This window comes from Myotis myotis, unplaced genomic scaffold, assembly GCF_014108235.1.
Source record: "Myotis myotis isolate mMyoMyo1 unplaced genomic scaffold, mMyoMyo1.p scaffold_m19_p_18, whole genome shotgun sequence".
NCBI lineage: Eukaryota > Metazoa > Chordata > Mammalia > Chiroptera > Vespertilionidae > Myotis > Myotis myotis.
The window spans coordinates 31,019,105-31,089,496 of NW_023416322.1; the positions used below are offsets into that span (position 1 = coordinate 31,019,105).

The window sequence follows — 70,392 nt, forward strand, 5'->3', positions numbered from 1 at the left end:
TCAACAGCATTTTGGCAACCAAACCAGTGGTGAATTTTACCTGTCTCTTTTGTGTAATGAAAACTGAAGATGTGAATGGGGAATTATTATTTCAAAAATTGGGTTAGGTGACTTTAAAACATATCTCAGTGAAGGCGATTCTGGAGCAGAGAAAAATGTAGTCCCCCTATGTGGCTTTCTTGTGATTTTGTGCAGGCCAGGCATAGAATTTAGGCTCCTGGAGGAGTGGAGGTCTATGCCTCCTGCACAGTCTCTGAACAGCGCTCCCCAGCGGCGGTGTGAGGTTGTCCTCTGTGATGAGCACAGCCTGCTGGTGCTCCCAGCTCTGCCAAGGAGGGTGGGTCTTCAGACTCTACAAACCAGAGGAGCGGGTGTCAGGCAGAGGGACATTATGAAAACGGAGGCACTGACGCCATCTTCTCGCCTGGAGAGAGGACCGCACATCTCTGCATGGAGACGGGCCACGATGGCGATCTTTCTCTTAATTAGAGTCCCTGCCTAACCTCACTCTGTGATGTGTCAGGAATGACGGACGTCGGCGTGCACTCTCCTGGGGATCACGGGCATGAGAGGTAAGTTTGAGGTGGCTCCGATTGACTTTGGGAAACTGGCCTCTACCTGCCCGATTTGGAGGCTTTGATCCGGGGCCACTATTCAGTGCATTGGCATCTTCAGTGGATGTGTCACAATCCCTGCAGCACCCAGCGGCCATCACTGACTCAGCACAGTGTCTCCCGGGGGTGGGGAAGCTGGGCTGGAAGGAAAAGGAGGCCTTCGTGCAGCTGGGTTCTTTAGGCTGCTTCATCTTCTCGTGTGTATCCTGTTTACATTTATGGACCCAGAACCTGAATGTTCTCTCAGGGATCTAATAAGAAGTAAGGGGATGTATCCTTTGCCCAGAGGGCCAACATCAGAGATCTGGATGGTGCTAAGATTGTGAACTCCTGAGGCCAGTGACCTAGCCCCGGCTCTGGCAGCTGACACAGGCCATTGGCCTACATGTACCGGTACCCGTCTTGTGCCACAAAATGGAGGACCCTGTCCCTGTCCCGCCTGGGACAGAATAGCAGTGGGCCATGTGCCCCATGATGTATATGCTTAAGCAGAACAATGGAGTCCACAGTGAGTCTGAAATAGAGACAAATATTTTCACACAAGGTGAGATTGCTACAGGCTGCGTGAGCTCTTCCACTCTTAGTGAGAGAAAGTTTCTAGGCCCAAGGTCCATTCTGTGCGGCCAAGTATATGTCAAAGACTCTATGCAGGAGCTTGCCTTTCCCAACAAGGGCTAAGTGACGTTGGGCAAGCTGCTTCCCTTTTCTGGGTCTTACTCATCCTTCCTGCAGACTATGAGTTGACCCCCCCTCTTCTGAAGTGGTTCCTAAACTATGTCCAGGACTAGTTGGCGAACTTCCTGAGATTTTGATGCAACATTTTTAGCAGATACACAAACTAAGGCACAGAGAGGTTAAGTAACTTGCCCAAGGATGCACTGTAAATGAGTGGCAGACCTAGGATTGATTATAACCTGGGCACAGTCTGACTCCTGGATCCATGTTTTTAGTATTACACTACTCTGCCTTTATTCCTCATTTCCTCACTTAAATACTTCGCTCCTGGCATGTTTGAGGACCAAGCATGAATTTTTGTTCACCATTGTCATAATAACTAGTACAAGTAATGCTCCTGGAATGATAGAGATACACGTTCAAGTGCTTTGTGGGGCATTGATTTCCAAGGGTTGAGAGGGTAGACTCAACCCTCCCAACCCAGCTGTCCTATTTAAAATCAGTCGTGAAGATAACACCACTTTCTCAGGCCCCTCAATTTAAATTAGATCTCCCTGTTGGTTTTTTCTCATAGCACTTACCATAGTTTGCAATTATGTATTAGAATTTTTTAAAATGACTATCTTCCTTCATCGGACTGTATTCTCTCTGAGGTGAAGAATTATATCTGTTTTGTTCATCATTATACACCCTGTATGCATAGTTCAGTAGCTGGTCAAATGTTGAATTAATAGATAAACAAAGTGCCTCCCCTGGATTTGATATGACTCGAGGCCCAATGGTAAATAGTAAACACACGTGTATTGAGTACTTACTAATGCTAGGCAGGTTGCTGGGCACTTTCATGTATATTACTCCATTTATTCCTTTTAAACAAACTTTTTTTTATTATTGAGGTATAACCTCCAGATCTTAAGTGTACATTGGATGAATGATCACAAAATAGACACTCCCCAAAACCACCACCTCATAAAAAAGTCCGTTTCTTGCCCATACTCTCTCTCCTCTTTAGTGGTACCATTATCCTGACTGCTAGTAACATAGACTATTTTCTTTTTTCTGTTTGAATTTTATATAAGTGCAATCACTCTGTACAAATTCTGTTGCGTGTGGCTTTATTTTGCTCAACATCATGCTTATCTAGTTCTTCGATGTTGCTGTGTGTGGCTGTAGTCCTCATTGCTATGTAATAGGCCATTATGTGACTATACTACAAATTATCGGTCCATTCCCAGTTGATGGGCCTGTGGGCTATTTATCTTTGTATGCTCCTATGAATATTTTTGACCATGCCTTTTGGTGCCTTTCTGTTGGGTTATATATCTGAGGTGGAATTACTTGGTCATAGGGTTTGCTTTAGTAGATATTGCCCTATAGGTCTCCAAAATAATTAATATATCCATTTATGCTCCTGCAGCCAGTGTGACAGTTCTACTTGATCTTCTTCTTTGCACACTTGATATGATCACTTTTTAATTTCAGACACTTGGTATGTCCTCACTGTGATTTGTTATGCATTTCTTAATATCTAATGAGATTGAGTGCCTTTTCATCAGCTTTTTTGATGTCCTCTTTTCTGAAGTGGCTATTCATGTCTTTTACTTAAAAATTTTTTTTTAGAGATTAGTTCCCCCCCCCCCAACCCCCCATAGACTTATAGGCATTCTTTGTATATTCTGGGTACTAGTTTTATTTTTAATTTTTTAATTCTACATAATAACCCTGTGGTTTGTTATAATGACATTTTACACAGGCAGATGTTGAGGTCAGAGAGCGTAAGTTGGGGAAATAACACTCAAAGAACAATTAGTGAGTAGTAGCAGCCAGTAAGCATTAATATAGTTATCTGGGTGGTGCAGGCTGTGAATGTGATGTAGTCGTTAAAAGATCAGTGAGCTTGTGGGAAGAGGTAGGACTTAGTCTAGGACTTTAAGGACAGGTATGATTGAGGAAGCAGAGAGGATTTTGAAACACTTTTCAGGGAATGTGAATCACAAGTGCAGAAGCATGGAGTTGGAAGCAATAATATGATGAACACCTTGGCTTTGAATAGTTCTTTGCAGTACTTTAGAGTTGTATTCTTCACAAGGGCAAGGACATGCCTTTTCCATTCACCAGGGCATGTCAGTGCCCACCAGTGCCTGGCACATAGCAAGTGCTTAATAAATATGTTTAAGTGAAATGGTTGAATGAAATTGGTCCCAACCATGTTCCTGCCAACATTGTAAGATAGGATTTAAATGATCGAGGTCAGGGTTAAAAGACAATTAGATGACCAACCTGATGCTCTTAGTAAGAATTCTACATTTCTAAATTGGAATTGAAGGGATATTATAGAGAGTTTGATCAATTTAGACTCAATGTGGTATGTAGGAAAGTGGAGTCTGTCACAGAGAGGTCTTGAACCGAGAGATGAAACAATGACTTGCAAAATTCTCCAGTGATTAAATGAGGAATTGACTGGAAGCAGGGGGAACAGCTAAGAGGCTATTACCATGATATTGGTACTTATTCACTTATTCATTAAACATTTATTGCAGTGATAGTATATATTTGATGCTATACTCCATACTAACGCAGAATAGCAAGACATGTAAGTGGTGAACCTTGGCATCAAGGAGCTTATGGTCTGAGTGGAGAGCTAAGACAAACACACAAATAACTGTAATTCAAGGAAGAAAAAAAAGAAGCCTAAGTAGAAACTATGGAGTTAAGGGAGGACAACATCTGTTTTGCGGGGGCCATCAGGAAAGGTTAAAGTAGTATTCTATAGCAGCATTTCTGCCTGCCTCTGCCTTCCTGCTCCCTTGGCCCTCACTATCATACTGGGATTATTTTGTGTATTTATTGTTGCACTTGTTGGTGTTTCCCCTCCCTCATTGGATAAAGAGTGCTTATTTGTTTTGTCACTGTTGTACTTCTAATGCTTTACCCAGCATATGGAACTAATATGGATTTTTCAATAAAATCTTGGAATGAATGAATGAAGTGGCATTAGAGTTGGATCCCATAGGATAAGCAGGATTTGGACATAAATCTGTAGAAACAAGGGAGAGACAGTATTTTTAGGTGGAGGGAACTTGAAGTCATATAGGGAGAATGAAAACTGGATATAGAAAATGGGTTTAAACAAGATTCTGTTGAGATCCTATAGTGAATTTATTATTTATGACCTTTGTTATTTTTATGGTCCCTGATATATATTGCCAAATTGCTTGCCAAAAGGGATGTTTAGTTTACGCTCAAATATATGTTTTTCTTTTTGTGTGAATTGTCTCATATCTCTTGCTCATTTAAGAGAATACTTTTTTTTAGGTAGGAATATTCATTATGTTCATTCATGTTTGTAGGTGGAATGAAAAGATCTGAAAATGTTGAGGGGGAGGAAATGGAGAATTTTAGATTCTGGAAGAGTTGTGAGTTGAAGTGGAAGAAAATTGAGCCTCAAAAGAAGAATACAATGGGAAATGGGGTATTTTGGCTTCAGGAAACCTGTGATAACTACTTTATTCTTTGTCTGTGTCATAATTAAGTTTTGAAAGCATCATCCTGTAATTATAGTTCTTTTAAGAAAACAGAAATTGCTAACATTGTTTTTGTTTCTGATCAATGTCTTTAAGGCTTGATGGAAAATAAAGGGGGAAAAATGAACCAAGAAAAGGTATTGATCATCAGATTGTTTAATTGTTAATTTTAATACAATGCCCTTAGCAAACCGTATGGATAAACATTTTGTAGACTTAGTGGATGGTTGATTATAAGATCTTCTTGTGGAATCAAGCATACCTTAGATTTGTATTCTCTTTCCGCTTTATAATTATTCTGATTGCTTATTAGAGCCAGAAACTATTAAAAGGCTGGGTAAGAAGTGGGATTTAATAAAAGTTTGTTGAATGAATAAATGAATGAATGAATGTGTAGCATAGATTTAGTTGCAACTGGACATTAGTAAAGAAAGTCATAAATCTACTCTAATTGGATGCTAGATATCACAATTATTTTAAGTTATGGAGATATCTGAAATTATTTCGAGGGATAACATTTTAGAATAAACTTAAAATCTGTGTGAAAAATATCATGAAACAGAATTATCTACAACTATGAGTAATGATATTTTATGATGATAAGATAGTATTGTAGAGTCACATATGTCCTATTGCCACATTTTAAAAAGCCAATTAATCAATTAAAGAAATTGGCACCTGTTAAAAATATGAAGGGGATTTTTCCATTTTTAGTGACAGGTAAATAGTGATAAATTATCTCTTGACAAAGCCCATTTTAGCACTTGGCAATAGCATCATGTGATAGGATGTTTGTTTAGTGTGACATTTCTTTGGTAGTAGCTCTCTTTATTATTTGTATTATTCTGCTGAATACTTTATTATTTGCTCTTGTAAAAACTTAGGAAAGAAATTTAAAGGATTATTAATCTGCATCTGAATGTGTGCATGTGTGTGTTGAGGGTGATCAAAAGGAAAGAATTTTGAGACATGTTGAGATGTATGAAGTTCTCCTGGGATAATGATAAGGATTCATTGCTTTGTGGTGTTCACCTTCCTTTGTGGTCTTGTTCCTCTCTCTGAGGGTGGCTTTGCTCATCTTCCAAGGCCTGGGGAGCTGATGTTTGTTGTGCGTCAGCAGAATCCTTACCAGGCAGAAGCTCCTGGTGTACTATTGTAATGCTTAGCTGTCATTGGAAAAGAAAGGAAAATCTGAGATCTCATTGCTGAGCTGGTGATTGCAGAGGCTTATACCCTGGCTGTCTAAGCTTGATTTTGATGCTCCTCTTTGATTAGGCCTGTTTGCTGCAGAATCTCCTGCAGGTACTTGTACAGTGGACTGGAATAGACTGTACTGCTCCCTGCTGAATAGGACTCTTCGTTTCTCTGAGTCTTCTCTTCAAGGCCTGACTCAGGGACTGGATTTTGTTCTCCTGCCAGCTCTTGGGTGCTTTTATCCTCTTCCTCCAATGTGAGAAGTTTCTCGGTTTCAAGGTGTGTCTGTGCCTCTGGGTGTTCACTGGGCTCCACAGTTGGACCTGGGCCTTTAGTCCCCGAGCCCTGAATCTTGTGCTCTTTGCCTTCAGGAGGTTCTTGTTCCTCGGTGAGCTGCTCATCCTCTCCTCTGACTGCCTCCTGAGTTCTGTTTTTCTCATCCAGTGCTACCTGTTTCTGGGTGTCTGGGTTATTATTGTGACTTCCTTGCACAGACTCTTCATGTGAGTCTACTTGACTCTTGGGATCCCCTTGCATAGGCGGGTCACTTGTCTCTGAGCTGCTGTCCCCATCCTCCGGAGTCAGGCTGTTGGGGGTTTCAGAAGACCCTTTATCCTTCTGTGTGATTGTTGGCTCCTGATCTTCCCCCTGGGAACCATCCTCCTCCTTGACAAGCTTGTCTTGAGTCTTGGTGACTCTCTTATTTTCTTCTCCGGACTTGTTCTCAAGTGGTGACAACTCCCATATTCTTTCTCTTGCTCCTGCTGTAGGGGCATTTTTGCTGCTCACAAGTATTTCTGCTGTCCCTCCCTCTGGGTGTCTTGCCTCTTCTCCTGGGGTGACTGCTGCTTCAATTTCAGGATGAGTCTGGTCTCCTCCTTCTGAGCTTAACTCTTGTGTCTTGGAACCTTCTCCAGCATCCCTTTCTTTTGCTGATTCCTGGAGTTCCCATCTGGGATACTTGCCATCCTGTGCTTGCTCTTCCAGGGCTGGTGGCTGAGACTTTCTTTCGCTTTCTTCCCTCCCTACTATTTCATGGGCCTCAGGGCCTCTCCCCTCTTTCTTTTCAGTTCTAACATCAGGTGTTCCTGAAACATTTCTGCCATCATCGTGGACTGACAAGTTGTTTGTTTCATGTTCTTTTTCTTGTGCTGGGGGTTCTTGGGTCTCAGGTGTTCTGCCATCACCCTCTGGTTCAGCTGCGTTCTTTGTCTCTGGTGGTGTCCTGTCAGCATTGTTTCCAGGCTCTTGGGTCTCAACTGTTCTCCTATCATCCTTGGAATCAGTTTGTTCTGGCAGGTCTGTGCCCTCGGAACTCAGTTTATCTTTTCCTTGTAGTGGCTGTTCTTGTGCATGAGAGTGTTCCTTAACAACCTTTTCTGCTGCAACTCTCTGATCTTCAGGTGGTCTCTGTGTTGTTTCTTCTGATGGAGGACTTTGGGTTCCCAAGTTCTCTTCCTGATCTCCAATCTGATCTCTTGTCTTAGTGTCACTTTGCTCCCTGGCTGGCTTATCTTCTTCCTTGGGAATCTCCTTATCCTGTCCCTCCTCCCCCTTTGTGGGACTGCCCTTCTGTTCTGATCCTGCTGTTGGCTTATTGGTCTCATTTTCAGCCCCTTTGTCTCCTGTTGATGCTATACTTTGGGTCACTTCCTGACTCTGTCCATCTCCTTCCAGGTGTTGGTTCTTAGGGTCATTGTGCCCAGATGCTTCTCCTGGCAGTTTGTGAGTCTTGGTGTCTCCCTGTGGTTCCACCCTGTTGTATTCTCTTTCCTCAGGGCTGAGCTGAGCTGATGACACTAGTCCCAAAGGAAGCACTAATTTATCTTGAGTTGGTGGAGTTGCCTCTGTGGGCTGGCCAGTTCTGCCGGTTGCCTGGAGATTCATATCATCTGGCTTCTCTTCTGGTTTAGACCCTTGTCTAGGTTCTGAATTTAGTAATGATTGTATGTCAAGATAATGGAGGTTCAACAAGTTGAAGATTGTAAGAACAAATTCATCAAAACCGATGGTGCCATCACTGTCAATAGTCAGAAGATTCAAGTTTCTTTCTACAGCATGAATGACACGTGGCTGCATGAAAACACAGTGAGAAATCAGCCTATTTATAAGGAGCCAAGTGTGTTGAGTGTCTACATGTTTCCCAAGAATATTCATTTTTTAGCCCTATTCTTCAGGCACTTGTGAGAGTTCCCAAAATAGTAAGAATTTTTTTTTTTATTCTGGATGCCATTTTTCATGAGAGCAAAGAAGCATTTACATCACTTATGAGTTGCATTTAAATATGTCCTAGTTCAGGATTCCTCTCAAAAGCTTAGTTTTGAGCTAAGCAATATTGGCTAAGCAATTGCACAGAGTAGGGAGCTGAGAATGAAAAAAGTTGTTCAAAGGCAGTGAACTGGTAGCCAGGTATAAAACAGGCAGGGATCGCTTATGCCCATCCTGCTTGGATTATGGAGAAAGGGCAAGAGGAGAAGGATTTGTACAACTCTGTGAGCACCATACCTGAAGAATGTCCCCAAACTCTCCCTGAAAGACCCTTTTCAGCTCTCTGCAGGTCAACGTCGCCTCTTTACCGTCTTCCCTGGCATACTTGTGGAATGTCTCGATTACACAGAGGACATCTCTCAGGAGCCGAGGCATTTTGACAAACTCAGGAGACTCTGAGAAAGGACAAACAAAGTGGATCTTCTAGGATGGGTCCTTCAGGGAGGAGATAAAAAGATCATCGTTCTTTCTGACTCTGTCCCAGCTTCACTGGCATTATCTGCTCTATTCTGTATCTTAAAATATTGTATTTGAACTTCAGGGGTGATTTAGTTTTGTACCAGGTAATGTGGTGAAATCAGATCTAGCACAGCTAAATATTAGAAGAGACACTTCACCCCGTCCTTCGGAAAACAGCAACACCCATATGTTCAGAGAAGGCTTTATTGCAAAAGAAGGGCGGAAAAAGAACTCAAATGTAAGTGCTAAAATACACAAATAAAACCAACAGAGACCAATCCTTCCAGCCTCATCTAACAGTGCCTACCTGTTTTCCTCCCACCGTGACTCAGTCTAATCCTCTGTAACTTATGAAGTTAGGAAAGCTTGTAGAAGAAAGAGAAGTAAATCAACTACTATGTATGCAGGCCAAAACAACTTTTATTATTATTATTTTTTATTTTTATTTTTTAACCAAGAAGACATGGCTCAGAGGCTCAGGAAACTTACTGGTAAAATAGAGTCCCGACTTTCCCCTCTCCCCCCATCAATCCCCATCATTTAAATAACTCTGCATTTTTATTTTAATATAGGTCTGAGTTCTGTGTCTTGTTAAATAATATTCATGCCTAGGTCACACAAACAGTTTATATTTTTTAAAACAGAAAATGATCAAAGAAGTTCTGGAAGCAAGGGATGCATTTGGGTGGCTGGCTACCACCCCCCCCCCCCCCCATTTAGTATCATCAATAGTGCTTCTTCTGAAATCCTTATATAATCTCACAAAGAAGCAAAGTAGTAGCTCAAGAGATACTCATTGAGACTTACCTTGTTCAGGAGTGACAACAAGTGTGATGCGGGTCAGCTGGTTGTGAGCTGACAGCAAGCACTGAAACCTTTTATTGAGCCTCTAATTGCACAGTTTGGAAGGAGACACCCTCTGGGTCTAAGCCCTGTTTCATCACCACCAACTCCCCTCTTTCTCTGCTGCCCGCTTGTCTTACTTTTATTTCCTTCTTTAGGCAGATTCAGTTAAATCTTGGTTTCAGACTCATCCAAAGGAAGGGGAAAAGGTATCTTGGTTCACTTACTGACTTTATGAGGGATCTTTGCGGTGGTGATGGCTTTTTTTTTTTTTTTTTAAAACCTAAGGACACAATTACATTTCTGTTTGATAAATCATAGGCATGTAGGAGCCTCAGAAGTCATCTGATTGGTCTTTCTACTCAGGATGGACTGAGTTTGACCCAGCCCAGATGGATGGGTGTCAATCATGTGTTTACAAATAGAGGCCCCTTTTAGCCATGTGACAAAAGTGGAGATACCAGTTGATTCAGGTGTTTCAACGCTCTGCTCTCCTTGCTTAGAGGCAGAGTTGGGGGGGGGGGGGGGGAATCTCGGCTGGGATGGGCAGCACTTTGCTTACCTTAGATGTGCTATTTAAAAAAATGTGATTGATATCTGCTCTTTAAAGGCATTTTTATAATCCAAGGAGCTTAGAAATGAGCATCTATTGAACTGTGTTCTTGCTGTAAATGGGAAAGGGAGACAGAAGCTTTCAAGCTGAGGACAGGTAGGAGTAAGCCCCCAGATGCTGAATTGGCAAATGTTTTTATTTCCTCCTAGAACTGGGTTCCTCTTAGAGGAGAATATATAACAAAAGAATTAGAATCGCTTTCTGTTTTAGATATTTAAAAAGAGAATAGAGTATGTTTTAAAACATGCGTGCCAGCTTGTAAAAGGATGTAAGAAATAGATCCATGAAAACAAGTGTAAAAGATAGACCAAGATAATGGAAGGGTGGGGTTGGAGGTAATTTATTATATGAGAAGTCTGAGACTAAGGAAAGCATCGATATCGATCAGAATCTTGTTTTATCTTGCCGATAATCAAGGCAAGTATATAAGGAAACTGAATGTTGGGGGAGGGGGATCTACATTGACAGTTTCTGTCTAGAAACACATTTCTCAGCATGCCCCTAAAACAGGGGTGGGGAACCTTTTTCCTGCCAAGGGCCATTGGATATTTATGACATCATTGGCTTAATATAATTCACTTAATATAAATTTATGTTGCTATGAAAAAAGCTCCTAGGTTTATTGAATTTCAAGTCCTGCCAGCGGTGCCTTTGCAGGGCCAGCCCAAATGATTTCGTGTGGGGCCTAATATGGCCCAAGGGCCAGATGTTCCACACCCCTGCCCTAAAAGGAAGACTTCTCCTGAGAATTGACATTGGCATATAAAAGTCATTTTAATTCTCATCAGTCAACCTCCCCTGAGAACCAACTATTTCTCAGTCACTGTACCAAGTACTGGGATGTTTAAAGTTGTGTAAGTTATGTCTCCCTGCCCTGGTGCTCACAGGTCAATCTCTTGAGAAATGATTGAAGGAAACTAAGTATGTTCAAAGCTGACTTGAAAAGAAAGACTCAGTGGTTGAGTGTTGATGTATGAACCAGGAGGTCAGGGTTCGGTTCCCAGTCAAGGCACATGCCCGGGTTGCGGGCTCCATCTCCAGTGTGGTGAGTGCAGGAGGCAGGTGATCAAGGATTCTTTCTCATCATTGATATTTCTATCTCTCTATCCCTCTCTGAAATCAATAAAAATATATTTTAAAAAAAGAAAAGAAAAGAGCCCTGACCGGTTTGGCTCAGTGGATGGAGCGTCGGCCTGTGGACTCAAGGGTCCCAGGTTCGATTCCGGTCAAGGGCGTGTGCCTTGGTTGCAGGCACATCCCCAGTAGGGGGCGTGCGGGGGGCAGCTGATCGATGTTTCTCTCTCATTGATGCATCTAGCTCTCTATCCCTCTCCTTTCCTCTCTGTAAAAAATCAGTGAAATATATTTAAAAAAAAAAAAGAAAAGAAAAGAAAAGAAAGATTTAGAGAAGTTGTATATTCATATATTGAGGCCCCTTGTATAATAAACATATTCAGTGTATTTATGCTCACCTGAGGCCCTTGTACTAGGTGTACCAGTTACTAATGCGAATTTTGTAATCAAAGAAAACATGATAATTTCAAGAGAAACATCAGAAGTGCTTTATTCAAAGTAATGTCTATTGCTAGCTACCCATTTCCTCCGTCTTTCAGGTAATTTGTGGATACCGTCCCAATAGAACTTTTCTTGTTTTGAGGCAAACCATTCAGAGACCCAATTTTTTACTTCTTCGTAAGTTTTGAAGTGCTGTCCAGACAGTGCGTGTGCCATCGATTGGAATAAGTGGTAATCTGAAGGAGCAAGGTCTGGTGAATACAGCTGGTGGGTTAATACTTCCCAGGCAAGATCTTTTAATGTGTCTTTAACTGGTTTTGAAGTGTGTGATGGTGCGTCATCATGGCCCATTCTGATCATTTTACGATCAAAGCATGGTTCAAATTGATTATTTGTTGTCGGTAGCGAACAGTATTAATGGTTTTAGAAGCTCATAATACACCACACCTTCCTGATCCCACCAAATGCAGAGCATTGTCTTCTTTCCGAAGTGATTTGGCCTTGAAGTCGATGTTGATGGTTGACCTGGATCAACCCATGATTTTGTGCATTTGGGAATCTCAAAATAAGTCCACTTTTCATCGCCAGTCACAATTGGATGCAAAAAAGACATTCTTTCATGCCATTGAAGCAACATTTTACTGATGACTTTTTTGGTTTTCCATTTGTTCAGTTGATGTAGCGCTCATTTTCCTTCCTTTAAAATCTTTCCCGTTGTTTGTAAACGATCGGAAATTGTTTGCTGAGCAACTTTTAATCTTTCTGCATTTCCTTTTGAGTTTGTCACCCATCTTCATCCAATAATGCTTGTAATTGTTGGTCTTCAAACTTTTTCAGTTGACCTGGACGTCCTTTGTCTTTTACATCAAAACCATCGCTTTTAAAGCGTTTAAACCAGCGTTCACAAGTATCTTAAGATGGAGCATGTTCACCATAAGCTTCCCAAAGTACATGATAACTTTCAGCAGCACTTTTCTTCAAAATAAAGTAATGAATTCAAACTTCCTGCAAATGCTCTTTTTTTGGCACGAAATTCGACATTTTTAAGCATAAAAATATCTATGATGTTAACACCTTCAGAAAATTTGACATGTGAAGCTTTGAAGCTTGTTGTCAATACAACAAAATAGCACACATATCAAATCGCATATATATCAACATATATGTAACTCCATCTATTGAAAAAATTCCGCACTATTAACTGGTAGAGGCACATTCCGCATTATTAACAGGTATCCGCATTATTAACCAGTACAGACACATTCCGCATAACAATGTAGGTAAGGGAAGTCGGCAAGCCGGATCCGTAACTTCGGGATAAGGATTGGCTCTAAGGGCTGGGTCGGTCGGGCTGGGGCGAGAAGTGTGGCTGCTGTGGCTGGCGGAGGCCCTTTCCCTCCAGCTCCCGGACCCCGCAGCTCTTCCACCTCCAAGTCACTTTCTTCCCTTCCCTGGTAGGGGGAGGGAAGGCGAGTGGGTGAGGGGGGTGGTGTCCTGGCAGGGCGGGGCGAGGTCTTGGCAGTGGGGTCCCAGCGGTGCTAGGGGGAGGTCCCCCTTGGGGCCTGCGGGCCCACTGGCCGGACTTGGGGGCAGCTGCTGTGGCAGCGACTCTGGACACGAGCAGGGCCCTTCCCGTGGATCCCCCCAGCTGCGGTGGGCATCTCGGCCGCCCCCTGTGAACCCGGCGGGCACGGGTCGCTCCCGGGGTGGTGTTGGGCCTCCTCCTCGCCTCCCGGCGTGCGCTCCGGTCTCCCCCGCCGGGATGCCCGGGGGCTGCGGTTCCGCGGGGCGCCTCGCTTGGGCAGCTGACTTAGAACGGGTGCGGACCGGGGGAATCCGATGGTTTAATTAAAACAAAGCATCGCGAAGGCCTGCTGCGGGTGTTGACGATGGGATTTCGGCCCAGTGCTCTGAATGTCAAAGTGAAGAAATTCAGTGAAGCGCGGATAACGGAATCAGCGGGGGGAAAGAAGACCCGTTGGGCTTGACTCTAGTCTGGCAGGGGGAAGAGACAGGAGAGGTGCAGAGTAAGTGGGAGGCCCCGGCGCCCCTGCCCTGAGTGCCCGCCAGGGGGCGGGCTGCTGGTGAAATACCACTACCAGCACTGATCGTTTTTCCCACTAACCCGGTGAGGGGGGTGGGGGAGGGATGAGCCCCGAGGGGCTGTTGCTTCTGGTGCCCAGCGGGCAGGCGGCTGCGCTGGCCTGGCCGGGTGCGACCCGTTCAGGGGACAGTGCCAGGTGGGGAGTTTGACTGGGGCCGTGCACCTGTCAAACGGTAACGCAGGTGTCCTAAGGCGAGCTCAGGGAGGACAGAAACCTCCCGTGGAGCAGAAGGGCAAAAGCTCGCTTGCTCTTGACTTTCAGTAGGAATACAGACCGTGAAAGCGGGGCCTCGGGATCCTTCTGACCTTTCGGGTTTTAAGCAGGAGGTGTCAGAAAAGTTCCCGCAGGGATAACTGGCTTGTGGCGGCCAAGCGTTCATAGCGACGTCGCTTTTGGATCCTTCGATGTCGGCTCTTCCTATCATTGTGAAGCAGAATTCACCCAGCGTTGGATCGTTCACCCGCTAATAGGGAATGTGAGTTGGGTTTTAGACCCTCGTGAAACAGGTTAGTTTTACCCCACTGGTGATGTGTTGTTGCCATGGTAATCCTGCTCAGTACGAGAGGAACCGAAGGTTCAGACATTTGGTGTATGTGCTACAATGGGGCGAAGCTACCATCGGTGGGATTATGGCTGAACCTCTAAATCAGAATTCGAACAATAGGGCAGCACTGCGGGGCCTCGCTTGGCCTCGATTAGCTGGTCCCGCCAGAGGGCCGTTGTGCATTGGGACCACGGGGTCCCTTGCGAAGAGCCCTTTGTCCTGGGAAATAGGGTGTGGCTGGAAAGGGGGTCGCCCCCTCACACATTCGCTCGTGGGGAACCTGGTGCTAAACCATTTGTAGATGACCTGCTTCTGGGTCGGGGTTTCTTACATCGCAGAGCAGTGCCCTTGAAAGCCAGCCCTGGACACAAGCGTTTGTCTCCATCCCGGCCTCTCTCTCTCCCTCCCCAGGGAACAGCCGCCCACATGCCCTGGTGGCTCTGGCCATGGAGGGAAGGACAAGGAGCGGGGAGGGACTGCGCTGGAGCGGACAGCGTCCATGCCTTCCTTTCACACACTGCGACTCCGCCGGCTTAATGTGGAATGTGTCTGTACCGGTTAATAATGTGGAATGTGCCTCTACCGGTTAATAATGCGGAATTTTTTCAATCCATGGAGTTACACATATGTTGATATATATGCGATTTGATATGTATGCTATTTTGTTGTATTGACAACAAGCTTCGACACTTCATATGTCAAATTTCCTGAAGGTGTTAACATCATAGATATTTTTACGCCTAAAAATGTCGAATTTCGTGCCAAAAAAAGAGCATTTGCGGGAAGTTTTAATTCATTACTGGTTTTCTTCCTACCTCTCTGACTGCTCCTTTTAATTCCCCTTTTTAGTTTTTTTTTAAAAAAATTTTTTGTCTTTCCCTTAACTGTTGCTGTTTCTTAGGTTCTGTCTTAGCCCAGCTTTTCAACTTCCTCTCTCCATGTCCTGAACAATCATATCTACTCTTACGGCTTCTATTACAACTGACAGGCTGATGGTCCCCTTTTATATCAAATCCAAACCCCTCACCTGTGCTTCAGGCTCATCTAACCAGTTACCAAATAATGCTTCCTGGAAGCCTCAAATACACCTCCCACTCAATGTAACTAAACTAAAATTGTCATTTCCTTTCACTACAAACCTGAGGTTCTCTTGTGCTTCCATCTCAATAATGATACCGCTACCTACCCAGCTCCTTTAGCTATAAATGTAATATCGTCTTTTATCTCCTCCTCTCCATCATCTCTTCAATGGAACTCCTACTGACTCTAATGCTCAAGTAGGTCTCAACTGTACCCACTTTTCTTGATCCCGTATCTATTATACTAGCTCAGGTTATCATCGTCTCTCACAGGGATTATTGTTGTTGCTTTTTAAATATATTTTTATTGATTCCAGAGAGGAGGGGAGAGGGAGAGAGAGATAGAAACATCCGTGATGAGAGAGAATCATTGAATGGCTGCTTCCTGCATGCCCCACATTGGGGATTGAGCCTGCAATCCGGGAATGTACCCTGACTGGGAATCGAACCATGAGCTCCAGGTTCATAGGTTGATGCTCAACCACTGTGCCATGCCAGCCGGGCCTCACAGGGATTATAATATCCTCCTAATGCTTTCATTTTGACCCTCTCCAGCCCATCCATCCACATTGCAGCCAGAGTGATCCTTATAAACTATCAATTTGGTTAATGACTCCCCTGTTTAAAATGACAGTAATTCCTTGTGGTAGGGACCAGAGTTTAAAAGGCGGATTGCCTCTAGAAAGTGGAGGGCCTTAAATTCCAAACTGAAGACTTTAGACTTTATCTTGCAGAAAATACAACAGATTTTTTTTTTTTAAAAGGGGGAGTAATGACAAATAGAAATCAAATTTCAAAAAAGTTTTTGTAATTTGAGTGCCTGCCATGGATGTCTGGAGGGTTCAGAAAATAATAACCTATTCAGAAATCTACTTTTGTTTTGTTTCAGATTATTACATGTGACTGTCAGCTTTTATTAACAAGGGAAACATGTGCTTATTACATATTACATAGATTATAATCTTCAGAAGATTACAGTCCAGTACACTTGCTAAACAAACATAATTACTATGACTGAATGAAAATATTAGCAGTGTGTAATTAATGTAGAGATGGGTTTATACTTAACTAATGGCCATGGACTTTCAGTTCGAGGGAACTAAGTTCCAGGTCTTGCTTTCTCTTCAGAAAAGAAATGAGAGTAATTAAATGCATATGTGAGGTTCACAGATCTGGGCAATGGTCTTTGAAAGTACTAGGGTCACAGAAAATGGAGTAGGTAGGGATCTTATCCTTCAATGAATAAACCTGGGATGATAGGCACTTTGGAGAGGAATTTGGGAGACAAATTGAGAGAAGTTCAGGTCTGATTGGCTAGAAAAGAAAGATCTTTGGAACTGGAACTAGGCTCTGATGATCACCTTTAGTAGTTAACTTTCCCCCCTGTTTTCTGTAGAGTTGGGCTGAGGGATTATTTTGAGTTGCTTTGAGAGTAGAGTTTCAGCTGGACAAGCTGAACGTTAGAATTAAAGTAATTATTTTTCAGTCCTGGGAATAACCTTGGTGATAGCTATTCTAGACTCACAGTTGGAAATAATGAAACAATGGAGGCCCAGAAAGCTTAAATGGCTTGCACAAGGACACACAGATTAAAGTGAAGGAATAGGCCAGAATATCTACTTCACCACTGTATGCATATTGCCTAGAATGTCTGACACATAGCAGGAGCTCAATAAATATTTATTAAATGAATAAATAAATAATCCCCAGGCTTCTTATTACTTGTAGTATTATTTCCACTGCACCATGGAAACTATGACAGATTTAATAAATAAAAAAAAAAAAAAAGGAAAAGAAAAAGAGGGTCTTTGAGCAACCAGGACAGGCCTGCACAATGTCAGAGGATAAAGGTCATTATAATACAGATAGATTTCCCTAGCAAAAGAACTTCCCCTTACCTGATGTATTAGTTTGCTAGGGCTATCATAACAGCCACAGAATGGGTTGCTTAGCCAATAGAAATTTATTTTCTCACAATTCTGGAGGCCATAAATCTAAGATCAAGGAGTTGGTAAGGTTGTTTTTTTTATTCTGAAGGTTATGAGGGAAGGATCTGTTCCAGGCCTCTGTCCTTGGCTTGTTGATGGCCATCTTCTTCCTGTGTCTTCACGTCATCTTCCCTCTATCATGTGTGTCCAAATTTCCATTCATTTTGGGTTAGGGCCCACCTAATGATCTCATTTAAATAAAATATTTATTTAAATACTGCATCTCATATATTCTAAAGTACTGGGGGTTAAAACTTCAATATATAAACTTTTTGGGGAGGGGGGCATAATTCAGCCCATAACACATAGAGACCAGCTTTGCCATCACAGCATTTTAAACCCTCAACCCCATTCTTTAGCAGCAGCCAAGGTAATGTTAATAGAGCTCCCAGTTTATATTTAAGCAGTCAATTGCCCAACAGCCTCAAGCTTCTGCCCATGTATGTATATTAACTAGGTGAAGCAGGAGGGTTAGCCTGCCACATTGCTAAAAGAAGAGCCATAGGGCATGGGCTGGCTGGCCCAATTTTTTTTTTAATGAGGTTATTATAACTGACGAAACAATACTTTCTTCTTTGAAAATGGCTCTTTCCTCATCTTGTAAAATCGGAAGGGCTTTGATTGTTTTTACCATGGTTATTATTGTTGAACTGTAGCTTAGATGATGAGTGTATATTTCAGGAGTATCCTGGGGCTCTGAAATAAATGCCTATTGAATGGACCTTTGAGAAAGCCAGGGGGGCTCTTCCATGGTTTCCAGGAAGATCCTTAAGTAAAGAAAAACATACACTGATCTTAGGGGAAGAATAGTTTTGTAGTTAGAAATCATTTGAAATAGGTGATGTTCCATGGTAGTGTATCAGGGGATTTCCAGGTTCTGTCTTTGGTGGGCATCTGCTATTTGTGTTCAAGTGAGGGAGAGGTTGGTGCTCCTTGCAGAAAATGCCATCTTACTCCATCAGAATGATACTCAGAAGCAGAGCTTTCTTGTCTCTACAACTGACAAACATGATGAGTATCTATAACTTAGGATGCCTTGTCATCCATGACCCTCACAATTTGAAATACTATCCTGGATCAGGGCCTTCTTTGGACTTATTCCTTGTACCAAGGCCTGAATACTAAATATAGACTCCAGCAGATGGCACAGGATCATTAGATAATAATTAGATATTTTTGACATTACTATTAAACATATTCTGACTGTCACTTAATAGACTGTGTTGCTTAAACCAACAGCTCATCTACAATTTCTATAATGCTGAGCTAAACTTTCAGGCCATTTCCTACTATCAGCTCATTAGACATCAAAGACAAAGAAGTTGCTGTATTCTTGAAATGAAATATTAACAAATATTGGGAGCACCATTATTTGCCATGAACAGTGAATCACTGCAAAAGACAAACCAAAAAAACAAAAAACAAGCACAGAAAGCTGTGAGGTCAAGAATAAAAACACTTGGGCAGAGAATCCTATCTTTAGGGGCAGCAGGGGAGGAGGCAGATAATATAGGGTTCACCCTAACAGGGAAAAATGGTTGGGGAAAAAAAGATTTTTTTTCCTCTTTTTTTTAAATTTAGACATAATCGTAACCAAATACCCTTAAGTGAATGGCAGTTTTTTTCAGTTCCTAGACCATTAGATACTGAGCTATGATTTGACGCATAATTAAAACAGACAAAAATAATTGTTTGCTAAACATTTATTATTAATTTTTAATACAGTCCAATTATTTCAACAAGAATGTCTCCAAGGTAGTATCAATAGGCTTCAAAGGATTGTGGGCTGATGGGTTTTCTTAAGGGCCTGTAGGAACTTGCCCCTCTGTTTACAAATTTTTCCCTTCCCCTCCCCCAAAATGCTCTCTGTGATCTCTTATTGGCCCTAGAGGAAGATAGATGTCTACTGGATCCTAAGCAGGTTTCCTCTCAGGTAAAATTAATAAAGGTAGTAATATTCTGAAATTTATCAAAGATTGGGGGAAGAGAACCGAGGACTATAGACTACAGCAAAAACAGTTCTAAAATTTGAGTTCTGGAGTTTTTGAGAAACACCTTACTTTTGCTTTATGAGATTTTTAAGTGTTTATGGAGTCAAGTGTAAAAAAAAAAATCAAATTCTAAGTTGTAAAGCTAAATGTTAATAGAGATTTCTCCCAATTATGGACTACTTTCACATGGAAGTCAGTTTCTGTAGAAGTCAGTTTCACTACAGTAAAAATCCAGTCCCCTTTCACAATCTATGTTAATTATGCCAAAAAGATGAGAGGTTATTTGGAGGTAAATATAAATGTAATTTAGGCCCAAGAAGAAATACCAACTTGAACACTAAAAAATATCTAAATTCTCCACAAGATAGGTCAACCATTTAAAAAACAGACCCGATTCTTTTGACTCTCACATCTGATTATTCTTGTTACTTCTGAAAGCAGTAAATTAACATGTCCCCCAAACAAAACTCCTTCAACAAATTAAATGACCTGTTTTTAAAAATGCACACCACATCTGCACCAAAGAGCAAAGACATCCTGCAGAATTACTCGAGGAAGACTAAAAGGTAGAAGTACAAAGTACATGAAATGAGTATAGTTTAAGATTTTGGAAAAAAAGACATTCTAGCATAACAGAGTTTTCCCACAACCAAAAACATTCGAGTCATCTGGTACCCAGTGTTTCCCATTTTCCTTTGCTGAAGCTTTGGCAAGTGTCGGGATATGGCGGCATTTCTTAAGGACGGTATTGGGACCTCTGCTCTTGGATGTACTCATAGAGAGGGCTGGAGCGCACCGGGGCACTGGCAAACGGACGCTTGCCAGACTCCAGAATCTGCTGCCGGCCCTTATCTTTTTCCTCCCAGCCTCGGCCGCGCCTCTGCGCCTCTTCCAGCTGGCGGAGCTGCTCTTCTTCCCGGAATTTCCTCTCCCGCTCCTGCCGGCGCCTCAGTTCTTGCTCCTCCCGCAGCTGCTGCTCTTCTTGGCGACGTAGTAGCTGTTCTTCCGGTTCCCGGAGGAGCTGTTGATCTTCAAGGAACTTTCTGTCGCGTTCCCGGCGAAGCTGTTCCTGGCCATCCCGGCGGCGCAGCTGCTGTTCCTCCTCGCGGAGCTTTCTGTCGCGCTCTTGGCGAAGCTCTTGTTCGAGCTCCCGGCGGCGCAGCTGGTGTTCTTCCCGTTCCTTGAGGAGCTGTTCCTCCGCTCGGAGCTTTCTGTCTCGCTCCTGGCGGCGCTCTTGGCGCAGCTGCTGTTCTTCCCGTTCCTGGAGGAGCTGTTCCTCCGCTCGGAGCTTTCTGTCTCGCTCCTGGCGGCGCAGCTGCTGTTCCTCCTGGCGGAGCTCTTGGCGGCGCAGCTGCTGTTCTTCCCGTTCCTTGAGGAGCTGTTCCTCCGCTCGGAGCTTTCTGTCTCGCTCCTGGCGGCGCAGCTGCTGTTCCTCCTGGCGGAGCTCTTGGCGGCGCAGCTGCTGTTCCTCTTGGCGCAGCTCTTGCTCGAGCTCCTGGCGGCGCAGCTGCTGTTCTTCCCGTTCCTGGAGGAGCTGTTCCTCCTCACGGAGTTTTCTGTCTCGTTCCTGGCGGCGCAGCTGCTGTTCCTCCTGGCGAAGCTCTTGCTCGAGCTCCTGGCGGCGCAGCTGCTGTTCTTCCCGTTCCTGGAGGAGCTGTTCCTCCGCTCGGAGCTTTCTGTCGCGCTCCTGGCGGCGCAGCTGCTGTTCTTCCCGTTCCTGGAGGAGCTGTTCCTCCGCTCGGAGCTTTCTGTCGCGCTCCTGGCGGAGCTCTTGGCGGCGCAGCTGTTGTTCTTCCCGTTCCTGGAGGAGCTGTTCCTCCTCCCGGAACTTTCTGTCTTCTTCCTGAAGGCGTCTTTTCTCCTCTCTTTCCTCCTTCAGCAGCTGCTCTTTCTCCCGCTGCAGCTGCTCCTCCTCGCGGAGCTTTCTGTCGCGCTCCTGGCGGCGCAGCTGCTGTTCTTCCCGTTCCTGGAGGAGCTGTTCCTCCTCCCGGAGTTTTCTGTCTCGTTCCTGGCGGCGCAGCTGCTGTTCCTCCTGGCGAAGCTCTTGCTCGAGCTCCTGGCGGCGCAGCTGCTGTTCTTCCCGTTCCTGGAGGAGCTGTTCCTCCTCCCGGAGTTTTCTGTCGCGCTCCTGGCGGCGCAGCTGCTGTTCTTCCCGTTCCTGGAGGAGCTGTTCCTCCTCCCGGAGTTTTCTGTCTCGTTCCTGGCGGCGCAGCTGCTGTTCCTCCTGGCGAAGCTCTTGCTCGAGCTCCTGGCGGCGCAGCTGCTGTTCTTCCCGTTCCTGGAGGAGCTGTTCCTCCGCTCGGAGCTTTCTGTCTTCCTGAAGGCGTCTTTTCTCCTCTCTTTCCTCCTTCAGCAGCTGCTCTTTCTCCCGCTGCAGCTGCTCCTCCTCGCGCTGCAGCTGCTCACGTAGAGCAGGTTTGGAGTATAGTGTGTGGCGGCGTCTCTGGCTTTCCTCTTCTAGTTGCCACCTCCACTTTTGGTCGCGGAGCAGCTCCTCCTGGCGCCGCTCTTCCTCCTGGAGCTGCTCCTCCAGGTCGCGGGATTGCCGCTCCTGCTTCCTCTCGAATCCCTGTAGGCGCTGATCCTCCTCCTGGCGCAGCCGCCTCTCACGTTGCTGGCGGAGGAGCTGGGAGTCCTCCTCCCGCTCCCGCAGCCGCTGCTCGCGCTCCTGCAGCCGCCTCTCCTCCTCTTCCTCCTGCTCTTGGCGGCGCCTCAGTGGCCCCTGCCTGCGTGGCCTGCGGGGCCTCGAGTAGACCTTGCTCTGTCGGGCTTCGGCCTCGCTTTCCAGCTGCCGCTGCCACCGCAGGGCACGGCTCTCGCCCAGCTCACCGGCCTCTTCTTGCAGTGCCTCCTCCTCAGCCAACTCCTGCTCCCGCCGCAGCTGCTGCTCTCGCCGCTCCTCCTGCTCGCGCCTCAGCTGCTCCAAGAGCGGCTCCGGCTCCCGCCTCAGCTTCTGTTCCAAACGCGGTTCCCGCTCGCGCCTCAGCAGCTGCTCTCGCCTCTCTTCTTGCTCCCGCCTCAGCTTTTCCAAGCGCGGTTCCTGCTCTCGCCTCAGCTCCTGCTCCCGCTCTCGCCTCAGCAGTTGCTCGCCCTTCAGCTCCTGCTCGCGCCTCTCTTCCCGCTCCCGCCGCAGCTTCTTTTCCAGGCGCGGTTCCTGCTCTCGCCTCAGCTCCTGCTCCCGCTCTCGCCTCAGCAGTTGCTCGCGCTTCAGCTCCTGCTCCCGCCTCTCTTCCTGCTCCCGCCGCAGCTTCTTTTCCAGGCGCGGTTCCTGCTCCCGCCTGAGCTCCTGCTCACGCCTCTCTTCCTGCTCGCGCCTCAGCTGCTCCAAGAGCGGCTCCTGCTCCCGCCTGAGCTCCTGCTCGCGCCTCAGCTTCTGCTCCAAGCGCGGTTCCTGCTCTCGCCTCAGCTCCTGCTCGCGCCTCAGCTGCTCCAAAAGCGGCTCCTGCTCCCGCCTGAGCGCCTGCTCCCGCCTCTCTTCCTGCTCGAGCCTGAGCTCCTGCTCACGCCTCAGCTGCTCCAAGAGCGGCTCCTGCTCCCGCCTCTCTTCCTGCTCGAGCCTGAGCTCCTGCTCGCGCCTCAGCTGCTCCAAAAGCGGCTCCTGTTCCCGCCTGAGCTCTTGCTCGCGCCTCTCTTCCTGCTCCCGCAGCAGCTTCTTTTCCAGGCGCGGTTCCCGCTCGCGCCTCAGCAGCTGCTCTCGCCTCTCTTCTTGCTCCCGCCTCAGCTTTTCCAGGCGCGGTTCCTGCTCTTGCCTCAGCTCCTGCTCCCGCTCTCGCCTCAGCAGTTGCTCGCGCTTCAGCTCCTGCTCGCGCCTCTCTTCCCGCTCCCGCCTCAGCTTCTTTTCCAGGCGCGGTTCCTGCTCTCGCCTCAGCTCCTGCTCACGCCTCTCTTCCTGCTCGCGCCTCAGCTGCTCCAAGAGCGGCTCCTGCTCCCGCCTGAGCTCCTGCTCGCGCCTCAGCTTCTGTTCCAAGCGCGGTTCCTGCTCTCGCCTCAGCTCCTGCTCACGCCTCTCTTCCTGCTCGCGCCTGAGCTGCTCCAAGAGCGGCTCCTGCTCCCGCCTGAGCTCCCGCTCCCGCCTCAGCTTCTGTTCCAAGCGCGGTTCCTGCTCTCGCCTCAGCTCCTGCTCGCGCCTAAGCTCCTGCTCCCGCTCGCGCCTCAGCTGCTCCAAAAGCGGCTCCTGCTCCCGCCTGAGCTCCTGCTCCCGCTCGCGCCTCAGCTGCTCCAAAAGCGGCTCGCGCCTCTCTTCCTGCTCCCGCAGCAGCTTCTTTTCCAGGCGCGGTTCCTGCTCTCGCCTCAGCTCCTGCTCGCGCCTCAGCTCCTGCTCCCGCCTGAGCTCCTGCTCGCGCCTCAGCTCCTGCTCCAAGGGCTCCTGGCGCCCGCGCCTAAGCCTCTGCAGCTGCTCTTCCACCTCTTCCTTCTCCTCCTCCAGGCGCTCACTCAGCTCCTGCCGTTCCCGCCGGGGTAGCTGCTCCTCTTCCCGGAGCTCCCGCAGTTTCTCCTCAAGGCGCTGGCGCTCGCGCTCCAGCTCTCGCTGCTCCCGCCGTTCTCGCCTCCGCTCTTGGTCGGGAAACTCCTCGGGCGCCCGCCCCTTGCGCTCCTGCAGCTCCTCTTCCTCCTGGCGGCGCGCTTCCTGCTCTCGCCTTTGCAGCCGCTGCTCTCGCCTCTCTAGCTTCTCCCTCTGCTCCTCTTCCTCAGCGAGCTCCCTCTCTAGTTCCTGCCTCTTCTGCCAGCGTGCTTCTTCCAACTCCCTGTCCCGGGGATCAAACCTCCTTTGGTCTTCTTGCCTGCGATCGAGTAACGGGGCCCCCTTTCCCTCACACGGGGCTTCCTCCTCCAGCCCGGACGCCTCGGCCAGAGCGTAGTAACAAGCTTGAGCCACTTTGAAAATGAACAGGAGGTACTCATTGAAATCTACCAGCCCGTTACAGTCGCGATCCAGAAGTTCCAGGATCAAATCTACCGTTTCAGGATCATGTGGTCGCTATGAAAAAAAAAGGATGAAAACAGAAGTTTTTTTTTTAATGTACCATTTACAGCTAGTAAACTTTCTCACACAAATATACATTTTACAACATGCAGACATTCAAAAGACAAGAGCAATTTGGAAAATCCCAGGGTGTATGGTGAAGTTTTGTTGTCTTCATGTAAAAACGTGAATACCTCATTTTATAGCATACATTTGTTGGAAGTGTTTGCATCTTGTAATTTAATGCTGATGAAAGGAACACAAGTTCTCTTTAGCTGGGTGAATAAGAATGAACTTATTCTCAACTGAGAAATAAATGGGACTTTATGAAGATGTGCAACAGCCATTTCTGTCTGAAATAGCTAGTTCCTTTGATTTGACTTTTAGTCTGTGTTTGAAAAGAGAGCAAAACATTTATGGTAACACCATTTTACTAGTGAACAATATGAATTTAATTACCGAAATTTGCAAGTAATTTTAAATTCCTTCCAAGTCTAGTTTGATCTAACATCTTTGGTGATAACCTCCCATGACCACCAGTTCATCCACATTGCCATTGCCATCAAGTACATGAAATAATTGCTAGTAACTTCTTTAGTACTCAGACTACAATGACAATTAAGTATCTTCAGGCTCAAAAATGAATGGGAATGTAGTGTAGAGCTATCATGGTGTAAAATGAATATAAAGTCACCATTCCTTGCTCTAGTTGCTCCTGAGAAGGAAGTTCATAACCCCAAATGAATAAAGAAATGTCCTTTTCATATTTCTTACCCGAAGAATAGCTCCAAATTCCCTTTCAAGGAGGTTCTTCAGGTCTTTTTTGCATAGTGCTGCCCCATCACAATCATGTGAGGCATATTGATTGAAAACTTCAGTGATATCGACGATGCTTCTCAGGAGTGGAGACATTTTTTTCCCTTTCTTCAGTTCAAGTAAACCTAAAACAATAAAATAGGATCCAGAATCAAACTCTATTTCTGGTCTTTGGGAGGTTTTAGCCCCACTGTTTTGGGCAGATCCTTAAGTAATTTGACTTTACAATAGTAGTTATTTTCAACCTGGACTTTCAAAGCATTTTATTTTTTAATATTGTACAGCTCTTAGAAAAGGGAAGAGAGATCCTGAGAAACTTCAAGCCTGGGAATTATCTGCAGACTATCCTGTAGTCGGCTTTCAGATTGTTCAGACAATCTGAATTATCCATTTCTTTTCCTCTTCTCTCTTTCTCCTTCTTAATGTATTTCAGATCAGACAGTGTAGAGTATAATGTAGAAATTTAAATTTGATATGTTGCTACTCATAGCATCTGCCTCTAAAATTGAACAAAGAGGGCAGGTGAAAGCAAAAAGGTGAAGGAGGATCTGAAAGTATCTTTTTAAAAAAATACATTTTATTGATTTTTTTACAGAGTGGAAGGGAGAGGAATAGAGAGTTAGAAACATTGATGAGAGAGAAACATCGATCAGCTGCAGGAGGCAACCAAGGTACATGCCCCTGACCAGAATCAAACCTGGGACCCTTGAGTCCGCAGGCCAACGCTCTATCCATTGAGCCAAACTGGTCATGGCCTGAAAGTATCTTAAAGTGAATAGAAGCCACATACACCTAGGTGTGGAGCAAAACATTTAGTGGCAACTAGAACATTAAAAAGGGAATGTGGGTTATTCCCCAACATTATAGGCCATAAGAGATCTAGGAATATAATTCACAAGTCAGCAGTTTTAAGGTTAAGCACTACTTCTCCGTAGTTGAAGGTGGCATTGCAATATTCAGATAAACCAATGCAGAAAACAAAGAGTACATTTTATCTGCCTTAACTAAGATATATCACAGATATTCAATTATTGAAAGCTTCTGAGAGGTACTTTCTGACTGGCTACCAGGGTCCATGGGTCAAATTGAACCTGGACAAATTTGAATAACATTGGTTTTATTGTTAGTTTTGTTAAACCCAAATAAACCCTTTGAATCTTGGCATTATAAAAAATGGAATTTAGTCAAGAGCAGGTCAATGTTAAAAAAAATACATGGGAGGTTTCACTGACTGGGTGAGAATAGTGGTTCATCTAGCTGGCTTCTTTAGTTACTACTCAACTTGAAATACTGCAGATACCATAATTACATGAAGATGGCCCATATTGGGCAGAACCAATATAAAAAGAGAACCAAGTGTTGGTAAACTTTGGAGATAGCAGTTTTTAGAAAGATGAACCCCATCAGTGTCACACATAACTTCTCTTCCAACCCCTGACATGCAAACATACTTAGAGAGTTCAGAGCCTTGGGAGGAGACCATGTCTCTATTTGAGTAATGGCTCCAGCCATAAGAAGATGGCATGGAGTTAGACATCTCTGTAAGATACTGATGTCTTCTGACACAATAGCCCCCCCCCCCACACCATCCTCCCCCTCCTGCCAACATCTACAGCAACTGGAAAATGAAGCATCATACAGAAGAACATGATCCCATTGAATGGGACTTACCCACTTCACGAGAGGGAGAAGTCGAGTGCTCGCTGACACCACTGGCAAGTGTACTGGGCATCTGGTAGCTGGGTCTTTTATAGGGGTTCTAATTGTGCCCTGAAGACCTACTTGGAAAGGAGACACCCACTCTGTGGGATGGCCTGATTCATTCCTAACCAAGCCCAGCTCCACCTCTGTCTCCACAAATGGTTTGTTTATCTCACTATTTGCTCACGTACCTATTTGGCATGAGGTTCACAGACCTTGCCTCCTGACAGGGTACTGGCCCCACCTAACATGAAAGGATAGAATGTTTGGCAGAATCTCTAATTTTTTTAAATTGTTAAAATGAAATAAAACAAAAATTAATGTTCAGAATCTTAATTAATTATGATTTTATTACAAAGTAGTAACTTCTAAGCCATTTACTATATAAAAAAATCTAACTTATAGGCTGGGGTCAAACAGAAACTTTGACATAAGCTAATGAGAACTAGTTAATTTCTCTCTGGGATGTGACAGTCCATGGGAGCTGCGTATAGCCCTGTCTGAAACAATTCTAGGACAATGAAAGGGTATAAGGAATTGATTTTAGTTTCTTCTCTAAAATGCAAATGGGGAAAAATTGCACTTGTATTCTTGGGTCTTATAATGATTTTCCTATAGTTGAGGATTGTCTTCTTAGTAAACAATTTTGGGTGTTAGTTTAAAAATGTTTCATTAAATTATTTATAAGAGAATTTGAAATCTGTCAAATTTCTTCCTTAGGGATGTTACATCTAAATGAAGTTTGCTCTTTTCTCATTAACATATTGATGCTCCTGGAGAAAAAGAGCTGGTGTAATCTGTTTTGTTTTTTTTTAGATATAATCATCCTGCTCAGCTCAAGTCACTAATGATTATGACACTGAAGCACTTGACTATGCTTCTCCTGGAATTGCATTAAGATAATCGGTCACTCTAGCCCATTATGTCTGCCGGGCCTTTCTCAGCCCTGGAGATCATATGCAAACCCCAGTGCTGTTTTATTGTAAGGAACTGGATTTTATCCTTGGTTGTCAGTGACTCCCACCCTTACATTTCAGACTATATGAAACTTTGGTTCAAAATACGTTTATGGAGACTATTAAATGATTCAGTGGCTTTTGGCATTTTGCTCTCCTCCTTTGTTCAACAGAGGCAAGTAAAGTTTGAGGAGACTCTGTAGGGTCCTTCAATGGAATGTAATTTGGAGCCTAAATCTTGATGACTCTTCCTTTATGTGCAGATTGGTCCAAATGATGATGGAATTGAATTCTATTTGACTCCTTGTTTGCTGCCCTCCCAGAGGTGGGGGGAGAAGAAAGTGGAAATGATAGGTGATGGGAAGGCAACTGTTAGCCTGGTTCACTTCTGTGATCTAGGGTTTTCCTAGAACTGTCACTTTTCTTGAGATCAGTTAGCAAACTTGATGTAGCAGCTCCTTAGTGAAGAGTGAAGATTTCTCTCCCCGCTTCTACCTTCTATTTTGGGTTTTATTCAGTTTTTTTCATCTTCGAATTCTAGGATAGAACTATCATGAGCACTGCAACCACAAATCACCATGAAATCTCTATCTCTCACGGAGGATATGCGCCTTAAAAAAACAAAAATCCTCAGAGAAACATCGATATGAGGAGACACATCAATTGGTTGCCTCCCACCTGTGCCCTGCCTGGGGCTAGGACTCAAACCTGGCACCCTTTGGTGCATGGGCCATCACTCTAACCACTGAACACCACCATCCAGGGTGCATATGAGCCTTTGTTATGAGTGTCCTCCAAGGAATTCTCTGGACAAACCCTGCCTATGTCTGGTTCTCTTTTTATCCACCTGTGTGTAGTCTGTGAGGAACCTTAGCCCAGGTGGCGGGATGCATTTGTGTGATTCCATTACCTTACTATAGTCAAAGTAGTCAAAAGAGGACCAGACATTCATTAGCTTCTATGAGAAGAAAGGGAAAATATTAATCATTCTAAAATCATGTTTGAGCAAGCAAATAAAATATAGAAGCAAACCCAAAAGGGAAATGCTTCCAAACAGCCTTAAGAAAATGCCTGCATTCTCCACCAAAAACCAAAACAAAACAGAAGAAACAGCAGAAGCAGAAGCAGAAGAAGAAGAAGAAGAAGAAGGCCAAAATTGCATTCACCGTAACAAAAACCTCCTCCTCCACTCTGAATGAAGCTAGATCTTAAATCCAGTGATGGCTCTCTTATCCATTCTCATTTAAAGTCAGGATATCACAAGGGAAGATATTAAAAAATCTGAATTAACCTAAGAGAATTAGCCTGTCTGCCTTGCTGCTCTTGGTCCAACATCAGAAAGATTGTAAGTAGATTCAGATGCTAAAATTCTAAAGTCAGGTTTGATATTCTTCTAATGAAGGGGCCCTTGTTGCTACATAATGTTCTTTTATTTAACACAGTACCATTATTTAAACATATTATTTTAAGTGATATTTAAAATGTCATGCCCTGGGACACCACCTCTGCCCATCCAAAACCAGAGAATGTAGAAAATAATCAAGTACTGACATTTTTTCAGTCCATTTTTTTGAAAGACCAACTGAGAATCCCTGAAATGAGGCAGTGTCCACTCATTGTGGTTCATCAAAAAAGAATGGTGTTTGTATAATCTGAGCATCTTAATCTTCTTTATAGACAAAAGGCCTCATTATCTTTCTTTTATAAGACTGGAGACTGAGGCACCGAAAGGTCAGAGAACGTTCCTGACTGGCCCAGGAATGACCCATGCACTCCTGCTCCATTCTGTAAGAATATCCTTCTTTATCAAGGATTAATGCCAGTGGGTTCAGAGCATAGCTACAGTATTGTACTGATACTTGGCTTTGAGATGTGAGCTCTTTATTACAGAAGAATTGAAAAGAGAAAATAAAATTTATATCATTCATTCCTGAAGCCTCATCGATGCTTGAAATCTCTGGGTGTGGAGCTCTGCTGGGTTAACAAATAGAACTAACAAAGTACCAGCTTTTCCTGGTCTTCAACTCTTTCAAAGGCTCTTTTCCCATTTTCTTTGGTCAGAATCCGGAAAAAGTAGGTAATAGACTTGACATTCTGCAGTGTTTGACCAGGATCAAACCCTGTTTTGGCCTTATTGTGAAAATTTAGATAAAGCAGAGAAGGTGCTAGTGTTGTTCTTAGCCTAATGAGCTTTTCCAGAGCCCCCTACGGGCCATGACATGGAACTCTGGGAAAATGTCCAAGTGGGATGACTTTAAGATGGCTTTATAAAAAGTAAGATTCTTTGGTGAGCTCTCGAAATACTTCTCCAATGAAGACCTTTTCTTTAAAATTATGTGTTAAACCTTTCAAGTTTTTCTATTGTTTCTTCTTACTCATTGACCCATGCCCTAGAACGCTACCTCTGCCCATCCAAAATCTACTGTATTTTCTCTGAGGCCCCATGCAAATTCCATCTGCTCTCCCAGACCTTCCTTAACCTTCCCATATAACAATCTTCCAATTAAAAATATTTCTTTCCACAGCATGCATAGTCAGCATCATACAACCCAGCACTAGTTAATGTGTAATTTCCATATTTTCCTCTAATTTAATGGGTGCTTGCTCTGTCTTCTTGATTAGGTTTTAAGTTCCTTGGAGGCAATGCTGTATCTTTTATTTCTAGCAGGTGTTTAGTAAAATCCTTGCTGATCTGATGTAATTTTATTACACTGCTGCAGTTTAAATGGCCAAGTTTGAATGAGATGAGTCGCTTGATCTGGGATGGAGCTCTGTGATTTGGGTGATGGCCTGAGGATGAGGGCACATACCATCATGGGAGTCAGCCCTTCTGGGGCCTCTTTCTAGTTTTGCTACTTACAGGACAGATGACAGAGGAAGCATTACTTCACCCCTCTCTGCCTCCTCCATGCCCATCGCTTCACCCCTCTGTTAAGTGAGGAGCTGTAAGATATGAATCCCTTCCTCAGAGGGGAGCTGTGATAATTATAGCTTGTAAAGCATTTTGTGACTCTTAGATATAAAAGGGCTAATTATTATGATCATTAATAATTCTTAATTTTTATCTTCTTTAAGGTAAATTACCCTTACTTTAATTATACCCCCACCCTGGTGGTAATTATTACCTTGGAGAGTCAGCAGATGCTTTTCCATCTTACATCATGTCAGACAGGGTGACTGAGCACGGGTGAGCACCGGAGGGCACTTCCACCTTCTGCCCACTCCAGCTGTCACCCAGAATAGCAGAGAGCTCCTGGCCCTCTTTGCCATTGAGGTGGCCATAGATGTTAAGTGCTGTTTTCTCTGTTCTGTAACTATCTTTCTCCTAACCAGCAGCTCCGCAGTTTCACAGAGCTTTGGGATTTGGCAAAAGACACACTGAATGGGGGAAAGAAAAACCCTTAATTTTTTGTATTTTGGTGAATACTCTGAATGAAGGAAGCAGGCATTTTTGATTGGGCTTTGGAGATTTTTTTTTGGTATCTCGGATGAAAAGGTTGACAGCTGCCATATGGAAGAAGGGCCATAGCTTTTCAAAGGTAGAGGTGCTGTGTGACATTTTCTATTTTCTTGGATTTAGATCTGTTTCTAGTCAAATGGTAAGTCACTCTTTGGGATGAGAGGAGGATTTGTATCAAAAGAACAAAACAACAACAACAAAACTTTGAGAGAGGTTTTCCTTCTGATAAGAAGGCATAACATAAAGGACGTTGGGGGCTAAGGCTTTGCACTCAGTAGATGCTTTAGGTTGCATAAGTAAAGGTCATGGCCTCCCAAATATGGAAAGAGCACTTTCAGCACAAGCAGGCATGTGCCAGTCTGGCTGGGGATGTTTCCCCCAGGCCCGGGTGTTCAGTCATCGCCTGCGTCATGGTACAGTTATTGAATCCTAATCTGAGTGTTTCCCACCCTGAATCCCACCCTGAAGTAAGTATGGGAGTGGAACGAGGGTGTGCGTGTCAACGTCTAGAAATTTCAGTGGCTTTCATTCTGACCCCTCCCTTCCAGACAGGTGCATGCTTCTCTGGAGTCTGCACCCCCCTTTCTTCCACACAGTATCTTTCTTTCAGTCGCCTTCCTGTCTTCATTTCTGATTCTCTTCTTCTTTTTTTTTTATAGCAAAAGGTGGAAATTTATTGAGAAACAAACACTAACTCCCACGTGGGGAGGGGGAAAGAGTCACCTGATCATCTTCTACTTTAAAACAATTTCCCTTTCCCATCCCATCCTCAAAACCACTTGAAATGGGATAGGGTTGAAGGGACTTTGGGAGGCCAAAGTCCTTGTCCCTTTGCCTCAAGGAGGATCTGCCCCAGTTCGTAGAATTGGTGGAGAAGCAGAAGACAGGCTGTGCTTTTCTCTCTTCTTCCCACAGTAGTCTCTTTTGATTCACAAGCATTTATTGAGTCCCCCGTTCTACACCAGGCATGGTGCAAAGCACTGAACCTATTCCCAGAAGGCACTGATGATTTGGAGTGGAAGATATTGTGATAAAAAGATTTAATTCCAAAAATAACGCCCTGACCAGGAATCGAACCATGACCTCCTGGTTCATAGGTTGACGCTGAGCCACGCCGGCTGGGCTATGATATTTTTTTCTAATAACACACACACAAAAACTAACCTGCAGGGAGAGGGATGGGAAAGTACCTTTTTACTGTATACTTTCTTATACTTCCTGCATTTGAACCATGTGAATGAGTTATCTACTCAAAAATTGAACACATTAAACTCTGAAAATAAAAGTTTAATTCCAAGAGAAAGGAGATGAAACACATAGAAGATAACTATCAAAGTATCATCAGGCATTAAAAATTTCATTCTAGGTTATAAAAGAGCAGAAACAGGACAATTGCTAGGGGTCAATACTTCTAGAAGACAAGAATGCATATTACATCCTTTATGTTGCACCTGGCAGGGTACTTCTTAAGTGTGATGAAGTTAAATACCCTTAAAACTTTTAAACCTTAAATCTCACTAATGAAGTTGCACAATAGACACTTGTCTTAGCCTTTTAGCTGTTCTGTCAGATGTGTAATTGGAACTTTTCAGATACATGTTTTTGAGGCTTTTCCTTATCTGCAGGTAAAGAGTGCTGTGAACCCAGCTTCTCTGGGTGTCTGTCCTAGCTCTGGGCTCTCCCCTGGCTTGCTGTCAGATCTGGGCAGAGGGCACACCATTAAAGGCTCACCTAGCCATAGCCGGTTTGGCTCACTGGATAGAGCGTCTGCTTGGGACTGAAGAGTCCCGGGTTTGATTCTGGTCAAGGGCATGTACCTTGGTTGCAGGCACATCCCCAGTAGAGGGTGTGCAGGAGGCAGCTGATCGATGCTTCTCTCTCATCGAAGTTTCTAACTCTCTATCCCTCTCCCTTCCTCTCTGTAAAAAATCAATAACATATATTTTTTTAAAAAAATAAAGGCGCATCTAGAACCACATCATTGGAAAGCATTTCCCAAGTTACACGAGCAAGGGCGTTCAGCAGCACAAATTGGGCCTTGGAAGTGAAGCACCGTTTCTATAGGGTGTTACAAATGGGGAGTGATGATAACTTCTTATAGGGCAAAAAGTCAGTTTTTCTGATATTAATGTAATCCCTTCTTTCAGTGCCCATATACAGGGTGGGCAAAAGTAGGTGCACAGATAGAAAATAATACAATCATTAATAAATAATAATAACATAAGAATAAACCGTGTTTTGCATAATCAACATCGTTTTGCCCTGCCCTGTATTTCAAGATTAAGATTTGGGGGTCCTTTCTGTTATGCTTTTCAAGGTGCAAAACTTTTTGAAAGTCTTTGAATGCATGCCTTAGAATAGTGATTTATGTACCCTCACCTATCCCATGAATGTTCAGAGTGCTTTGCTACTCAGCTAATCTAAAACTTTTGCTAAAACCTGTTAAATGGAAGGTACTGCACTAGGTGAAAGGGACTAGAACATTGGAAAATATACCATCTCAGGAATTCAGAGGGTATGATATAATTGTGAAGTTTGATTATAATTCACAAGCACTCTACAGGTTGAAGAAGGAAGGTACCACTGATGGCCAAAGTAGTTTGGGAGGGCTTCTGGGAGGATATGAGTCTTATTCTGGATAGGATGAGTGAATTATAGGCAGGCCAACTGGAGTAGGGAAGCATTGCAGACAGTGTGAAGAAAGCTGGGGAGTAGAATGGACAAAATATATTTTGAGAAAGAGATAGTTAACCAGTCAGATTATAGTGGAGATTCTATCACTCTTTGATCAAGGACAGTATCTCCTTGGTTCTTTCAAAGGTTGACCATACAGAAGAGATGTTGGGTTTAACCACCCATTTATTCGTTTAGGAAGAATTGAGTACAATAAGATGTAGGTTCTATGAAAGCAGGTTCCATATCTGTTTTGTTTGCTACTGAATTTCCAGAGCCTGTCATAGAGCAGGCACTCAGGAAACATTTGTTGGTTGAAAGAGTGAATGAATTGCATTTATGTGTCATATATACAAGACCTGATCAGAAAGTAGCTCTTTAAGAGTTCAGAAAAGCCATAACCGGTTTGGCTCAGTGGATGGAGTGTCAGCCTGCGGACTGAAAGGTCCCAGGTTCGATTCCGGTCAAGGGCATGTACCTGGGTTGCGGGCACTTCCCCGGTGGGGGATGTGCAGGAGGCAGCTGATCGATGTTTCTCTCTCATCGATGTTTCTGACTCTCTGTCTCTCTCCCTTCCTCTCTGTAAAAAATCAATAAAATATATTTAAAAAAAAAAAAAGAGTTCAGAAAAAGAAGCCACTTTTTGATGGGAGATTAGGAGGAAGAGAAGGGAAAGAAAAGGAACACGTGAAAGAAGTCACAATGAACCATAAGACAGAAGAGAGGGCACAATTATACTTCTTTAAAATCTTACTGGGAGTATGGAATGGGTGGTAGAATAGATAGCTAGAATGGTGGTCAGTATGCAAGGGATGGGAGTGAGGATGAGAAAGACAAGAGTAATGATATTAAAACTAGTATGCTAGTTCTGTCTACACTGGCCTGGTCAGTGCTTTCTTTTGGAGAGATTAAAAACAAAGGTTGGGAAAAAGAAATTACTTTTGCCAAAGGGCTGGTTTCATATCTATATCTTACAAGCAATTCCAAGAGTATCACCTGAACCAGTCGGAGCTTCTCTGCTATTATTATTCAAATGAGGACTTGAATAAGCAGAATTTGGTTAGTGAGGAAAACTGCTTAGGCACCAGTCTAGGTGAGGCTAACTGGACTAGTTTTGTCCATCTTTAAACAATGGCTCATGAAGGAGGCCTCATCTTTCTAATCCAAGCATCTGCCACTTTTCAGCCTAATCCTTTGCACTCAGCATCATACAATCAATTTAGTCTAATCAAACTTACTGAGCACTGGCCCAGGTACTGAGAATGCAAAGATGGAGAAGAGATTACCTCTGTCCAGTTTAGTAGAGTTTTGGCCTCTATATGCCATATGGTGAGGAATCTATTTTTTTTTTTTTTTGTAATCATCATTATCATCACCATCATTACCATCATCATCATCATCATCACCACCACCTAAGCCAGAAATGACAAGTAGCTGTCATCTCATTTAATTCTTAACCAATTTTGGTAAGCATGATCATTCCCATTCTGTAGAGGGGAAAACTGAGACTTTGAGATATTAAATTGTTAGGTAGGATAGATAGCTGCTAGAGTAAGAGGAGGGGAAGAGGAGGTGGAAAGGGGAGTTTATCTCACCTACTGAACAAAGAAGTCAGCAGTCTTGGGATTACTAAGATGAAATCACCTTGAAATCTAGTCTGTTGCCTAAGGTATTCAGCAGGGGAACTTTGAAACCTATAGGGGCAAACAGGATAAAACCCTTGAACCCCCACCCACCAGGTGGGGCGCTCAGACTAGCTGAGTTGCCCACTTGTGCTTTATGTCAAGTGTATTCTTAATAAATCCAATGGCTTTGCTTCTTTAATAAATTTGCTTGCTTTGCTTCGACACTGCTTTTTGTCACTCGTGTGAATTCTTTCTCAGAGCCCAAGAGGTGAGAGCCCCCTCCGACGCTGGCGGCTCTCTAGTAACAAAATGACTTACGTAAGGTCAAAGAAGTTGGCCAATGGAAGAACGGCTATCTGAATCCAGATACATCTGACTTTAAAACCCAAACTCCTGACCAATCCGTCCAACACTACTCCTTTAAGTCTGCTGCCTATGTGGACTTACAATACTTTGATATGGAAAGTTAAAAGATCTTCCCTTATCCCTCCCCCCCATCATAGTTTAGGCAATGCCTTTGCCCCCTTTGATGTGGTAGAACAAGCACATGCTGTACAGTGGGTGGCCCTCTGAAGCAGGTGTCTGTTTCCTGAAGGTGGTCCCCTCAGCCTGCCACAGGTGTCCCGAAGTTCATGGTCTTCGTTAGGAGGCTGGGAGGATCTTGTCTCCAATGAGACACGATGATGATTAGATCAAGACGACTTGACTTCAGCAATGTTTTTCCCCTGACAGTTTTGTGTGAAGAAACCTGACTTGGCCAAGACCAGTTTGTGCAGCTCATGGAAACACTGGGGCTGAGAGCATCCTGTTATCAGATACCAGTGCAGTGACTGCTGAATGTCATGTGCAGACCTAGCAGACTGCTAGCCCCAGCTTGATTATAATCATTAAGTTTTTACAGGACAATGAATGCATTGCAAAGGATTTTATGATCTTCTTTTCCCCAACCTGCCTAGCCTGATGAAAGGGCTGCCACCTCTGCTTTCAAGATATGGAAACAGGGCCACCGTGAATTTAAGGTTTCTGCCAGAGGTCACCCAGTGGCTGAGCTGGAGTTCTGACTTGCTGGATTGGCCAGATGTGGTCTTCTCCTTCAGGCTGATCTGTTTGTGTGGGAGCCGTAACCCCGAAATAATATATTGGGCATATGGAAGGTAGTAAGACATGTTGTTTAAAATTTGTCATTCAGTGAGAATTTGATAAATCAAATGCAGAAGAACCGAGTCATACCTATTTCCCTTTCTTTTAAATTAACATTAAAAAAATATTAAAATATAGTTGGCATTACAACCTTATATGAGTTTGAGGTGTACAATAGTTATTTATATATTTTGGATATTAACCCCTATTGATGTATCATTTGTATCTTCTCTCATTCAGTGGGTTGCCTTTTCGTTTGGTTGATGATTTCCTTCGCTGTGCAAAAGCTTCTTAGTTTAATGTAATCACATTATTTTGGCTTTTGTTGTCCTTGCCTGGGGAGACATAACCAAAAAAATATTTCTTAGATGGATGTTAAACAGTTTCCTACCTATGTCTTCTCTTAGGAGTTTTACGGTTTCTGGTCTTATATTGAAGTCTACAGGGTGTCGCAAAAAATATGTACATACTTTAAGAGCTGTTAGCTCAATTTTGAAAATGAAATCTATTTTAATAAATATTGCCTTTATAATTATTCAAAGTGTGTATATACAGTTTTGGGACAAACCTATATAATCCATTTTGAGTTTATTTTGTATATAGTGTAAGAAAGTGGTTCACATTCAGCTTTTTTTATTTTTCTTTTTTATTTATTTTATTTTTTCTTTATTGATTATGTTATATATGTGTCCTTATCGCCCCAATTCCCCCCACCCTCCTAGTGTCTGTGTCCATTGCTTATGCCCATTGGTTATGCTTTTATTCATGCATATAAGTTCTTTGGTTGATCTTTCCCAATTCAGTTTTTTGCATGTAGCTATCCAGTTTTCTCAACACCATTTATTGAAGACTATCTTTTCCCACATTGTATATTCTTACCTCTTTTGTCATGGATTAATTGATATGATATAATAATATAAGTGTGGGTTTACTTCTCGGGTCTCTATTCTGTTCTATTGATCTATGTGTCTGTTTTTGTGCCAGTACTATACTGTTTTGATTACTATAGCTTTATAATATAGTTTAAAATCAAGAAATGTGATACCTCCAACATTGTTCTTCGTTGGCTCTCCCTTTCTTATGTGCCATCTTTTCCTCTGCTCTCTAGAGAGAACTTGGTCTTGAAGGAGTGATTCCAAGTTCCAGGCATTTAGAGAGGGATCCAAGTGGTGGGTGGGTCTCACCATGCTGATTGCACACCATGTGTGAAGCTTAAGATCCCTCTCTTTCGTTTGGAGGTGGCATTATGACATCCTCTTCTCCTCCAGAGGGTTTCTAGGTAGAGCATTAGTTCCATGGGGGTCTTCCTAGGCATTCAGGTACTTCAGGCTCTAATGTTAACTCATTTTGGAAATTCGGGGTTAAGCAAACTGAAATGTTATGTATTAATTTTTTATTTTTCTTGCACAGCGGGAGTCTCAAAGCCTCATATGTATTGTGAATTCCCAAGGGAGGACTCAAGCGTAAATCATGTCTGAAACTTGTTGACCACCAACTCTATTTTGTCCTTGTGCTATCTTCTGGCAGTGTCATTCCACGGGATACCCCTGAGGAAATTCAAGCTCAGAGATTCTCAACAGGCCCCATTCAGTCAGGCAGCACACAGTCCCCTTCCTTCTTTCTGTGGCTCCTCATGGGCTTCATTTGCCCTGTGGAGTTCTGGGAAACACATTTGGGGTGAAATATCTTTACTGCACAAACCTACTAGGCATGAACTTGGACCCAAGGCCAGGAAATGAGCCAGATATCTTCTGACCTGAACTTTTTTTCCCCCCTGTTCAATTATGCCAACTGTACTATAATAGGTAAGTTTTGATTATAGGGTATGTATTGGGACATAAATTACTATAGAGATAGAGGTCTTAGGAGTGCAGATCCAGTAGGTTATATTATGAACAGCATCTTGAAATCATTTATGCCAAGAATTTTTCAACATCATTAGAATGGCCTTGTGCTAGCCCCACCAACTTTTCTCCCAGAACTGTGCACTGGGATCTTTTTTATACACAGTAGTGTCAGGGGGTAAGAATGTGTCTTCTTTAGGAATTGTTAATTTTTAAATAGATCTGGCCGGCCATGTGGTAAATTGGGAACTTGGGGCGGGCGGGGGCGGGGGTAGGGGGGGAGGTGGGAAGAGGAGAAGGAGAGTTCCTGCTGTGGCCCCAGCTCAGACACTGGTATTCTCTCTGACCTTAGGTGAGTCACTTAAAATTTCTGGGTCCCGGTGTCTATCTCTGAAATTAGGATAATGACTCCTGCTTCCTCCCTTCCTCCTGGGGTGGGAGGAAAATGAGATCATAAATTGCAAAGTGCTTTCAGCTTATAGGAGAAAAGGCAAGAAGAGGATTTTTAGGAAAGAGAGGTGTTGTTTTTTCCCCCCATTTGTTTTGTTTTTAGATTTTAGAGAGAGAAGGGAGAGGGAGAGATAGAAACATAGATGAGAGAGAAACATCAATATCAATGGCTGCCTCTTGCACATCCCCCGCTGAGGGTCAAGCTTGCAACTGGGCACATGCCCTGACCAGGAATCGAACCAGTGACCTCTTGCATGGGTCGATGCTCAACCACTGAGACATAATGGCTGGACAAGAGGAGGATTTTTTTAAGGTTCCCCATGTTCTTCTCTTAGTATCTAAATGCAGAATCCAGGGAAAAGATCCATGAGGAGAGAATCAAGGTCTGGAAGATTCCTGTGTGTGGAACTACCCAGGGGCCTTTGCAAGACTCCAGCTTTCACAGAGTATGCAGGGGTCCTTAAACTTTTTTTTTTTTTTTAAATATATTTTATTGATTTTTCACAGAGAGGAAGGGAGAGAGACAGAGAGCCAGAAACATCGATGAGAGAGGAACATCGATCAGCTGCCTCCTGCACACCCCCCACTGGGGGATGTGCCCGCAACCCAGGCAAATGCCCCCGACCGGAATCGAACCCGGGACCCCCCAGTCCACAAGCCGACGCTCCATCCACTGAGCCAAACCGGTTTCGGCGGTCCTCAAACTTTTTAAACAGGGGGCCAGTTCACTGTCCCTCAGACCGTTGGAGGGCCGGACTATAGTTTAAAAAAAAAGAACTATGAACAAATTCCTATGCACACTGCACATATCTTATTTTGAAGTAAAAAACCAAAACGGGAACAAATACAATATTTGTATTTGCATGTGGCCCACGGGCCGTAGTTTGAGGACCCCTGGAGTATAGGATCTGACTGTCCTGGAAAGCACCGTGAATGCTGTGAGGCTTGTGCTCTCTGTCCTTTATCTATCAGTTGATCATCAGCTTCTGTTATTGTGGGATGTTCAGTCTGATTAGTTCATAGTTCTGCATTAAATCTCATTCATGTCAGGATTCAGGCAAAGTCTCTTCATTAAACCTTGCCAAGCACCCACTTGCTGAAACTCAGATACGTTTGCTGGAAATCTGTCCTTGCATTGGCCTTTCTTACCATGTGCCCAGCCAATCCAGCACTGGTGTTGTAACCTGTCTTTATTTCGGATTATCAGGATCTGTCATCTCAGCGACTTTTTGCCGTCAGGAGCCCAAACATTTCAGTTTTCTTTCACTATGCTAATATTATCCTGATGCTCATTTTCTTAAGGATGAGTTGGCGACAGAGCTTGTAGCCACAGGGTGACTCATGAGCACAAGGGAGAGAGGGATGTGAGTGAAGGATTCTTCTTCCCTGACCTCACTCCCAGACCCCACACCATCTAGTCCATTGGACTTGTCTGCTTAGAAATCGGGTTCCAAAGCTATTTTGTTGCCTCCTCCCACCTGTTGCTAATCTTTGACGTAATTCATTTACCTAAGGCATCATTTAGCCCATTATCGCCTTATGGTTCTCACTTGGTTGCAAAGGGTTTTCCTTCTCTGTTAGACTAAGTACTTTACACGTCTTGGTTAGTACAGCTCTCTACTTACCCTCCTTTTCTCTGGGCTCTTGTCCTTGTCAGAGGCTTGGGATAATATCTCGCAGGGATAAGTGCAGAGTGGTTGCTCAGGAGGGAAGAAGAACTATAATTTATTGAATGCTTTCCATTTGTCATGCTCTATACTAGATCCAAAAATAACACAATAAACCCATGAGTGTAGTAATCATATTTTGCAGATGAGGAAAAGTAGGCATAGAGAAGTCAAGTGACCTGCACAAGGTCCCATGACAGTGAAGGGGTGGAACTGACATTGAGCCCACACTTTCCAGCTATGCCCTGCTGTTTTGGGTTTTACTAAACACTCATTGGTAGTCACACTTCTTCTTATTAACATAATTATAGTTTCTTGCATTTGTATAGTGATTTATGGCTTCAGAAAGTTTTGACAAATTTGATTTCATTTTCTGCCTGCAACAGCCTTATGAAATAGGCACCATGGTAGTAATGTTCCATTTTTGTTTTTAGTTTTTTTTTTTTTTTAGATGAAGATACTGGTGCTTGTGGGGTTTAGTGATTTGCTCAATGTCCTATTATCTGGTGACCAAGCTGTACCATAATCTATTATCAAAATATTCTTCCTCAAATACTATTTCATTATGCCATTTTTCTGATTAAGTGACAACCTGTTCCTAATGTACAACTGTCAAATGGTTGTTCAGTTCTCTTTGCCTGCTGACCTTTTCCATGCATGCATTCATTCATTTACTCAACAAACCTTAATTAAACACTTGTGATGTGCGAAGAACTGGGGATACAAAGAGGAATGATACATGGTCCAAGACTTTGAGGAGATTACAATGTGGTCAGGGAGTCATGGGGTCAGCCCATTATTTTAATCCAGGATAATAAAGGCTATGATAGAGGGAGTCATGGTAGCACATTGAAGGGGCACCTCACCCAGATAGTGGGCTGAAGGAGGACAGCTTAGAGAAGGTGATGCTTATGCTGAATCCTGTAGGACAAGTTGGGTGTAGGGTGTGAGATCGGGAGGGATAGGGGTGGGGTTGGGAAAGCTAAACAGGGGAGGTCATGAAGGACTTTGTGGGCAAAAGAAATGTAGACTTTATCCCATGACTATGGAGAGTCATTATTATAGGATTTTAGGCAGGAGATGACATGATGACATAAGCAGATTTACATTTTAGAGAGGACATTATGGCAGAAGCATTGAGAATAGATTGGAGGAAGGTCATATAGGAGATAGCAATCACTTAGGTAGCCATTGCAGTAAAACAGGTGAGAAACGAAGGCCTGAATTAAGGTATTTACAGTTGGACTGGAGAAAACCACTTGAATCAGAAAGATTTAAAGAAGCAGAGATCCATAAGGTTTGCTGACGCATTGGATATCAAAGGTGAGGAAGAGGAAGGAGTCAGGAGGAGGTCTGGGTTTTTGGCTTGAGCAGCTGGACAGACAGTGAAGCTATTTACAGGGAGAGGGACATAAAAAGAGGAGTTCCATTTTGAAAACTTTCAGTGTGAGATGCCTGTGAGACACCTAGATAAAGAGGTCCAAGAGTCAGTAGTACATATAGGTCTGGAACTCAGGAGAGAAATCTGGCTGGAGATAGAAACTTGGAAGCCATCATTAGGAATAAAGTGATTGCAACCTCAAGAGGAGATGAGATTGAGCAGGAAGAAGGTGTAGTACAGTGGTTCTCGTCCTTGGCTGTGCCTTAGAACCACCTGGGGGAACTTCTTAAATTCTGCATTTAAGAAGCCACATAGCTTGGGTCACACCACAGACCTATAAAATTAGAATGTTGGGAATGGGATCCAGGCATCCATGTTCTTTAGAACTCTCCAAATTGATAGAGTGGCATCCAGAGTAGACAAGCATTTGGCAGGCAGAAATGAGAATAGGTCTCATTAAAGGTGTCAAAAAGGGAGGAGAAACTCATGAGGGAGCCTAAGAAGTTCCTTGATGATAAGAGAACCTGGAGAGAAAAGGGATTATGGGTGTTCTGGGTGGAGAGGTCAAGAAGAAAAGAGTGAGACCCCTCTCTACATAATCTTCAGTCACTTCCTAAAATGTCCCTTACCTAAACTGTTTGCTATTTCCATCATTTAACTTCATAAGATAGCCATCTGTGTCTCTACTCAAACTATTCCCATACCCAGGAACCCTGCCCTTTTCCAGGATGCCAATCCACATCCATTCCATATTTAGGACTTGGCTCAAAGCTTGTCCTCCTAAGAATATCTGGTTACTTTGACGAGATTCTGATTACTCCTATTTAGGTAGTCCCTTATGTATGTAGTTGCTTGCTAAAGATGGCCCTGCTGTGGAGCAGTGCCAAGAGTCCAGGACTTAGACTCTGAAGATCTGGGTTCAAATTCTGACTCTGTACAAGTTAATTAGCTGGACCCTGTTGGAGAAGTTATTAAAGCTCACCACTTTCTTTACCTGTAAGGTCTACATGGCTATAACTACTTTGAAGAGTTGATAAAAGATTTGCGTGTGAGACTATAAAAAAACTATACATGCGGTATGGCATAGGGTGGTATTATTAAGTTTTACATTTGTCCATAGGTTGCTGTGCAAGCATCCCAAAGTGTGTGTGTGTGTGTGTGTGTGTGTGTGTGTGTTTGATTTTTAACTGGATTCTAAACTTGAAGACAGAAACTGTGTTTTGTTTCTTTTCGAACCCCCTTTTAGCTTTGGGGGCTCATGGGGTTAACCAAGTGCAGCAGCCTTAAGGATGTTGCTCCCAGGGGACAGGACTTCTGGATCTTTGAGCAGGACCAAGTGTCAGATGTCAGATGACAGCCTGAACTTCTATGTCATTTGAATCAGTATCACCTAGTCTAGATCTGTAGGCTGCAGACACATAGGGGAAAAATCCTAGGTATGTGCAGTAAATGGAAAAGGCTTGAGGCAAAACCATCTGATGACTCTGCAGATTGCTCTGAGGAAAATCCAAAACCCTCAAGCCTACCAAGCCCTGCATGGCTGTGAATCTGCAGAGAGACCTCTCTGACCTCGTCTCCTGTGACTCACCCCCTTGCTCATTGGTATCCACTCACCTCTACTATTTCCTGAGTACATGGCTTTAGAGCCTTTGCAGGTGCTATTCCTTCTCCTGAAATGCTCTTCTTTGGATGTTCATTGGTTTCTTTCCCTTATCTTCTTTGGGTCTTTGTTCCAATGTTACTTTCTCAGGAGACCCACCCTGACAACGTTATTTCATTTTCGTGACCCTCAGCATTTATCTTCCTTCACTGATATTTTTTCCCCTGTAGCACCTGTTATGATCTGATATGTATTCTACTTATTCCCTCTTGTCTTTCCATTAGGATGTAAACTCTACAAGGACCATGTTTTTTGTCTATGTTTTTTAAACTACTATATCCTTGGTGCCTAGATCTTGAAACACATAGTAGGCATTCATTCTCAACAGCCTTTGTAATTTTCTGGTTCTGAAGACACAGGGAATCCAGTGATCAGTAGATGGCGCTAGAGCTCCATATGATCTTTCCTCCAGTTGGCTTCCAAGGTGTTTTTCAGCCTCTGGAATATTTACTGTGCTAAATAAATAGGCCTGGTTGATTCATCTAGACATTTAGTTATACAACCATAGCGTTATGACGTGAAGGAGACATTATAGGTTGCATTGTGCTAACTCCTCATTTTAAGGATGAGAAAACTGGAGCACAGTAAGGGGTCAAAAATTACCTAAAGTCATATGTGGCATTAGCAGCAGAGCCAGGACAAGAACTCCTTTCCTGACCCCCCTCCCTCTCTTAAACTGTTGCTATATGTTTAGCTGTTTTCTTAACATACTTTCCACTCGAAAATACAAGTTGCTTGTATACAAAATACAGTAAGAGATTGTATTTTGACAGTAAATATTCAGTCAATAAATATTCCATTCAAATTAGGCTCTGACTGCTTGAGTAAGTCTCATAGTAAATTAGTCAGTAATAATGGCTGTAAATCCACTTGTGCTGGGTTCTCAAAGGAATAGGAGACTTATCAGATTCTTAATGATCTTATTGCTTCTATGGAAAGGATGCACGACATAATTGAAGCAACAGGAGAACACTTGTTTCTGCTGCTATCAGAAGGCAGAATGCACACTGGGAAATCTGAACATATGGAGCTCAACAGAGCACTGAGGGAGGATTAAAGGAGATAAATTTGGAACTGGCCTTTCAAGAGTCAGATGCCATAAATTTCTACACTGAGGACCAATTCCAAACTGTACAGCAAGCCATGCTATGAGACATTCATATTAAGCCTTGGGGTATTTTATCACATTCATGATACTTGATACAGAATACATTGGACCAAGAGCAGCCACTAGTTTTGATGCAGAGGGTGTAGTGGCAAACAAGAGAAACAAAATCCTTGTTGCTGTGGACCTTAAGCTCCAGTAGGGGGCAGAAGACAATGAACAAGTAACAAAACAAGATATCAAATATGAAAAATGCTAAGAACAATAAACAAGAAGAGGAGTATGTGTGAGAGAGTGATTGTGGCATAATCTTAGATTAAATGTTAGAGAAGCTTCTCTGAGGAGATGACTTTTTAGCTGAGACCTCAATGAAATAAGGAGCTAGCTACAAAAAGATCAGGGAGAAGAATATTCCAGGCAGAAGAAATAGCTGTTTCAAGGCCTCAAGATGGTAAACAGTGACTGAAGAGAAGAGGTACAAGATGAGGTCTGGCAGGGCGCCATCCTAGGAAGGCCCTGGGGAGAATGTTAAATTTTATACTTAGTATGGTGGAAAACTACCAAGCATTTTAAGCAGGGAAATATGTGTCCTGACCCAGGGTTGAACCTGCAACCTTGGCATATCAGGACGTAGGGAAGTGACATGATGTGTAAAATTGCAAAAGAGTAGAGAGTCCCATCAGGAAGCTATGGCTGCATTTAAGAGAGAGATGTGGTGATGGGGATGATAGGAGCAAAGGTGACAAGAATGATGGAGTTGAGCTATCCTGTACTTTAATAGAAACAATAGGTCTTGCTAATGAGTTTGTTTTGGGGGAGAGAATGATTACAATAAAGAATATCTCCTAGGTTTTTGATTGAGCAATGTGGATGATGCTACTAACTTACTGAAATGGAGGAAATTGAGGGAGAAACAGGTTAAGTCAAGAGCTCTGTTTGAGAATGTGAAGATTGAGATATTATTTCATGTCCAAATGAAATGCCAAGTAGATAAGTAGATATATGAGTCTGGAGTTTAGGAAAGAGGTAGGGTTGGAGATGAAGATTTGAGAATCTTAGAAATAGTGATGAAAGTTAAAGTCACAGGACTGGATAAGATTACCTGTGGTTAGAAAAGAGGAGAAGGCAGCTGAGGAGTGATTCCCAAGAGGAAGAAAGTTGGGCTGCAGTGAAATAAAGATCAGTTTTCTGTAAGGAAATGATGTCTTTCTGATTTAGTATATTTGGAGGAAGCCTCATAGTATGTTTCTCAGAGTTTGGGAATAGAGACAGCACTTAAGAGTAATGGCCTTCTGTTTGGACTTTTCAGTTGAGGAAATTTGGAATGTTGTTCTGTGGCTCAGATTCAGAGATCTGCTCCTCCGCCCCCCTGCCCTTCCCCTCCCAGCTGCAGAGACCACTTCTGGTCAGCCTGTGTCCCATTAGGACGCTCCCCTCCCTCCTTTCACACCCTTCTTGAGGGTGGACTCCCCACTTTCTGGTCATTGGCTTTTGACCTTAGAGCTGATGTGTTAACTTTATCCTCAAGTCACATTGAGTCACTGAAGAGAAGGGAGATTAAGGCAGTGGAAATGGAGAAATGGGAAGAGATTCAAGAGGTATGAAGGATACAGAATTGGCATGACTTAATGATCATTTGCATGTGTAAGTGAATAAGGGGGAGGAGTCAAATTTGACTTCTCTGCAGGGGAAGGAGCTGTAAATGATATCTAGGTAAGTTGCCTTTGACTCCTTTTTCTTTGTTTCCTATTGATTTTTATAGGAACTCAAAGAACAAAGTGATCTTAGGAGTCAAGAAATGATGCCTTGTTCTTGGAAAATGACCCACAAGTGAAGACAGCATAGCCCCACAGTGAAGAAGAAAAAAGAGTCATCAAGGTCATTGCTCACCAATCATTTATTGGGCATTTAAATACAATTCCATAGATTTTCTTCTGAAGGGTTTTCAGGCCCCAGTATCTTTGGGTCAACAATTTTGGTTCGTTAGGATCTGAAAACAGATGACATTTGCTTCCTCTCTATTTAATATGATCAGAAACTAGAAAGACATTGAGCTAAAACCAGTCTAGTCAGCTTTAGTGCTAGGAGCCAGGACAGTCCCTCTGATGAAGGGTAGAAGCCTGGGCGCTGGAGGTGTTGTGAATCAGAGGTGTCCTCTGTGGTCTCTGACTCTCCTAGCAGGCTCTCACTGTGTTTCATTTAAGTGTAGACTATGAGGCTTGAAATTCCTGATGTTTCATCCAAGGGGGCCAAAGCTCACTGAAGCCCAGATTGCCTCTTCTCAGTTTGTGATGGGTATCTTCTGAATACCTTTCCTGTTTCTGAATTTTGGCAGAAGTTTCGACCTTTCAGTGACCCAACCATGCCCTATGTACATGGAGGGCAAACCAGGAAATGATTTAAATCCCCAAGTTAATCAAAATTGGGATCTGATTATTTCACCCAATTTACCACTCAGATTTCACCCCGCCAGAACACCCTGGATTTGCTGCTCAAAGAACTGACATGCCCTAAAAGTAAATGCTAATCCTCAAAAGCATCCTTGCAAGTAGATAGAAAGTAGAGGAGAGAAGGAAGACATACATTTTCAATCTCTTAAACAGAAGTAAATATGAACTTGATCTGTAGATTTCTTCTTTGGCAGTAGCTCCGTTGTGCAATAAGGCCTAGTGCCAATGCTCTCTCTGCTCTTGGAGATAGTCGTAGAGGGGGTTGGGAGCAATTGCTGCCTTGGTAGGGTGACTTCCACCCTCTTCTCTTCTTTGGGGCCTCCCCCTGCTCTGGGTTGGATGGAAGGCCAGGTCACTGTGTCTTCCCTGGGAGCCTTGGCTCTGGTCATCCTCATTCATGTGGAATTTTTCTCTGTTAGCACTGCCTCGCTGGGTTCCATGGGATTGTCGGTCCTGGGACCCTTGATATTTCTCTTTCTTCTCATGGGTTTGCTGACGGTTTTGATCTTCTTCATGAGGTTGCCTGTCTTGTCTCTGATGCTTCTGCTCATCTTCATGGGTTTGCCTGCCCCGTGTCTCACATGGAGTTTCCTGACCCTCATGACCATGTCTACCCCTGATTTGGTGACCCTTCTCTTCCTCTACCTGGTGGCTCTGTCTCTCACCATGACTCTCCTTAGTCTGGGCCTCTCTGTGTCCCTGCCTATCACTCCCTTTGTGAGAGTGTGGCCTTTCTTGCTGAATTTGTGCTACAAGTTTGTGTTGGTGGTGTTGGCAATCCTCCTCAGGCTCCCATGCCTGGTGACTGTTCTGCTGCTCTAGCCTAGACTGAAATCTCTGTCCCTGATTTTGGTTCACTTTTTGTCCTTGAGTCTGTTGACTGGGTCTCCCTGAACTTTCTGATTGCTCAACATTTGAACCTCTGCTTGTTCGCTCATTCCCTTGGAAGCACCTATTTTGCCCTGTTTCCCCAGGTTCTGACTGACTGCATTGAGAACTCAGGCCTTGCCTGTCTGCCTGTCCATAGTGGGAACTCTGGCCTTGTCTGTCTGCCTGACCATAGTGAGAACTCTGGCCTTGCCTATCTGCTTGACCATAGTGGGAACTCTGGCCTTGTCTGTCTGCCTGACCATAGTGGGAACTCTGGCCTTGTCTGTCTGCCTGACCATAGTGGGAACTCTGGCTTTGTCTGTCTGTCTGTCCATAGTGGGAACTCTGGCCTTGTCTGCCTGCCTGATCATAGTGGGAACTCTGGCCTTGTCTGTCTGCCTGTCCATAGTGAGAACTCTGGCCTTGTCTGCCTGTCTGTCCATAGTTGGAACTCTGGCCTTGTCTGCCTGCCTGACCATAGTTGGAACTCTGGCCTTGTCTGTCTGCCTGACCATAGTGAGAACTCTGGCCTTGCCTGTCTGCCTGACCATAGTGGGAACTTTGGCCTTGTCTGTCTGCCTGACCATAGTTGGAACTCTGGCCTTGTCTGTCTGCCTGTCCATAGTGAGAACTCTGGCCTTGTCTGCCTGTCTGTCCATAGTTGGAACTTTGGCTTTGTCTGCCTGCCTGACCATAGTTGGAACTCTGGCCTTGTCTATCTGCCTGACCAGAGTGAGTACTCTGGCCTTGCCTGTCTGCCTGACCATAGTGGGAACTCTGGCCTTGTCTGTCTGCCTGACCATAGTGAGAACTCTGGCCTTGTCTGTCTGCCTGTCCATAGTGGGAATGCTGGCCTTGTCTGTATGTCTGGCCATATTGAGAATCAAATTCTTGCCTGTCTCTCTGATGATAGCCTAATTCCTGACCCAGCCTTGCAGAATGCCCATAATAAGAGCCTGATTCCTGTTGGTTTCTTTGGCTACAGCATGAATCCTCTCTAAGTCTTATAGGCTGGCTTTGTTGTTGTCTAACTCCTTCAGACCAGCCATCATGAGAATCCTGAACTTGTGTCTCATATTGATTTAAAGCAAATAAATATCCTTCTCTTTTAGTCTGGTCACTGCTAGATTTATGATTCAGTCTTTGATCAGAGCTCAAGTCCTGACCTTGCCTCTCAGACCGACTATAGCAGGAGTTCCTATCTTGTGTCTCAGACTGACCATGGTGGGAGTCCTGACCCTGTCTCTCAGACTGACCATGGTGGGAGTCCTGACCCTGTCTCTCAGACTGACCATGGTGGGAGTCCTGACTCTGTTTCTCAGACTGACCACGGTGGGAGTCCTGACTCTGTTTCTCAGACTGACTATGGTGGGAATCCTGACTCTGTTTCTCAGACTGACCATGGTGGGAGTCCTGACCCTGTCTCTCAGACTGGCCATGGTGGGAGTCCTGATACTGTTTCTCAGACTGACCATGGTGGGAGTCCTGACCCTGTCTCTCAGACTGGCCATGGTGGGAGTCCTGATACTGTTTCTCAGACTGACCACGGTGGGAGTCCTGACCCTGTCTCCCAGACTGGCCATGGTGGGAGTCCTGATACTGTTTCTCAGACTGACCATGGTGGGAGTCCTGACCCTGTCTCTCAGACTGACGGTGGTGGGAGTCCTGCCTTGCTTCCTCATGCCTCTGCCTATGTTGTCTGCCTGTATTTCCTGGAAAGCTGTGGTCTTGTGTTCCCTCCTGCTCCCCTTCTTGCTGGGAGGTTCTATCTCCACATGCCTTATTTTCTTCCTTATTATAGCAAGCTTGGACCAACTGGAACACCAGCAAGAGATATTCACGAAAATCAACATGTCCATTTCTGTCTTTATCCAAGAGGTTCAGAATGGTTTCCACAGTCTCTGGGTCATTTGGTCTCTGTGGGAAGAAAAAAAAAGAGAAAAATCAGATGTTTTCTTGTGGACACTAAGATATGTGCCTAGGTTCATGCCCCAGTCCATTTAGTTTGAATGAGCCTCCCTTGTGTGAGAAGTCATTAATTTGAAGTGGCGTAGGCTTGGTTTTCATCTTTGATCAGCTGGTTCTTAGACCCTCATCCCTTCCTGACTCATTGGAGGGAGCAGGACTATGGGGAGTAGAGATATACTTATTTAAAATCAGCTCCCTTCATAATGAATTTGGGGAAGCTGTCCCACCCCATCACCTGATAGTTGTTTGTTTATCAACATTTTTCCAGCCACAGTGTGAGTTCCTGGAGGGAGTAAAAGCTGGCTTTATCTATGTTTGTATCCTCAGTGGCTAGTATGGCGCTGGTGTGGAGTAGGTGCTTAATGATTCTTTATTGAATGAATGAATGAGAAAATGTGTGGGCAGCATTAAAATATAGAAACTAAGACATTAATGTAGATTTCTTCTGAGAAATGATTTCCAGTTCAAAGTTCTACTTCCTCCTGTTCGAGCTCAGATGCAAGGAGATGTGTGTGTGTGTGTGTGTGTGTGTGTGTGTGTGTGTGTGTCTGAGCATGCCTGTGCACACATGCCTGTGTGCTGGGAGCAAGCTATTAAGGAGCTACCTGTAACTCTCTTAGTTCCAGGGTGGAGCATGACCAAAGAAAACAAAAACTAAGCCCTGGATGCAGGTTTCAGAGTCACACACACGTGACTCCATGGGATCCGGACTCTATGCATCTTACCCGGAGGATGTTTCCAAACTCAGCCAAGAGCAGCTGCTTCAATTCCGTCTTGCACAGCAGCGCACAGTCCCCGTCCTCTTTCGCATATTTCTGGAACACCTTGATCACGGTGAGTATGCTGTTCAGGAGTGGAGCCATTTTGGAAAAGACAGGTAAACCTAAAAGAAGAAACAAGATTTTGTCTGTGTTTAGGATGAAGCCCAGGAGACAGCATTTTCAGAGGGAAAGTGGCCCCTCTTGGTCAGGGACAGAGCTTCTCCTTAGCCACACCCCTGACCCCCTTTGACCCATAGTCTGGCTCCAAATATCACACAGTGGGAGATGAGCGCAGACTATGGGTTCCCTGCTAGAAAAAAATGGCTATTTCCTAAAAACAACAACAAAAAATACAGTAGGTGTTTTACATGCCCCATCTTCTACTCCAGATGGGACTTGCTTAATTGAAATTCTCATATTAGAACAAAAGGGAAAGATGGTTAGGAAGCTATAAGGCAGGACCAAAGCCAGTGTCATGAAGCAGAATTTTCCACCAATGACTAGCATGCTGAACGGGGCACTACATTGACCCCACTGCAGGCCACAGTCTTCTAATGAGCCTTGCTCAAGTGGGGAAGAAGGCTAGAGGTCTCTCGCCATGGCCAAGGAAACTTTCTGGGAGACTAAATTCCAGTAAGTGCTTCTGGCCTGGATGATCACTTTGGATATGATTATAAAATAGAATCAGTGAATACAAAACTTCTACAGATGAAATAGCAAGCCAAATTAACTGTATAGATGATGGGAAGTCTGATACAATCAGAGAAGTTCACATTGGCCATGCTAAGAGGCAGAGGGTCTTTGGGGATCTGGATCTCAAAGCTATTTCTTCTTACATTGTGAAAATCCCAGTTACTGGGCTTATAGGTCTCCAAACAGAAACCCTAACTGCAAAGCACATTGACCTTCCAATAGTATGCAATGATGCCTGTACGGATAAGTGGCAAATAACAAATTGCATGGGACTGAGTCCCTAGTGTCGATTCATTACAATGAGACTTGAATATTAAGTGGCCCATGGTCCAGGGCCTTGCCCCTGATGAGCTCTAAACTCTTGGGTCTTGCCTAACTTGCACAAAAGGCAAATGCTCCACTAGGGGAGACTAGCAAACCACCAATAGTTCTAGCCCTTGATTTTGGAATACCTAGGACACACTGTAAAAAAAGCATATATTTTTTACAGCTTCAGAAGTAGGCAATCCTAGCTATGATCATATTCTCAGATAGAGCCAAGAAAATGAAGCAGGAGGGTACCCACGGCTATCACCTTCAGAGAGCAGTCTCAGACCTCTCCAGCCCAGCACATCACAGCCACCATCAAGAGCCTCATGGATACTGCCATTGCGCCCCCATGCATGTCTTACCTGTGTAAGGAGGAATGAGCAGATGATTGAGAAGCTGAAGAGGATATTGGAGGCCTGAAAACCCATCCTATTTATAGGGGTTTTAATTGTCCTACGAGGCCATCGTAGGAGACACCCATTCTGTGGCAGAGCCTGAATCACCCTGGACCCAGCCCAGCTCAGCCCAGCTTGGCTTCTCCCTCTACAAACCGTTTAGTTTATTTACTTCCCCCACTTGCTCATGAACTTGTTTGTCATTAGATTAGGTGACACGGTCCAAGTCCCAGCCCCATTTAATTAGGGGAGTATGCGTGTGCATGCGTGCTGTGGGGGTCCAAAAAGACAGAGATGTTCCTTAAGATGTGTCACTCACCAAGACTAATGGAGGACAATAGTCAAAGAAGATTAGCAATATGTTCATGTTACAAAAATCCGTCAATGTAGGGACTAGAGATTCTGGGTATATGGCCAGGTTATAATTCTTGGAAGAGATTTGTCCTAGGCTAATGTCTTGCTTGTGTGTATTGTATGTGTATTTTAATCTATTGACCTATTTTGAATTAAAAAATTTTTTTAACAGCTCTGCAGGCTAGTGGGGGCAGTAGACACATGACTGATTGGGGGGAGGAGGGCTGTGATGATGGTATTGCTATCATCACTTGAACCTTTTAAGGTTTTATGAAAAAGTTAGAGTTTAGCTAAACCGGTTTGGTTCAGTGGATAGAGCGTTGGCCTGCGGACTGAAGGGTCCCAGGTTCGATTCCGGTCAAGGGCATGTACCTTGGTTGCGGGCACATCCCCAGTGGGAGGTGTGCGGGAGGCAGCTGGTCGATGTTTCTCTCTCATTGATGTTTCTAACTCTCTATCCCTCTCCCTTCCTCTCTGTAAAAAAAAAAAAAAAGTTAGAGTTTAGCACCTGGCCAGCATGGCTCAGTGGTTGAGCGTCAACCTATGAACCAGGAGGTCCCAATCAGGGCACATGCCTGGGTTGTGGGCCCCAGTGTGGGGCATGCCGGAGGCAGCCGATTAATACTTCTCTCTCATCATTGATATTTCTATCTCTCTCCCCCTTTCCCATGCTCTCTGAAATCAATAATGCATATTTTTTAAAAAGTTAGAGTTTAGGAACAACATGGGAGCTTATGCTATTTGTGAGTAGAGATGCGGTCAGAGACCTGGGCCTCCAGTCATTCTCCACCTCTGCACCTGTGACATGCACCAGTGTCTTAAGCATAGGAGAGTCAAAGTAAGTCTTGGTGGAGTAAGTGAATTATTGGTTAGGAAAGCATTTGGAAATTTTGTGTAAAATGCAAAAAATTCTAGATTTGCTATACTTTCTATTTTTGTTTCTGGTTATACTTTTTTCTATGTAGCCATCCATCAACCAGTTAGTAGTGTTTGGGATTCTGCAAGGGAATCACAAAAGTGCAGGGAGATTTTAATCCAGTTGGAGTAAAGAAGCTTTATGTAGAAGAAAGATTTTGAATGACAGGGACAGAACACTAGGAGTGTTCAGTGTTGGAAAACCTGGGTATGTATGGAGTGTTCATACAAACCCAGGGGCTGGGCCCAGACTTCCCTTAGAAGGTGGGATTTGTATTGATCCCTGAGGGATTCAGGTGGCAGAAAGGAAAGAAGAGAAATTCTGGTGGGGAGAAGGGAAAGACCAAAGAGACAAAGGTGAGAATTTACAGGGTGTGTTTGGATTAGAGTGAGTTGGTAAGTCTGGCTGGAGCAGAGGGTGTACAGGAGAATAGAAATAGAAAATTTTTCAGCTGAAAACAAAATCTAGTCTTAGCCTCCTAATTTTACAGACGAGGAAACTGAATCCCAGCGAGATTGAGTGATTGCCAGGCGTCCGACAGGGTTATGACTAAAGCCAGGCCTAGAACCCTTGTCCCTTTACCCGATCCCACCATGCTTTCTTATAAATTCTCTGAGGCAGACTTGCAGTCTGCTTTAGGGTTTATTTTAATGAGAAATGTGAAACAGGGAACATTTTGGTCAGGAAAGTGACATGATAAAAGCATTGTTTGGGGCAAGATTTTGATCTGACTGCAGTAAGGTGGCCAGCTGTCTCAGTTGGGACTGAGGAGCTACCCGGAGGTGAGACCTTCAGAGCGAAAACTGGGAGGATTCTGGGCAACTCGGGACAAACTGGTCACCCCAGACTGTGGAGTATAAGATGAATGGGAAAGAGCCCTGTCTGGGCAGGGAGGCCTGTTAGGAGTCTCTTGTACGGCCACGTGGGGACTGTGGATGCAGCAGTTCATAACTGTAGGAAGGTGCTGGGTGATAGAGGAGAAGAAAGGATGGAGTTGGGGACAGATTCGATGAGGGGCAGGGAAGGGGAGAAGTCAGGTGAGACTCCAAGGCTTTAAGCCTAGGAAACTAGGAGAGCTGCGGTGTACTGAAGAAATGAGACTCCTGAGGGCTCTATGGAGTCTGAGGTTCAGCACCCCACTCCCCTCTCCCCTCCCCCCCACTGGCACTCCACAGGGTGTCTGCCTTTGGGATCTTGTCACCTTCCTGCCAGTTTGCACCCAATGCTGTTTGGGGTCTCCCAGCACTGGGCAGGCCTTGCTAAGATGTGTTTATACATCCTGAGAGCTGGTCATGCTGAGATTCTATTTCTGCTTTTGTATCTCGACCTATGAGAGCTGTTTAGTTATGCCTCTTTTCATCTATTAGAACTAAAAACCAAGAGAAGGGTTGGTGACTCCAGGGACCAATAAGGGGAGTGAAAGTGGGTGGGTAGTGGGTAGAAAGCAGCGAAGTGGGGGGCTCCTTTCTGTGGACGTCTCTCAGGGCTCCCTAGCAGCTGTTTCGTCAGGTTCAAGGGGCAGGCAGTTCTCTGCCTGATGCTGCAGTGGAGAGGAGGATCATGTTCTTAGGAGGCGGGTCTGTTACATATGCCTTCATTAAACACTCAGGAAGTTCCTATAGGACAAGCAGAGAACTGTGTGTATTGCTCAGTTAATCAGTAGAGAGTTGTGCGCTTTGAGCACCATTCCTAAGGCACTGAGATAAAGGCACAGTCCTTGTGCTTAGGGGCTTTCATTCTCCTGGGAGGTAGGCTACCCAGGTTCCTTTTCTATAGTTCAAACCCTGCTCTCATTGCTAGGATTTTGAGAGGGACTGATTAGAGGGAAGAAGGGAAGGATCCAGGAGCTAAAAATAATACATATTTAAAGAAATTATGAAACATACTGGGTAATTTTGGGTCAATTGCTAAGCCTCTTGGCCTTGAGTTTCTTCATCTATAAAAGGGAGGGTTGGACTGAACGCTAAGCTTTTTTTTCAAAAAAAGAAAATAAATTTTTATTGATTTCGGAGAGGAAGGGAGAGGGAGAGAGAGATAGAAACATCAATGATGAGAGAGAATCATTGATCGGCTGCCTCCTGCATGCCCCACACTGGGGATCGAGGCTGCATGTACCCTGACCAGGAATTTAACTGTGACCTCTGGTTCATAGGTTGACGCTCAACCACTGAGCCATGCTGGCTGGGCGAAGATTTTTTATTTTTATTTTGGCATTAACATGCTAAGATTCTGCAATTCCAACCTTATGTCAGCAGGAGCTTTCGAGGATATATTATAACTGCTCTATTCAAGAATTTGATAAAGGCCTCATAACTTTGTGCTCCTCAGTCTTCCTTTGTGGGGAACAGGAGGACAATAATGGGTATCCTGTTACGCAGCATTTTGAAGCCCTGGGCTGTGTTTTTCGGCTTTTATTTGCATTCATGTTAGAATGTAGCTTTGTGGTCACAAAGGCTAGATGTTTTTAAGCTACAATTTATTGATCTTACTATGTAGGGTAGGCTGTGTGTTAAGCATTTTACATACTATGTTATCTTGTTTAAGTCCCACAACAACTTCGGGAGGCAGGCAATATTATTGTCAATTTTCTAACAAGGAAACTGAGGTTTAGAGAAAGATAAGTAGCTTGCTCAAGGTCATGTTGCTTGGCACAGCTGCTGGGGTTTGAATCTACAACTTCCTGATTCCAAAGCCCTTGTTTGCAACCCCTATGTTACACCATCCCCTTTGGAACAGGACTGGTGATCGCCCACTTCCCAATGAGAGAAATAGCTTTTCACAAAGGCTGACATGAGTAAGAACGAAATAACTTCCTAATGACAGTCAGTGAAGGAATCCAGCCTTGAAATGAGAACCTCCCGGTGCATAAGCTGTCAAATATTTATTATTTTCCTGTGCTTCTCCAGTATCTAAATGGTTCCAATACTGAAGGTGCTTGTAATCTATTTGGGGAGACCAGACAGATGCTTATATTTATACTAGAGGCCCAGTACATGGATTCGTGTACCGGTGGGGTCCCTCAGCCTGGCCTGCAGGGATCAGGCCGAAACCAGCAGTCTGACATCCCCCGAGGGGTCCTGGAGTGGGAGAGGGCACTCTGCAAAGTTGCTGTTGCTCAGCAGCTCCTGCGTTGAGCGTCTGCCCCCTGGTGGTCAGTGTGCGTCATAGATACCAGCTGGTTGGCTGGTCGCTTAGGCTTTTATATATATATATATAAATATGAAAAACAAGAAAAGCAACCTATGTAGAAAATGTACCCTTCTGTTTTTGCAATGGATAGAATGTGATTGAAGATGTCCTCTTATTGCCCATTTCTTTGGTTCTTGATTCTTGCAAACCTTTGTTGTCCACTTTCCTTGGGTGCAGATGTGCCCAGTGGGTACGGCAGGTACTATTTTACCGAATGGAGTTTTCAGGGAGTCTCCCTGTCAAATTTTGATTAAGGATAATGATCATGGAATTCTTCGATTTCCTTTTCCTTCCGTGGAGATGTTGGGTGGCTATTTGGTGAGAGGAAATCCATAGGAACCAGAGGGTGGCTGAGTGTTTGTAGTATAAGGGAGGCCCCGTGTAACCCAGGCTGGCTCTCCACTCCTGCTTAGCCCTCTGGCATGAAGCAGGTAGATAAACTACAGATGGAGCAAATGACCACCTTGCCCTGGAGAGGAGTGGGCCTAATTAATAGACATAAAACTCTTTGAGATTTGTTGATATTGAAAGGTCATTTATTATCATCTACAAAATAAGTTCTCATTTTAAAATCTGTCCTTACAGAGAAATTACCCTCCTGTTAATTACAGGCCATTTTTCTTTAATGATATCTGTGAGAGTCAGTGGTTTTTGAAGGTAACACTAGCCTCAGCGATATTTTAAGCTTGTCAGAAAATGTGTCTCAGTCCAAGAAAGGAGGTCTAGGGTTCCTGGGGTCTAGCGCACAGGTTTTCATCTGGAGCTGGGCTCCTTGTTGCCAGCTTGTAGCTCAGTCATTTCTTCTATTTCTTTTGTTTTTGGCTGTAGGACCCCATCATCCCTCCACTCCCAATGTCTCAGGCCATAGTCTCCCCTCCCTCCTTCAATGAGATGAACCAGAAAGTGTCAAAAGTCATTGCTGAGCACAGACCGTGGGATTTTAGGTCATTCCTAGAACCTGGTTAATATTGCTCCAGACCAAAACAGATGTCTTCAAAGTTGGCCACATGTAGCAGAATTTGGATCAGTCAGGCCAGGTTTCTGAGGTTTCTTTTTGTTAAAGAGCTTTATTGAAATATAATTGACATACCTTACAATCTACCCATTTAAAGTGTACAATTCAATGTTTTTTTACTATTACACAACCATCACTGAAATCTAGTTTAAGAACACGCCCCTTATCCCCCAGGAAACCCTGTGCCTTCTTCCACCCCATAGCAATCATTAATCTGCTTTCTGTCCTTACAGATTTGCCTGTTCTGGAAATTTCATATAAACGCGTCATACATATGTGACCTTTATTGTCTGGCTTTTTTTTTTTTTTTTTTTTTTTTTAGCATAGTGTGTTTCCGAGGTTCACCCATGTTACAGCATGTATCAGTACTTCATTTCTTTTTAAGGCTAAATGATATTCCATTGTTTATTCATTCAGCCACTGATAGGCACTTAGTTGCCACCTGTTGACTACAGTGAATAATGCTACTCTGAACATTTGTGTAAAAGTTTTTGTGTGGACATATGTTTTCAGTTCTCTTGGACATGCACCCAGGAGTGGAGTTGCTGGGTCACATGATTACTCTGTTTAAGTTTTTGAGGACCTGCCACACACACACAGTTGAGTTGTTTTTAAGAAACTTTCTGGAGAGGGATGGTTGGTTTAAAAGCCTTGGCTTGAAGATGCCAACAGGCTGAACCTCGGCAGAGACAAGGCATGTGAGTTACTGCTGTGGTTCTGCGTCTTCCTGGTCTTGCACAACCTTGCAACCCAGAGGCCACCAAAGATCCCACAATCGTAGGCACCTGTGAAGGTTTGTTGACCAAATGAATGAATGTGTTCTGAGGTAAAGTGGGAGTGGAGGAAATGGGGTGGGGAAGGTAAATAAATATGCTTAGTAATCTGTGAAGTTTCAATAATATTTTACGAGTTATTAGCAATTCATTTAGGGTGCCCATCAGTGTTTGCAGCTCCCTGCCCCCTCCCTTCCACACCCAGAGAAACTCTGTCAGGAAGGGAAGAGGTGACCCTGGGAATCGGGGTCTGTGGATGTCAGTGCTCAGTCACCTGTTCCCCTTTCCAAAGCAGTCAGATCTCCTACAGCTTCTGACCCTTCACCTTGGTGCCCAGAGAGCCCGAGGACTGAGAACTGGAAGCCCTGGGTTCTCACCAGGGCCCAGATCCAACTTTCACTGTGACCTTGGAAAAGATATTTCTACTTTGGGACTCAGTTTCCTTCCTTATCTAGAAAAAAAGGAGGGGTTTGAAGCGATGACTGGCTGAATGGGATGGTTTCCCACCTCTGCAAGTCTGAGCTCTCTGGGCGCTCTCAGATTCTGTACTAACCCGTTTCTTGTCTCTCTCCCCTCCTCCTTTTTCCCCCTTCACTGCTGCTACAGCCCGGGAGAGAAACCCATAACTGTTTGCTAGGACTGCGTGCAGCTATCAACTTGTCTCTCTGCCTCCAATCTTCCTTTCTAATTTATTTCACACTATATCCCTAGACCAGGGGTGGGCAAACTTTTTGACTCGAGGGCCACAATGGGTTCTTAAACTGGACCGGAGGGCCGGAACAAAAGCATGGATGGAGTGTTTGTGTGAACTAATATAAATTCAAAGTAAACATCATTACATAAAAGGGTACGGTCTTTTTTTTTTTTTTTTTTAGTTTTATTCATTTCAAATGGACCGGATCCGGCCCGCGGGCCGTAGTTTGCCCACGGCTGCCCTAGACTCATTTTCTCTTCTCAACAAGGGTTATCATATTTCCATGAGAAACAAGCTCAAAGTTCTTAGCAGGCTCTTCAAGGTACTCCACAGCAAGTAGACCTTTGAGGTTTCCAGTGGCCTTACTTCTCCCCACCGCAATGGACTTCTCATTGTTCTCTAACTAAACCCTGCACTGCTCCTTCTACTTTTACGCACACTGCTTCTTCCCCCTGGAGCCCTCCTTCCTATTTATATCCAGCAAAATCCTACCCATTTTGAACACATTTCAACACTCACCTTTTCTATAAAAAAATTTCCAAGTTTTCCTCATAGGACTGTCCTCTCTTCTCTGTCCCCTCCCTAACGCTGCAGCCTTTCACGGGCTCTGTAATCTTCTTGTTGGCGTTCTGTAGATGGCTGCATACACGTTTGTCTCAGTAGATTTTGAGTTCAATGAGGGAAAAGACAGTCCCTTAATTCATCTGTCTCCTACAAGCTCTGCTCTGCCATTTACAGGACGGTGTCTTTTAAATGTGAGATAGGGTGGCTTTCTCTAGCTCCTGTGCCCCTGGTATAATGGGAGTTTAAGCTTGTATTTCGTGTAGTCTTTTAGGACTTTTGGCTGTTTCCTATGTAACATTTTTACTTGTGAATCAGAGGATGAATTCTCTGAGGGTGAGACCTTGACTTCCCTTCTGATCCCCACGTGTGTCCTGCCACAGTCCTAGGCTCCCGTGGATGGCTGAACCGGATGGCTTGCCACCTCTGCAATGTACTGCATCCGGGCTCCATGGACAGTTCTGATTTGGGATTTAGAGCTTGTTTGTGGCTTGCCTCTTGGGAATTAAGGGACTACCTTGTGAAGATTATCTCCTTACAGAGAATGGGGCAGAGAGATGGGTCTGGAAGCTGGAGCAGTAGTGGGCTACTATAACTGCAGGAGGCCTGGGGAGTGGCTGCCGGTAGCTTGAAGAATTTATACGGGAAAGAACAGAGGCACTGCTTTAGTTTCCCAGAAAGAGCCGGACACTCTGGTTCCCAGGCCCAGGGGAGACGCTGGGATCTGAGGCACAGCCCAGGAGCCATAGCTCTCACCATCACAGACCAGAGTGTGTCTGTGACACCAGCCAGCATGTGCACAGGGAGTTCTGGAGCAGGCAAGCCGAAAGCAGTGTTGGGGAGCAGTCAGGCCTCTGGAGGTCATCATGTCCTGCCTCTGTCCCGGGGTGGGGGTGGGGTGGGGGGAGAAAAGGGGGAGTCAGTGCCCAGGCCTTCCTCGGCGGGTCTCAATCCTAAAAGTCCCCAGAGGAGCAGATTACCCACTGTTCCCAAGAAGCTCACATCTGTGTCTCATTGCCTCAGCTGTCAAGCATAGCGGATGCTGGATCCAGGGTCCTGAGAGAGCAGGGAGGGAACAGCAGGGAACTGTGGGAACTATTGCAAAGGTGTCAATGAGCGGAGGAATCCTGTGGAAGTCTTTGCTAGCAGAGCACAGCACTATGAGAGGTCACTAAGGGATAGTCTAGGGCCCTTGGTGGAGATTATCTGGGAGTGGGGAGAAGTGCTGTCCCCAATCCTCTGTGATTTTTTTGTCTGGTCCCCCAAAGAGGGCAGTTGACTCTTGAATAATACACCTGCTTGTCATGTCCACCTAACAAATTCTGAGCATAGTCAGGAAATAAGAAAGATTGAGGAGCTGGAGACCAAGCCAGAGTTTTCTTCATGGATTGGCTGGTTCATTCATTCATTCATTCATTCATTCATTCATTCATTCATCCTCTTGACAAATGTTAAGTTAGGAAGATAGACCATTAACAATGTAAAGGATTCTAAGAGAGGTTATGGCCAGGGTTGGGGGAAGAGCACACTTTCATTGTCATTAATTCTCCCCCTACAGTGGGACCAGCCCGGACAAGCACTCTCACCACCCCTTGGCTCCTGCCCCCAACGCCTGTGCCCCAGCAGGTTCACACCCTTCTGTGTGCCCAGCTGTGACTTGGCCCAATTACCACATCAATTTTCCATGGGAGGTCTGCCTACTCATCCTTTTATTTTAATCTCCAAACTCTTTGTTGTGGTCACAAATGCTCCATGTGGGCCCAGTCACCTGCAGGAAAGAAATCATTAGATTCTGACAGCATCCAGAAACAGCAGCGCCTTCCTGTCCCGGGAGAGGAGCGAGGGTCAGCACAGTTCAGGCATGAGAGGAGGAAAAGTGGCAGGAAAGGGAGGGGCCCAGGCAGGATTCTTCTGTGACATGTTGCCCGGGCTGGTCAAAGTCAGGAGGAGCCTGGCTGCCTATCTGAGCATCTCACCTTCGTTATTCTGTGCAGCCCGCTCCTGTGGGTGTACAGAGGAGGGGCTGGGACTCCCCTCAGCAGGGTGCTCAGGAGCCTGACGCTGCGTGAGGAGGTGGGCTGGTGAAGGTGCATCAGGGAGCCTCCCACCACCTGGAAGGAAGGGCGGAGGCCCCTGCGCATGAAGCCTCTCAGGTCCCATAGAGCAGGGAGCTTCAAATACCCAGAGTCTTCCTGCCTTGGAAAAGGGAAAAATGAAGGCTGAAGAGAGAGGATAAAGTTTTTTACAAGGTCACACAGGGTCCTACAAGATGTTAACAGTAAAGCTACGGTTGGAATCCAAATGTTCTCATACAGCTGCATGACAACCCATCTTTCTTGTCTTGACACTCCATCCTTTTTCTCAAGTCACACTGAATGATCCAACGCCAGGCAGGGAGAACCAGGGCCCCAGGTCAGGCAGGTCTGCTTAGGGGGAGAGTTCTCGCCCAGCGCCTGGCACAGGGGAGGGTGCAGTCAGCCACGCTCTCCTTCACCTCTGAGGTGGCTTGGCCATTATCGCCTTTCTGGAAACTCACAGGGCATCAGAGGTCCTGATCTCCCTGGGTGTACTTGGGCCTCCATTTATAGACTGTGTCAAAAGTTCAAGTACTTTATGGGCACAGATTAGTTGCTATCATGATTTAATATACTAACCACCCACAGTGGTGAGGTGCTGCCCTGAGAAGCAATGGAGGAATTGTGTAGGGCTAATAAGATCTGTGCCATTAATTTGTGTCTTGAGGGTGTGGGATGTGGAAAGTAGGCTGTTTTAAGCTGTGCTCTCACCTTTGTCTAAGACGGAGTTTGTCTGTTCTTCAGTTCCAGCCCTCCACCCTCACCTTCTATTCACTCCTGTGTTTGTTGGATGTCTCCCCAAATTTCCAGTCCTCCCCCATCTCACATTTCTTGTTGTCTTAGGCATCATGACGGATTCTCCCTTGGCGTTTCCATTCCAGCTAAATGAAGATAATAGCCGCTGCCACCTCACGCTCAGAAAAATGCAGGCCCATGTTAAGGGGATTAATGGCATTTTAGGATTAAGGACAGGATGGTAGTTTAAAAGCTTTTAGCTCTTCCTTAATTAGGAGATTTACCTGACACAATGCATTGCTAAGCCTCACAGATTTCCCTGTGGCAATACTTCTGTTTCTCTGTGGTCCCCCCAGTGGCTGCCATTTGGGAAATCTGGGGACAGCTGCTTTGGGTGTCAAGTCCTTGTCCCCTGGTACCCCCCCCCCCCCCCATAGGGCCTGTGACAACAGAGCTCAGGTATACGGCACCTCATGCCCTTGCAAGGGATGCGGCAGATGGCAGGGAAGTTTGCTGATGGTCACCCACAGCCACAGCAGGACACAGCGTGGACACCTCAATAGCTCCCTTGTCCTCTTCGTCACAGACCTCACTAATCGGGTGGGCACAGGGCCTTGCGGCAGGACCTTTCTCTGCCTGGGTCTTCATAATCTGATCTAGCTCCCACTTCTGCCTCCACCTCCCCTTCAGTATAGATTAAATCCAGGGTGAGCAAACTTTTTCTGTAAAGGGCTAGATAATACATATTTTAGGCACTTGTGGCCTAAGGATATTACATAGGTACTTATATATAACAAAAGAGAAAACACACTTCCACGATTTTTTATTAACAATTGAAATTTCCTGAGAGAATTAAACTTTAAAATTCTCATTAAAAAAAATAAATAAATAGGTGAGGTGATGGATGTGTTAATTAGCTAGATGGAAAGAATCCTTTCATGATGTACTAATATATATACATCAAGTCATCACAAGGTATCCTTTAACTATCTCAATTGTATTTGCTTTATTTACCTCAATAAAGCTGAAAAACGATAATAATAACTAAAAGGATTATTATTACAGAAGGAAAGAGTATTGGGAGCCTGAGGAATAAGAGCAGGCTTCAGGGAGGAGGTGGATGCTGAAAGAGCATATATAGAGAAGAGGAGAGGGCTGAGCATAGTCAGGGGCAAGGACACAGCTTGGAAGCTGGGTTTGTCAGGGAGCACGTGGGGGCCTTCAGATTGCCTGGGAGTCAGCTTTAAGGGGAATGCTGAAAGGATGAGGGAAAAGAGCAGAATTGGTTCATATTAACCTTATAGAAGAGCACAGTTTGTAGAACAATTAGGATCCCTCTGAGATTATCCCCCCAAATGATGGCCTTGCCTGGACTTAAGGCCCAACCACTGCCATAGGCACAGGTGGATTTAATCTATACTGAAAATATTCAGGGACAACACAAACAGACAATGACCAAAGGATTGAATTTCCTTTACACATGTAGTTTATTTCTTTTCATATTCATTTTTTAATCTGTTTTTTTCTTTTATTATTTTTATTTATTTTAGAAAATGCATTTTTAAGGTTTCCTTTTTCCTGTTTATTTATTTATTTATTTATATTGCAAACTTAATTTCAATATGAAATTCAAACCAAACCTTAAACCAAAACATAACCATTGTACAAATGCTACTCTTGACACTCACATAAGTATTCTTTCAATTCATAACCTCAACCCAAACCAAAATACAAAATTAAGTATAACATCAATTTTTATGTTTCCACAAATGATAACACAATGCAAATTTTAACACATAAAGTAATTTTATGTCTGCCCTAGGCTTAACCTAGCAGTATCTCTAACTTTGACATCAATCTATAAACTATAATAGAGTCAACATTAAAAAAAATTAGATTTGGGATTAACTAAATTTTAGATAATAGGTTTGTGTTGAAGTTACAATTCAGGTTAGTTCTAGAAAATGCATTTTTGAATCTCACTTAGTTAAATCCTTAGTCCTGCAGTTTAGTGATTTCTGTTTTTATCGTCATATCTTCACTGAAGAGGGAGGCCATCGGGCCATTGTGGAAATCAGTTTTAATTTGCTCTGAGTCAGTACTATGCAACAGAATAGTGAAGCCCTTTATTTGCAATAAAGAAACCCAAGGTTTTAACTGCCTGAATTGGGTTAGTTACTCCCCTTTCTGTTCCAGCTTCCATATTTGTTCACTCTGGAGCCAAGGAGGTGACACCTGGTGGCCGATTAGAAGAATTAAAATCAGTGTAATCTGAGAGCAGAGCCCTGTGTACCTTGCTCAGGTGTGTCTGGGGTCCCCCAAAGCACTTTCTGGGTTTGGAAGTTGAGTTAGTCAGTCTGCTATCAGTCCAAGGGGTTCATCCTGGGAAGACGGTCCTGTTTTCTAAGTCAGGTTTGTCTAGAAATGTATCCTTGTGGCTGGTTTAATTTTACTATTCCCACAACCTTGACAATCATTTCTTTTTTCTTGATTCCATAGATTTTCTTCTAGAGGTAAAGTACTGTGGACCTAGGGCTACCACAGCATCTTATGATGCTTACAAATGCCTTTCACATTCCTACTATCATCCCCATTTTATAAATGAAAACACTGAGGCACAGAAAGGTTCAATAACCTACCTGAGGTCACATAACTAGTCAGGGAAATAGGCTTTGAATCCAGACAATCTAATTCCATAATCTCTACTTTTAACTTTCAATAAACAACTGTTGATTGGTCAATGATATGTTTGTTACTTGAGGGACCCTGAAAAAAGATCTTACTCCAAAATATATTTTCCACTGAAAGGAGTGTAGTTGTATATACTATTACCATTAAGCATTGCCCTTCCTCAGAGTTCCTTATAGTGCTTTAAAAGGTGTAGTATCCTATGAAGAGTTACATTAACCCGTCAGTGTGAATTTATTTATTAGATGTTTTTATTGTCTTATTGAATGAAAGTGCTAGAGGGGCTAGAGGAATTGTTGGGTTCTTCAAAGAAATTACATAAACAGCTATTTTCCTGCTCTTTTTCTAAAAAGGGTTGAGAAATTAAAGAGAAAGAAAATATGGTAGCCACAATGCCACCTTTTTACTGATAGTGGTTAAATGATCGACAGTGGCTCCAGGTCTGTTAGCCAAGGCTTGCTCATACTAGACCCAAGAATTAGGCAGAGGAACCAATCCAATGGCAGCCATGGGCTGGGCATGCCCCATCCCCCACATGTTGGTCCCCATTTTGGTGTGGAGGGTCTCTGCAGTCTCCAAGTAGAAGCAGGGCTGAGCTGAGCCAATTATTCTTACAAACTTTGCTAATCAGTTAAGTCCTACCATCTCAAGGACAAAGAGAGGAAGAGGCCAGGAGTGGGGGAAAAGCACTTCCATCCAGCAGAGACCTTAACCATCAACTGCTTGAGCCCCTCATGGTACAGACACAACAGAATTTCAGGAAGGGGAAAGGACTTGGATAAGTGAGTGTTGCAAGTTCATGGGGGAGGTGGACCAGGACACTAGGTATCACTCCATCTGCATTGCACATTGTCTTCCTCCAGGAAGAGTGAGCAGTGGGAGCTCTCCAGGACCTGGTGGGAAGGGGGGGGGGGGAGAAGCAGTAAAGCCAAGGTAAGTGTGTCCAGTGACTAGGCACAGGGTGACCCCTCAGTAGGCCAGAGCACCAGGTATTGGAGAGCTGGACAGCCCTCTCTCCCCTGCTGTCCTCCTCACAGCCCCACACAGTGCCAGAGCTGGGAGGACTTGAGAGGACCATTTTAGTAGTCAGGGTTCTCCAAAGAAAAAGAACCAATAGGATGTTTGTATATGTATGTTATAATACATATGTTATACTGGATTGGCTCCCGTGATTATGGAGGCTGACAAGTCCGAAGTCCTGCAGTGTGCACCGGCAGGCTGGAGACCTGGGAGAGCCAAAGGTGCAGAGAAGGCCCAAAGGCAGTCTGCTCGAGAATTTCCTCTTGCTCAAGGCAGTGGGTCCTTTTGTTCCCCTCAGACCTTCAGATGATTGGCTGTGACCCATTCACATTATGGGGATAATCTGCCTCACTCAGTCCCCTAATTTAAATGTTAATCTCACCCAAAAACTCCTCGCAAGTTGACACATACAATGAACCATCACACCCACCTTCCCTCTTCATTGTCTTCGTGAGGCTGAAGTTTCCCATTATATCAGTCATTTGAATACCACTTTCATGATTTTTCCCAATATCTGTGTATTATGCATTTAGTATTTTCTTTAAACCAGTGTTAACGATTCACTTAAAAATTAGCCTCATACTAAATATTCGCGATAAAGGGATTTATTGTACTAGGTGTAATTTTTTTCTAACATACATAAGAATAACATTTTTAAGGTATGGCAGCATTTAAAACCAATTTGCAGGTGCCCGAGGCTCCCACTGGCCAGCAGGGGGCGCAGTTGCCCGCTGACCCCGGAAGCCCGCTGGGGATGGGGTGGGCGTTGGGGCGGAGGGCGGTATTTTTCAGGCCCACCGGGCGCAGTGTGGAGAGGGGAGCCCTGGGCCTCATCCCACCCAGGGGCGCCCCCCACAGCGCTGAGCCCCCGGAGCACCCGCAATCCAGGCCGTTGGAGGCCCAGAGCCGAGACCTGCGGCGCCACGGCCCCCTCTGTGTCAGGGCCCCGACGGGAGGTAAGGCCCCGACTAGGCGCTTCCATCCTCCCAGAACCGGAGGAAGCTCGCAGCAGAGGCCGCCCCGCAGAGGGTGAGAGCCCTGTGGGTGAGAGGCGGTCTGTCTGTCTCCTTCGAAGCCTCGTGCCACGCGGGGCTGCACTTTTGGAAACAGCGTGAGGCTCCGCCTCCGGCCGGCCCACAGGTGAGGGCGGGTGCGCTCAGTTCCCAAAAGAGGGGGAGACGCTGGGGGGGAGGGGAGGGTCGGGGAGGACCGGCCAGCTCAGCAAGAAGGGCTGTTGGTAGCATCAGGGCCCAGAGCTCCACGGTGGCGTGTGTGTGTGTGTGTGTGTGTGTGTGTGTGTGTGTGTGTGTGTGTGTGTCGGGTAGTGGGCGGGGCATCCTCCTTATTCTGTGGTGATCAGAATGGGACGGGGCGGCCCCGGGCTCCCGGAGCCCAGGGCCAAGGGTGCGCCTGGCTTGAGGGGACCCTCAAGCATCACGGGCACAGCATGGCATGGTTTCTCTTATTACTATTTTAATTTAAATGGTTTCGCTGCTTTACGTAAATGAAAACATTTATTTTAAAAGGAAACTTCTGTCTATAAAAGGGTCATAATGGTACCTGCACCACGGGATTGATGTGGGGATTAAATGAAATAATACACCAAAGAGCATAAAAAAGTGCTTGACATGGCAGAGCTCAGTACATATATGCTCTTACTGTTAGGATTTTAGTGGAAAATGAATTCTGGGGAACACTGGGACATACGGGCCTTCAGAGAAGGTTCAGAAGCTTTTGGAAATATCCAGTCTAGACTCGTTTTTTATTTTTTTTATTTTAATATATCGATTTCAGGGAGAGGGAGAGAGAGATAGAAACATCAATGATGAGAGAATCACTGATCGGCTGCCTCCTGCAGGCCTCACACGGGATGGAGCCCGCAACCCGAGCCTGTGCCCTTGACCAGAATCAGACCCAGGACCCTTCAGTCCCCAGGCCGACACTCTATCCACTGAGCTAAACCGGCTAGGGCTCCTTCCTCCTGTTTTAAGGTAGAGCCTGATTGTCCTCACTGGCCAAAGGGAGATAATCTCTGCAGCTCCATTCACCCCTGGAAATTCCTGTGCGTTTAATTGCTTAGTTTGCTACTAAGTACAATGGCCAGCAGGTGGCGAAAGAGCACCGGGGATGTGTTTGCCCTTTTGTGATTGATAATAAACACTGTGGTTCAAGGTTTCCGGGGATATAGGGATGCTGGAGGGTGTGGGCAGGAGACCTTGGTCTCAGGAATAATATTAATGATTTATTATTCTAGTCTTTTTTTCAAATACAAGATTTTGGTTTTTATTTGATTAATTCATATATTCATTCAACAAATATTTATTAGATGCCTACTTTGTTCCGTATGCTATTCAGAGACTTGATATATATCAATGAAGTAGAACAAAGATTCTTGCCCTCATAGAGCTTACATTTTTGCAGGCAGCAATCCTATATAATAAAGAGGTAATATGCAAATTAACCCTTACACCCTCACAAGATGGCTGCCTATGACCAGGCTGGCAGGGGGGTTAGTGAGGGACGACGAAATGACTGAACAGCAGGCTGCATGGGGGCAACCAGGCTAGCAGGGGGGGCAGTTGGGGGTGACCAGGCTGGCAGGGGGGCACTTAGGGGCAACAAGGCCGGCAGGGTGAAGGGTGCAGTTGGGGGCAACCAGGCTAGCAGGGGGGGAGTTGGGCAATTAGGCTGGCAGAGGGGGCATGAGGGGCAACCGGGTCGTTGGGGGGGGGGTGTTAGGTGTGACCAGGCCAACAGGGGGGGCAGTAAGGGGTGACCAGGTAGGCAGGCAGGTGAGCAATTAGGAGTCTGCAGTCCAGGATTGTGAGAGGGATGTCGGACATCCCCCAAGGGGTCCCGGATTGGAGAGGGTGCAGGCTGAGCTAAGAGGACCCCCCCTCCCGTGTATGAATTTCATGCACTGGGCCTCTAGTAAAGATAATAAATTATGTAGCATGTTAGAAGTGTTAAGAAAAATAAAAGTGCAAACTAGAGTGTGTGGGGATGGGCGGGTTGCAGTATTAAATGTGGTATCTAGGATAGGCCTCGTTGGGAAGGGAAGATGTGAGCAAAGATTAAAAAGAAAAATGAAGTTAGCCAAGCAGAGATCCTGGGGAAGAGTGTTCTAGATACTACGAATAGTTTGGAGCAGTTACATTTACCCTTTAATTGATAAGGTAATTGAGACTCAGAGAAGTGAAATGACTTACTAGTATTTAAGGTCTTACAGGAGGTTGATGGCAAAGTTGGTGTAGCTTCACCTCCTCATGTCTAGCCTCATGTTTATTCACTAGATTATATTATCACTTTGTTTGCCAAGGTGATGGAGCCTTCCAGTAAACCTGCACAATACATAGCTTGCTTAAGTGATGACTCACATTATCCTGGTATATTTTCCCATTGGGCAATACCAGAACTGTTGTGATCTTGCGTTTGTACATAATCAATAAAATATTTATTTTGCTAAGTGCTGTGTAGCATAGAAATGAGGCATGCCCCTGCACCTAAGGGACTAATAAGCTATTCATAAACATCTTTTGGATTTCATCTCTTCTCTTTCATCTACTTTTCCAACTTTCTTCCAAACAAATTCACTGATGGTCTCTACCTACAGCTTAGAATTCAGTCAAGTTCTCAAACTTGGTCACCCATTCTTGGTTTGTAGTTTCCTGAATTTCCCCCTCCATTCCCTTTGCTGCCAGTTGGTACATGGTGCCCCTGGTTATCCATAGGTCACAGTCTCCACTCCCTCTGCCTTGTGTTGACCAATCTCTGAAAGCAGGCTTAGACTTTGCTCTCTACTCCTAGCCTTCAATTAGGTCTCCCACCTGGATCCTTAGTTGCCCTCTAGAACTGTCTCCTTGCCACCTGTATTCATAATTTTGTTGCTGTTGTTGTTTAATTTGTATGAGTTTATTTGAGCCAAGCTGACAACATATCCCAGGAAGCAAGATTTCAAATGCTCTCCACAGTTGTTGAGATCTGACCTCTTGATTGGAGACTTCGTTCGTGTCCTCCTATTTGGAAATTGTGCTTAGACACCGTGCTTGGTTCCCTCAAGCAGCCTCTCTGAG

General features: G+C 44.5%; 3 protein-coding genes and 1 long non-coding RNA gene across 10 annotated transcripts in view; 1 reads left to right on the forward strand and 3 right to left on the reverse strand.

The window, feature by feature from the left end:
- Positions 1–4,999: 4,999 nt before the first annotated feature.
- TCHHL1 (trichohyalin like 1) lies at positions 5,000–8,694 on the reverse strand. The gene is given in 5 exon segments (XM_036343163.1): positions 5,000–5,859; positions 5,862–5,942; positions 5,945–6,058; positions 6,061–8,080; positions 8,513–8,694. Coding segments are annotated over 5 exon segments (2,388 nt in total). The 5' UTR covers positions 8,651–8,694; the 3' UTR covers positions 5,000–5,824.
- Positions 8,695–19,106: 10,412 nt separating this feature from the next.
- Positions 19,107–26,900, reverse strand: TCHH (trichohyalin). Of its 7 annotated transcripts, none has more exons than XM_036343148.1 (4): positions 26,863–26,900; positions 25,150–25,316; positions 23,644–24,390; positions 19,107–23,610 (listed from the first exon to the last, which is right to left on the reverse strand). In XM_036343148.1, exons 2-4 carry the CDS (start codon positions 25,285–25,287, stop codon positions 20,149–20,151), a joined length of 4,347 nt encoding a protein of 1,448 aa, XP_036199041.1. In that variant the 5' UTR covers positions 25,288–25,316; positions 26,863–26,900; the 3' UTR covers positions 19,107–20,148. The 7 variants fall into 7 exon arrangements, with proteins under 7 accessions (XP_036199041.1, XP_036199045.1, XP_036199042.1 ...); XM_036343152.1 differs by having other exon boundaries at positions 19,107–21,516; positions 21,709–24,390; XM_036343149.1 differs by having other exon boundaries at positions 19,107–20,862; positions 20,899–24,390.
- A 19,831-nt stretch (positions 26,901–46,731) lies between these two features.
- RPTN (repetin) lies at positions 46,732–52,302 on the reverse strand. The gene is made up of 3 exons (XM_036343162.1): positions 52,267–52,302; positions 50,867–51,024; positions 46,732–50,090 (listed from the first exon to the last, which is right to left on the reverse strand). The coding sequence occupies exons 2-3, from the start codon at positions 51,002–51,004 to the stop codon at positions 47,520–47,522; spliced, it is 2,709 nt and encodes a 902-aa protein (XP_036199055.1). The 5' UTR covers positions 51,005–51,024; positions 52,267–52,302; the 3' UTR covers positions 46,732–47,519.
- A 14,772-nt stretch (positions 52,303–67,074) lies between these two features.
- LOC118672960 overlaps positions 67,075–70,392 on the forward strand; it is a 5,133-nt gene continuing 1,815 nt past the window's right edge. Inside the window, exon 1 of the long non-coding RNA XR_004973263.1 lies at positions 67,075–67,459. This is a non-coding gene — a long non-coding RNA (uncharacterized LOC118672960). The remainder of the gene's footprint in view (positions 67,460–70,392) is intronic.

Excerpts from the sequence above, each read along its gene's own strand:
- RPTN (XM_036343162.1), bottom strand. The coding sequence starts at position 51,004 with ATGGCTCCACTCCTGAACAGCATACTCACCGTGATCAAGGTGTTCCAG. Across the intron at positions 50,091-50,866 it reads AGTTTGGAAACATCCTCCGG|AGACCAAATGACCCAGAGAC; the intron begins GTAAGATGCATA and ends TTCTTCCCACAG.
- TCHH (XM_036343146.1), bottom strand. The coding sequence starts at position 25,287 with ATGTCTCCACTCCTGAGAAGCATCGTCGATATCACTGAAGTTTTCAAT. Across the intron at positions 24,391-25,149 it reads AATTTGGAGCTATTCTTCGG|CGACCACATGATCCTGAAAC; the intron begins GTAAGAAATATG and ends TTTTTTTCATAG.